The sequence below is a fragment of the Rosa rugosa genome, chromosome 2, assembly GCF_958449725.1.
Source record: "Rosa rugosa chromosome 2, drRosRugo1.1, whole genome shotgun sequence".
Classification (NCBI taxonomy): domain Eukaryota; kingdom Viridiplantae; phylum Streptophyta; class Magnoliopsida; order Rosales; family Rosaceae; genus Rosa; species Rosa rugosa.
Window position 1 is genome coordinate 19,573,326 of NC_084821.1, and position 70,149 is coordinate 19,643,474.

The 70,149-nt window shown below is 41.6% G+C and overlaps 6 protein-coding genes and 1 long non-coding RNA gene across 14 annotated transcripts; 5 read left to right on the top strand and 2 right to left on the bottom strand.

The window, feature by feature from the left end:
• Window positions 1-6,553: 6,553 nt before the first annotated feature.
• On the top strand, window positions 6,554-9,013 carry LOC133731711 (F-box/kelch-repeat protein At5g60570). The gene is made up of 2 exons (XM_062159115.1): window positions 6,554-6,724; window positions 6,991-9,013. The coding sequence occupies exon 2, from the start codon at window positions 7,410-7,412 to the stop codon at window positions 8,568-8,570; it is 1,161 nt and encodes a 386-aa protein (XP_062015099.1). The 5' UTR covers window positions 6,554-6,724; window positions 6,991-7,409; the 3' UTR covers window positions 8,571-9,013.
• A 4,787-nt stretch (window positions 9,014-13,800) lies between these two features.
• Window positions 13,801-16,443, top strand: LOC133732699 (probable E3 ubiquitin-protein ligase LUL2). Its single transcript, XM_062160277.1, has 4 exons — window positions 13,801-13,956; window positions 14,040-14,602; window positions 15,115-15,610; window positions 16,127-16,443. Exons 2-4 carry the CDS (start codon window positions 14,097-14,099, stop codon window positions 16,250-16,252), a joined length of 1,128 nt encoding a protein of 375 aa, XP_062016261.1. The 5' UTR covers window positions 13,801-13,956; window positions 14,040-14,096; the 3' UTR covers window positions 16,253-16,443.
• Window positions 16,444-19,716: 3,273 nt separating this feature from the next.
• LOC133730506 (uncharacterized) lies at window positions 19,717-20,997 on the bottom strand. Its single transcript, XM_062158084.1, has one exon. The coding sequence runs from the start codon at window positions 20,995-20,997 to the stop codon at window positions 19,717-19,719; it is 1,281 nt and encodes a 426-aa protein (XP_062014068.1).
• Window positions 20,998-21,744: 747 nt separating this feature from the next.
• On the top strand, window positions 21,745-26,887 carry LOC133733054 (zinc finger CCCH domain-containing protein 24). Its single transcript, XM_062160664.1, has 14 exons — window positions 21,745-22,322; window positions 22,422-22,514; window positions 23,132-23,398; window positions 23,516-23,588; window positions 23,715-23,847; window positions 23,919-24,072; window positions 24,179-24,259; window positions 24,419-24,541; window positions 24,737-24,910; window positions 24,998-25,132; window positions 25,219-25,314; window positions 25,557-25,895; window positions 26,333-26,376; window positions 26,463-26,887. Exons 1-14 carry the CDS (start codon window positions 21,774-21,776, stop codon window positions 26,704-26,706), a joined length of 2,505 nt encoding a protein of 834 aa, XP_062016648.1. The 5' UTR covers window positions 21,745-21,773; the 3' UTR covers window positions 26,707-26,887.
• A 7,393-nt stretch (window positions 26,888-34,280) lies between these two features.
• Window positions 34,281-38,153, top strand: LOC133734375 (G-type lectin S-receptor-like serine/threonine-protein kinase SD1-1). 3 transcript variants are annotated; one of them, XM_062162012.1, is made up of 8 exons: window positions 34,968-35,067; window positions 35,180-35,688; window positions 36,057-36,182; window positions 36,339-36,463; window positions 36,532-36,742; window positions 36,830-37,067; window positions 37,177-37,327; window positions 37,702-38,153. In XM_062162012.1, the coding sequence occupies exons 2-8, from the start codon at window positions 35,220-35,222 to the stop codon at window positions 38,008-38,010; spliced, it is 1,629 nt and encodes a 542-aa protein (XP_062017996.1). In that variant the 5' UTR covers window positions 34,968-35,067; window positions 35,180-35,219; the 3' UTR covers window positions 38,011-38,153. The 3 variants fall into 3 exon arrangements, with proteins under 3 accessions (XP_062017995.1, XP_062017996.1, XP_062017997.1); XM_062162011.1 differs by having other exon boundaries at window positions 34,281-35,688; XM_062162013.1 differs by lacking the exon at window positions 34,968-35,067 and having other exon boundaries at window positions 35,671-35,688; window positions 36,067-36,182.
• Window positions 38,154-41,317: 3,164 nt separating this feature from the next.
• LOC133731686 (uncharacterized) lies at window positions 41,318-45,731 on the top strand. Its single transcript, XM_062159084.1, has 8 exons — window positions 41,318-41,804; window positions 43,122-43,619; window positions 43,940-44,105; window positions 44,284-44,578; window positions 44,707-44,779; window positions 44,865-44,955; window positions 45,230-45,309; window positions 45,413-45,731. The coding sequence occupies exons 1-8, from the start codon at window positions 41,718-41,720 to the stop codon at window positions 45,557-45,559; spliced, it is 1,437 nt and encodes a 478-aa protein (XP_062015068.1). The 5' UTR covers window positions 41,318-41,717; the 3' UTR covers window positions 45,560-45,731.
• A 17,425-nt stretch (window positions 45,732-63,156) lies between these two features.
• Window positions 63,157-66,833, bottom strand: LOC133734088 (uncharacterized). Of its 6 annotated transcripts, XR_009858051.1 has the most exons (6): window positions 66,407-66,833; window positions 65,676-66,217; window positions 65,456-65,563; window positions 64,266-64,846; window positions 63,968-64,013; window positions 63,157-63,467 (listed from the first exon to the last, which is right to left on the bottom strand). It is a non-coding gene; the product is annotated as an uncharacterized LOC133734088 (long non-coding RNA). The 6 variants fall into 6 exon arrangements; XR_009858052.1 differs by having other exon boundaries at window positions 63,157-64,846; window positions 65,676-65,824; window positions 66,015-66,217; XR_009858054.1 differs by having other exon boundaries at window positions 63,157-64,362; window positions 64,719-64,846.
• Window positions 66,834-70,149: the final 3,316 nt, after the last annotated feature.

Genomic DNA, 70,149 nt, shown 5'->3' on the forward strand with positions numbered 1-70,149 from the left:
AAAATTTCAACTGTATCCTAGCCATTTTTAGCACTTTCCCAAATACTATTTTCTACATAAAAATATGGGTGCGGCTATTGCCACCCTACAAACTACTTTGTTCACTCTACAAGTTTCTGATTTATTAAAATACTAAAATATCATAATATACAATTACAATAAAGGACAATATTAGATTAAAAACTACAATTAATTTTTCTTATTATCCCCTACAGAATATGTACTTAAACTTCATTCTTAATCTTTTCGTTCATCGTTAAACCCGGTGAGACTGATTGACTAATAATTCATGAGATTGACTGAGAAAGATGAGGAGGAAGCCAAAAACAACTGAGAGACACTGAGGAAGTCAAATAGAAAAAGATTTCGAGTTAAACCCTACATTGAAAAAGGGTATTTTAGGTACTGCAAATGGGTGAACAAAGTAAACATAAAACTAAAAAAATATTTGTAGAGTGAGAAGAGAATGTAAGGTGAACAAAATAGTTAGTAAGGTGGCAATAGCCGCACCCTAAAAATATACAAAGTTGAGAGTTAAACTATATTTCATCATTCTCTAACTTGTTAATCTAAATACAACTTTTATTTTTGTTTTCGTTTATTGAAGAAAATAGATTATATATAGATAGGGTCATTCCACTAAGGGATCTTTTTTTTGAGCCATTTTAAGAGATCTCTTGTGGGACCCACTTTTAGATCTTATTTCGGCATCTCGACCGTTCAGTTTTTAGGTTCTAATGTATATATCATTTCTGTAAATTTTCAGCTAAATTGATGATCATTAAGGTATCGAACTAGATTAAATCAATTGACGAACCGAATCTGTCAAACCTGAACTGTTCATGTTCATAATTGTAAATCGCAGTTATGAATGCCTTAATGATTATCAATTTGGCTGAAAATTTGCAGAGATGATTTACTCATATATAGCTAAAAACTTAACAGTTAAGAAATGAATATGTAATTGAAAAGTGGGTCTAATGAGCGATCTCTTAAAATGGCAAAAAAATGGAATCCCTCACTAGAAGGGTATATATATATATATATATATATATATATATATATATATATATATATATATATTAAAATGGTGAGTGAATACTAGTTTTTATTTTATTTTTTAAGGAAATAACTCATTGAAAATATCAACGATAGAAATCGCTTAAGAAGACATCCCAAATAAAAGTGGGAGCATGTAAGAGCCAAAATTGGCTTGACCCTAGAGTTGAAGTAGAACAAACTAGAAGATGTACTATACCAACAATTTGTCCTTGTACAATAGAACACAACTCTGAAACAACTATGTAAAACCCATAAAAAATCGAAGGTAAAATCTTAGCCTCCCCAAGATAATTACCTACAATAGAACCATTGTCATGATCATGAGATTTATTGATCAAACCCACCGAATATGCTATATGGGCATATGTGAGAAACTGGTAGAAAAATCAAAACTAGACTCACTCTAGCACAAACTACACTGTTCGCCATAACACCCAATTGTGGTACTCACAATGCACTTAAACTAAGACTTACCATAAAGTGAAGTAATGAACCATCTACCTAACAATAAAAGCAGCACACCTAAAAATTGGGAAGTAGAGAAATCGACCCAAGTGTCTCATGGGTCCCAAATTCAAATCCTGGAAAAATTGAAATCCAGCATACAAGGTTGACCAACCAAGCTGATTTGGGCACCTATACCAATCGAGACACCCAAGGGACCGTTACCATCAGAGTTTGCAACATCCTCTGTAGCAGACCATAACCCACCAGGTTGCACACGACCCAACACTAGGACATCTGGTCTACACCGGCAAGACAACAACGTAGATGACCCTGCACCACTAGCTCGTGGGTTTATTGGAGAGAAGAAACAGAAAGGACGTGGAGGGCATCATCCCCAACCCTCTTGCCCTCTCCTTAAAAAAAAAATTATGCAGAAACCAAAAGACCAAACCGACTTCCATGGCTAATATGAAATTTCGAGGTTAGGCAGCTGCCTAGACTCAACCCCCCTGAATCCGCCCCTAGTTGTATGTGGTAGGGCTGGGCACGGGCCGGGCCTAGTGTAAAATTTACAAGGCCCGAACCAGGACTGTAATTTTCAGACGGGCCCAAATGATGTGTAAAAATTTTTAGGACCGAAAAGGGCCCGGACAATTTTTTTTCGAGCCGGGTTTTCCTGGCTTTCGGGCCATCACTTCTCAATTTTCATCCTCACAATTTCTCAATCGTTTCTCTCTGGTTTCCCAGATCAATTTCAATATGCCAATCATGCAAGATCTTCGTAAGAACCCTCACCAGAAAGACCATCACCCTTGAGGTCGAGGGCTCTGAAACTGACCCCAATTGTGGCTCAGACTATACTTGTTCTTGGCCATCACTTCAAAGACTGTTCCTGCCATCGCAGCAAGTTGTAAACCCACCACACAATCATCCATATCAGAATCAAAAACTGATCCATATTAGAATCAAGACCTCATCCACGTTGTCCCAGATCCAAACTCAATCAAAACCCACCACACAACCATTCATACACATAAAACCCAGATAAATTCCATCACCCAAATTCAAAAAAACCCAGAAAACAAAAAACCCAAAGATCTACCTTTACCTCGAGAAAAGCAAAGCGTCAAGACAACTCTTCCTTTATTTTGGTTCTTGGAAATTTGGACTTTTTTTTAACCATAGGAAAATTGGACTTGGATTGTGTGGTCTCAATAGATTAGGCTTCTTTAGAACTGAAGGGGAAGAGGAAGAAGTAAGGGAAGAGGAAAAGGAAGAAAAGAGGAAGAGAATTTGAAGGAGATTTGACGCGTGGAGACTGGAGAGAAGACAAATACTTAAATAATATTAAAGAAACATATCCTTTGTTCAGGCCTGACGGACTTTACATATTTGAAATTACTGGGCTCGGGCCCGGACCATTTTTTATAGGGGTGGCTCAAATTGCCGAACCTGCCGCAACCGACCGAAAACTAGCCGAACCGGTGGAGTCGGCGCCGACAAAGACTGTAGCCGGTGGATCGGTACCGGTAGTGCCATACCGAAGTGAGATTGTCGGCTCGGCAGTGGCACAACATGTTTCATAAGTTCGGTATTACCGAACCGACCGACATGGTTTAATTCCAAAAAATTCCCACCCTTTTGCACGTGCCAAGCATCGAACTCTTCAGAAGTTTGTTGTAAATTCAAGCCTCCTACCACCAAGCCACAAGCTCACATGTGATAGGTGATGCACAAACGTCAAACATATATGATACTTAATTGAAATAAAAAAAGGTTCCCTTTTATTCCTTCCAGAAACGACTTCCTCTCTCCCTCACTCTCTTATTTGATCTTCCTTCTTCTTCTTCCAAAAACGACTCTCTCTCTCTCTCTTCGTTTCTGACTTCTATTCTTCTGCCATTCTATCTTAGATTCTTAGATTCTTTCTCTAATTAACTACAAGGAGTACAAGTTGCAAATCTCCCAAACCTCATGGTGGAATCCAGCTCCTGTTCTCCTCTGTCTCACTCTCTCTCATCTATTCATCTCCTCCACCCACTCCCTCCCCCCCCCCCCCCACCCTCTTCTCCGCCTCCCCCTCTATCTGCTCCTCCGCCCACTGCTCTCATATCCCAGCTCCTCTTCTCTGCCTCCCTCTCTCATCTCCAAATTGTTTTGGTCTAATGGAGGACAAAGGAACTAGATATGTTTTCTCTCTCCTCCGACACCTATTTCCGGTCACCACCGTTACTCACCTCCACCATCACGGACCTCACCGACCTCCGACGATTGGTGTGCCAAAATACCAACCGATACCGACTGTTTACCTCGGTAAACCGAGGTTTCGATAACCGAACTTCCGGCACGGTACCGGTTTCAATTCTGACGAAACCGAAGATCTTCAGTCGGTATTCGGCTGACCCCAAAAATGTCGGCAACCGTGCCGCAGCCAGCCCTAGTTTTTTATATACCTCGACCCGGGACCAGACTGTTTTGCAAAAAAAAATTCAGGGCCCGGACTGTACGGGCCTATTTGAGACGGGCCGGATTGGGTTTCCGGGCTTTTGGGCAAAAATGCCCAGTCCTAGTATGTGGAATAATAATTTTTTTTATTTATTTCATTCCATATCATTTCTAAATTAATTTTCTTTCGTTTTATTGTTTGATTGAAATGACAAACTTATCTTTACACATGACTTGTACATGAGAAAGACTTTGTCAAAATTAGCTTTTAGACCAACTTTGATCAACTTCACAAATTATAAGGTTAAAATAAAACATTTTGAAACCACAAGCTTAATATTAATTATCACCCCAAACCACATGGACCATTTATAACTATACCAAAAAAAAATTAACTTTTTTTTGTTAGTGCCCAATAACATTTAGTCTATTTCTTATAAATAAGATGTCATGAGTTCGACTCACTGCCTATATCATACTAGTTTGGGTAGTTATTGCAGAAAAAATAGATTTAGTGATAGTTATTGCAGAGAGAAAATCAGAAAATAGTGGGAGAGATAAGTGGGGGTTGTGGAATCATTTCTTTTTAATTTTCTTAATAAAAATCTATTTGATAATTGTCCTATTTATCCTTGTGATTTAATTTATTCTCAAAGTTTTTAAATCTTTCAGGGTTAAATCTGTCAAAATTTTCAGTTTTGGCTAACAAAGCCTCTTCTCTTAATAATTGTATATATAGATATTCTTAATTGTTATGTGATAGAAATGCAATAGAAGCATAGGAAAATAAAGTCAATAAAGGAAACTAATTAAAACCTAAATTCATTATGTGTCTCATATTGCTATTTGTCTCATTTGTAACGTAGGAGGATAAGGTTAATCCGGATTCTCTTTTATAATTTCTTTTCATCTTCAATCTCATTTTGGGTATATAATTTTGAACTTTTTTTTTAGGAAAAAATCTCGTTTAGTCACTCAACTTTCTCTTGATTGACACTTTGGTCATTCATGTTTATAAAATCTCACTTTAGTCACCCAACTTTAACTCCGACTATCACTTTAGTCCACTAGTGAATTTTTTTGATGAAAAAAGTCACATGACACCTAACATGCCATTTTTAAGGGTTATTTTCGTCCTATAATTTCAGAAAATTTCAACCTATATTCAAACCAAAGGTCTCACATCTCTTCAACATCTTAAAATAACCCTTGAAAAATGGCATGAGGCGTCTTGTGACTTTTTTTATTGGAAAAATTCACCGGTGGACTAAAGTGATAGTCGGAGTTAAATTTGAGTGACTAAAGTGAGATTTGATAAACATGAGTGACCAAAGTGTCAATCAAGCGAAAGTTGAGTGACTAAAACTATATATATATATATATTTATTTATTTATTAAAAGAGATTAAATTTTTTAACTAATTATATAAACTCATAGATTATAAAGAATTTTCTATTGGAACCTCCAAATTTACTCACTTGACCTCCTATCAAATTTTTAAATACTAAATTTATTCCCTCACTCAAGTTTCCCAACACAAGGTATTGGGTTTCAAAAATTAATTTCTAATCAACAAGAATGGTTCTTTAAGATATCTTTTGTTCTCCTAATCAATATGCGTTCAATATGTATGATGATAGAAATTTTTATGTCATACGACCTTAATCGTAGTTTTTTTTTTTTTTTTTGATCAAGACCTTAATCGTAGTTTTAATTCTTATTAAATATACATATATATCCCGATCAAGGGCGGATGTCTGCACTGTCGCTAAAGTGCGGACGTCGATGCAGCAGGCGGCTTCCAGGCGGCGGTGGCGGCGCGGGCTGGCCGGAGGGAGGCCGGAGGCGTCCCAGACCTCTTCTGGGCGGAGTTCGAGGTCGGAGGAGGTCGGGCTTGCCGGTTTCTGGGCAGCCACCTCACCTGCAGTTGCAGGTTCTGTGCAGCACAGCAGAACCGTCACCGACGACTCCATCGGACCGCAGACCTCTCCGCACGACCCTCAGCATCCCTCCGGCAAGCCGCGCCGCGCCGTCGCCTCTTGATTGAGGCCGGAGCAGCGACGTCAGCACTTTTTCTGGGTTGCGGACGTCCGCTCTCGAACGGATCCGTGTATATATATATATATATATATATATATATATATATATATATATATATATATGCTTTAATGAGTATGCAGTAAAATTGGAAAATGAAAATAGATAAGAAAAATAATAAAGAATGTAATATAATATTATTGAATTGGAAAGTCCAATGAAAATATATATAATATTATGGTACAATTTTTGTCCTTAATAGTCGTTTTATAAGAGGTTATATATGTCATTTAATAATTCATAATATAGTGAAGTCAAACGAATAAATTTGAAGGTCAAAAAAAAAAAACACTCAAATATAAAAATATCGAATCAAAATATATGGAAAAAGTGAGAAGAAACAAAATTATTGCTGTTAAGGACAAGGGCAAGAAGACAACAAGAACAGTACCATCACTGCTAAGCCAAAAATTTATTAAAAAAATTACTGTTTGAGCAATAAGTCAATAAAAGTTTTGTAAGTTACGTTCCACCCCAGCCCTTCCTTTCGCTCTTTCCTCACTTATATATCACACACTTTACTCATCTCTCTCTCTCTCTCTCCCTCTCCTTCTCATCCTTTTCTCTCTATCCCTCGCCGGAATCCGGTAACATGCTCGGCGCCAAAATTTTCCGGCCTCATTTTCCGGCCAACTAAACCATAAGATCCGATGCCGATTCTGCGCACTTTCCGGTAAGCATGCATTGCCGTTATTTCTGTCATCATTTTCTTCCAAGGCTGTTACTTTTCTCAGATTCCGTTGGCCGGGATCGGAATATCTATCTGATTCGGATCGTTGTTGTTTCAAACCGGCATTGGATTCGGATCGGACCTTATCTCTTTTGTATTCTATTTTTGTGTTTGTTGCTTGTTGATGTGGTTCTGCGGGTTTCTCATACCGTGTTTTTGTTTTTTTGATCTTGAATATTTTTTGATTTTTTGGTTTTATGTATATGCAGGTAGTCCTTATTGGATTGATGGAATTTGGCGGAGAAAATTTTGTCCAAGTTAATCGATCGTCAGGTGATATAACCAGAATTCTGAACCGTATCAGCCAATTTTCCTATTTATTGTCAAATTGATTGGGTGATGGCCATGAGATTTGTCTGATCGATATAGAAATTGAGCGTATTTGGTTTTGCGATAGTTGGAATTTTGTTGGAGTAAGAAGTATGCCATTCAATTTATACCATAAATTGTTTAATTGATGAAGACAATAACTGTGGAAATCGATTGGCTGCAATGATTGGAATTTTTTTTTTCAAGGTATTGGCAGCTGATTAAGTCCGGGATTAAGGCATAATAGGGCTTTTTGACATCTGTTTTTTGTCTGGGTTGTGTTTCGGGTATAATAATTAGTTTTGTTAACAGAAGAAACATGACTTTTCCTTTGGATAATCATACAATGGAAGAGAAGGAAGAGGGAGTAAATACTATTGCGAAGGTGAATTTGAAGGGTAGAATGAATGATGGTCGCCGAAGATACGGATCAAGTGATTCTTTTTTCCCTGGTCTGGTTGATGATGTAGCTCTGCATTGCCTTGCTTGGACTCCTAGATCAGCTTATGCTTCACTGTCATGTACTAATACAAGGTTTAATAAGTTAATTAGAAGTGAGTATTTGTATGGGTTGAGGAAGCAGGTGGGAATTGAGGAGCATTGGGTGTATCTGGTTTGTGATTTGAGAGGGTGGGAAGCGTATGATCCGATGAGAAATAAGTGGATGACATTGCCTAAGGTGCCTTGTGATGAGTGTTTCAACCATGCAGACAAGGAGTCTTTGGCTGTGGGAACTCAGTTACTGGTTTTTGGTCGTGAATTACTGGATTTTGCTATTTGGAAGTATAGTGTGATACATCATAGTTGGGTTAAATGTGAGGGAATGAGCAAGCCTCGCTGTTTGTTCGGGTCTGGCAGCCTTGGTTCTATTGCTATTGTTGCGGGCGGGAGTGATATAAATGGAAATGTTTTGAAGTCAGCAGAGTTATATGATTCTATATCTGGTAGGTGGAAAGTCTTACCTGATTTGCACACACCGCGTAGATTGTGCTCTGGTTTCTTCATGGACAACAAGTTCTATGTCATTGGTGGGATGTCAAGTCCCTTTGATTCACTGACTTGTGGCGAGGAGTATGATCTGGAGACAGGGAAATGGAGGAAAATTGAGGGTATGTATCCATATGTCAATAGGGCGGCGCAGGCTCCTCCTCTTATCGCAGTAGTGGATAACCAACTATATGCGGTCGAGTATGAAACCAATATGGTTAAGAAGTATGATAAGGAGAAGAACACTTGGGATGTTATAGGAAGACTTCCAGTTAGGGCTGACTTTTCAAATGGCTGGGGCCTGGCTTTCAAGGCTTGTGGAAAGAAACTTCTTGTTGTGGGTGGCCAAAGAGGTCCAGAAGGCGAAAGTATTGTCCTGAACTCTTGGTGTCCAAAGTCAGGGGTTAAGAATGGTACCTTGGATTGGAAGGTGATTGGTCAAAAAGACAATGTGGGTGTGTTTGTGTACAACTGTGCAGTTATGGGTTGTTGAAGGTTCTTTTTAGATTAACAAGAAAGAAGGTTCTGGTTTCTGCAATCTGACCTGGCCCCTTCAGGGTACTTCCTGTGCATCTATCTGATTGACTAGAATTAATTGTTTGCTGGCTCAGAAGTTGGTTCGCTATTCTTAACTGCCCCGCATCTTGGGTGTTCCACACTTCCATGGACCATGATCCTGATTTGCTCTCGAAGAATCAAAATAGGGTCACATGGATAGTATGCTGCTCCCTATCTTATCTTTGAAGTTGTGTTTATCATCTATAGCTCATTTTTTTTCTTAATAAATTGGGAACTTTATTGTTTATTGATTTGTTTTTTAAATTTGTGCTTGATCCAGTGTTATATATGTCACAGATTTATTTCCAGTTATCTGGACCAAGATAAAGAAATGTTATCTTGATCCACCCTTTCACCGTACTGAATACTTCCTTTATATGTTTGGTTCGAATGAATCCTGCTAGATATATGATATGTTTTGTTTTCAGATTCATTTTGGATTAAATATCAACAATCCGCTTGATGAGTCCAAATTATGTGTCCGGTTGTTTGCCTAGAGAAAATATCCATTTGTTTATAGTGTACTTGTACTTATATATACCTATATGTTTGCTCTAGATACTTCTAGCTTTACATCTTGCCTAAAATTCTGATGTGTACTGTGTCATTACTAGCAATGCGGGTAATATCTATGATTGTTCTGCATAGTTTAGGCCTGAAGATGAATCTAGTTTTAGGTACTGTACACTGTGGTCGAGGTTCATTTCCCTTCAAAGTTCTTATGTGGTTGCACAGTTTTCATCTAGTTCTGACATGCGATCAAGATAAATTTCCCTCTAATTATATTTTCCTGGTCTGACATGTTTTTCTTTGTGATTGCCTGCTGCTCGTTTGGTTTCCTGTCTTAAATCATCAGTGTTGTAACATGTTTGATGTGTTTTGGAAAGATAGTTAGTTTGGAATGAATTTAGATATAGACAGTAATTGTCAGATGCGAACTATTAGGATTGGATTATTAGGTAGCAGCAAGGCCTGCAATACACTGACAGCAGTGCAGTAGAGTAGTAGTAATTCATTAATTATATTCTGCAGAAAGTAAAGGATCAACGTGAGGTAATCACATTCTCCAAAACAAGCAGATGCTATAAAAGTGATGGCATGGGGCACCAAATGCATCTGCCTGAATTTAAGCTACCTCTAAATGTTGTTACTCTCTGCTTAATTTGAAAGGGTTACCATACTGATTTTTCCCTTTTTCTTTAGGGTTTAGTGTTTAAATTGCCCCACCTTTAAGTTTGGTCTATATGTTATCCTGATTAGCATGGTAGAAGGGACCAGCAAAATTATGGTCTAGCTGGAAAAATTAATTCATTGTCCGCAATTTTGAAAAATAATCGAGCCTCAACTATAGTTTAGTGATCAATAATCGTTTTATTCATGAGACCTTACAATTGTGTTTCTCGTACAAAATCAGCTAAATCAGTAGACTGGTTGGCTATTCGATGTGGAGACAATTTTCGATTGTTATTTGTGAATTTGATCTATTGATCTATTCTTCAAGCAGCCCTAGCTCTATGCATCCTAGATCCGACTTGAATATCCATTGATACCCATACTCTTCAACAACCTCCAAAGAGTAGCTGTACAATACCACCGAAAAGACCATGCCCGCGGTAGTGCCAGCAACTCGCCCCACATTCTCAGTATACAACTAAGAGAAAGGCCCATGAATTTGAACCAAGACCTTCAAAGAGAGAAGGGTTACCTTAATAATGGGCAAGAGACGGTTTGTCGACAAGCACCAGTCTCTTGTCGACAAACCAAGGACCGGCCATTACAGATATTGGTTTCTCTCTACACCTCCCTTCCTACCTCTGCTACGACCTGCACCATCAACGTCTTTATCCGAAGAGATTTTTCAAATGAATAGAGATCATTATCAACATCTTCATCCCAAGGCAAAAGGATTCAGAAACTAACTCATCCCTCGCAATGCCGCTGCATTCGGGTTTGTGTATGCTATCGGGGTTTTCTTGGGTCGAAGTAAAAATTGGAACACCTCCCAAGACTTTCTTGTTGGTTGCGGATACAAGGAGCGACTTGACATGGGTATTTCGTGCCGATCGATCATCGTCCTTCAAACTTGTTTCATGCTCCCAATGTATGTGTGCGGCCAAGGGCTTGCACACATGTATTCTTATAAAAACTGCCCAATCCCATCATCACCTTGCAGATACAATTACAACATCTATTTGTCGATTAGTTTTGGACCGGTTATATATCTATTGCCAATATTGTATTAAGGGTCTTTGATCAAAAGTACTAAAATCAGCTAAACTGATCTCACTAACTCCAGGAACAGATTTTAATTCTCAAATTGGGTAGAGTACAATGACAAATATACCCTCAGCCTAATTAAACAATAGGGTTTTTGTCCATTTACCCCATTTCTAGGGATTTTTTTCCCACTAATTCCATTAAGTTTTTTTAATTCTCTCTTACCCAATACACTCTAAGGGAGTCTTCCCTAATACCCCATTAAAATTTTTTTTTTTGTTTTAAATTTTTTTTTAATACCATTCTACCCCTAACCCCTTTGTTATTTAGAGAGAGAGAGAGAAACCATAGGAGACTTCGCCAAGCCCGTCACCGGCTGCCGGAATCCGGTCACCGGTCGCCGGATTCCGGCCAACTTTTGCCGGATTCCGGTCACCTGTCGCGGGCCGCCGCCCACCGGAATTTGCTGAAAATCTCACCGGAAATATTTTTTTGCCCCCAATAGACATCTATTGCCCCCCCAATAGACCTCTATTGTCCCGATAGTCTATTGTCCCCCAATAGACGACTATCAGCCATATATTGCCCCCCAATAGACGACTATCAGCCGTATATTGCCCCCCAATAGACGACTATCAGCCATGTATTGCCCCCCAATAGATGTCTATTGCCCTCTAATAGAACTTTCGTTAGCCGACATAGGAACTAATCTTCTTAAATTTAGACAAATAAAACTTTAATTAAAGAAAAAAACGAAGAAATTATATCAATTTCAAAATGTCTATTGCCCTCCAATAGACGTCTATTGCCCCCCAATAGACAATAGACATTCAAAACTTTTTTCCCCTCTGTCCCATTACTTAAAAAAAAAAAATAATAAAAAAAATAAAAAAAAATTGGGCACCTAGAATATGCTCTGGGCACCCAAGTCTTCTCCCTCTTTTCCCTTCGCCGGTTGCAGACTTCGACTGTGAGACATGAAGAGATGGATGCCCCAATTTCTCGATTCTGGACCTTGTGGAAGCTCGCTTCGCTACAGTAGTCAAGGCTGTTGAACTGGTTGGCAACGGAGGAATCAGGAAGCGAGGTCGGAAATGATGACGTTTAGGCGATGAGGTTGAGGGACTGGCCGCAGATCGAGACTAAATTGGCCGGCTGGAGTTCTGAAGCGAGTTTAGGGATGTTTCCGGCGAGTTTTCCATTTTGTTTTTGGATGAGACGACGCCAGCTCGTTCGCCGCTGACAGCCTCAGAGTTCGTCGTCGTCGAATTCAGTCCAGGTAAGCTGGACTTGATCGAAACTGGGAATGGAAGAGAGAGAGATAGAGATCGTATGCTTCGCTGGAAATGAGAGCACAGAGATCAAGACCGGCGACACCATCGGAGCGTGGACAGCGGCGACTCGGAGCGAAGAGGAACGATCTGATAGAGAGAGAGAAACCGGATCGGAGGAGGAGAGAAATAGAGAGTGGCAGTGGATGTAATTAATTAATTGAGTTAAGGACAAAATGGTCATTTAGTGTTAAATTAGGTAAGTGGGAACAAAAATCTGTTACTGGGGTAAGTGGGATCATTTTTGTTTATTTTGGGGCTTTGGGTCAAGGACCCTAAACAATATCAAACTATGCCACTCTCTCATCTCTCTCTCCTCTCTCTGTGCAGAATCACCGTCACTCTCTCTCTCTCTCTCTCACAGACTCTTTCTCTCCCCGTCGCTCCCTCCTCGTTGGAATTGGACAGACGGCGTCACTGGCCAATTTGCCTCCGTCGCTTGCCTCCAACCGGAATCCTAGACGATGTCACTTGCCTCCGTCATCTCTGACTACAAATCCAGAATCCCAAACCGAATCACAGGTAGTCCTCGTGCCAGAAGCCGAATCAGCACCGGCGCTAGAGCCTGAAGCTCAACCTGAGCCAGCGCTAGAGCTTGACTGAAACCTGAATCTAAACCGGCGGAGAGGGTGACGGTGGAAGAGAAAAGTACCGGCGGAGTTTTCTTGGGCCGAGTTGGATTCGCGTCGATCTGGCTCAATTAATTTTTTTTTTCTTCTGTGGGCAGAAGGCTCAGAAAGGGAAAAAAATAAAATAAAATTGGAGCATGAAAAGGCTCAAGTATTGTTTGCTGAGGGCTAAGAAATCTAAAGCTAATTGGCCATCTCTTTTGCTTATGTGAAATGTTGCAGCCTTAATTAAGGTATTTCATGTACGTTATGTTTAATATGTAAGTGGATATTCTAAACCTTAAGTTTTGGTAAAAAATAGGGGAGAAGGCTCAAAATGAAAGAAAAAAAAAGGCAAAAATGAAGTTTTATTGGAGGGCAATAGACGTCTATTTGGGGGTAATATACGTTTTCAATTTATGTAATCTCCTTGTTTTTTTTCTTTAATCAAAGTTTATTTGTCTAAATTTAAGAAGATTAGTTCCCATTCCGGTGAATGAAAGTTCTATTGGGGGCAGTAGACGTCTATTGGGGGGCAATAGACATCTATTACTCCTCTATTGGGGGCAATAGACGTCTATTGAGGCCAATAGAAGTCTTCAGAAAATTTCGGTGGGCGGCGGTCGATGATTGGATTCCGGCGAAAGTTGGCCGGAATCTGGCGACCGGTGACAGGATTCCAGCAACAGAAATCTGGGGGCCGGTGACCGGCTCCGGCGAAGTCTCCTATGGTTTCTCTCTCTTCCACTCTCTCTCTCTAAGTAATAAAAGAGTGAGGGTAAAATGATATTAAAAATTTTTTTTTAAAAAAAAAAAATCTTAATGAGGTATTAGGGAAGACCTTCTTAGAGTGTTTTGGGTAAGTGGGAAAATTTTTTCTAGAAATGAAATAAATGGTCAAAAACGCTAAAAAAAAATTAGCATTGCACATTTCCGATTGATCCAGAAAGAAATAATGACGTGGTGATCGGATATAGGCGTAGAGAGAAGAAGAAAGAGGTTTAAACGCTTTTTATTCCTAAAAGGTGGTGGTGGTCGTCTCGGTTGGTTTGGGTCGGTGGATCACCCAATACCCAATAACCCAAATTTCCAGAAAATTGGCAGACCCCATTTTGTCTCTCTGGCAATCCACCTCTGGGTTTTTCTCCTAAACCAAGTTCATAGTGTGAGTAATTTTCATTGCTTCTTTCTGGGTTTTGCTGATTGTATTGAATCGTTTGATGAATTTGTTTCATGGTGTTTCGACAGGTTTGATAATTTTGCCAAACTGAAAAGATTCCGGCTTTCAAACTGAATTTCTCGAAAATGGGAATCGGAAGCAGTAGCGCCGGTCGCCGGAGGCACCGGCCGCCTCCGCCTCCGGCTCCGGCTCACCCACAACCTCAAAATGGTGGCAGATATGGTTACGCTGGTGCCTCACCACCTTACCCGCCCCAATATCCAAACGAACCAATCCCCAATCCAGGCCAGTACCACCAATACCCACATCAATTTCCCAACGGACCAAATCCCAATCAAGCCCATTTCTACCAGTACTCTGCATTCTATCCACCGCCGCCGCCGATACCGGGCGCGTACCACCGCGGCGGGGCCTTCATGGGCCCTCCTCCGCCGGGCAATTGGGTTCCGGGGCAGTACCCTTGTGGTGCTCCTCCACCCCTTCCGGGTGCTCCCTTTGTTGAGCATCAGAAGACGGTTACTATCAAGAACGATGTGAATATCAAGAAGGACTCTTTGAGGGTTGAGCCGGATGAGGAGAATCCCGGCAAGTTTGTTGTTGCCTTCACTTTTGATGCCGCCGCACCCGGAAGGTAGACTTGCTTGAATGTGTTTATTTATCTGTAGGAGGTTTTGTTGATATGTTTGATCATCGAGTAGTGGTGTTTTGACTCGGGGTTTTTGGATATTGAACTGCATTGGAGATTTTGAATTGAATGTTCTGTGTATTGGTGAGATGTGGGGGTCATGTTAGGCAGTACATATATGTCCTCTTGAGTGAATCTGAGTTTACTTGAGCAAGTCGACTTTCTAAAACATATTAGTAGTCTAAAGGTGTGTGTAGTCTAGCTCAAAGTGTGGGTAAAAGTTCTTGGTGCAATGGAGCTGAGCGAATCTGTATATCTTGAAGAGAATCGGAATGTTTGTTTTGTAGAGATAAAAATGATTAACCAAAAGCTTCTTGTACCTTACTAAGAGGCTAACATCAATGTTGGATAGCAGATTCTTAAACATTTATTTCAGTGTCAGATACATTCATATGCTGTTTTTTCTATCAGGATTCCTTTTTGCTTATATATATATATTCCTTGCTATGGTGCTACAGCATTACCGTCATGTTTTTTACAAAAGAAGATGCAGACTTTAACTTGATAGCAACAAAGGAAAGCTTGCTTAAACCTGTTAAAGTGCCGTTTGACAAAGGTGTTGGTCAAAAGTTTAGACAACCTTGTGGAACTGGGATCGACTTTTCAATGTTTGAGGAGATAGGGTTGACAAAAGAGGGTGACATAGAAGTTTATCCTCTTGTGGTGAAGGCTGAAGCACATCTCGTGAATGAAGGTGAACGTGAATCAGAGGGAAATTCCACCGGCAACTCTCAGATCACACAGGCAGTGTTTGAAAAGAAGGAGAGTGGTGAGTACAAAGTGCGGGTGGTGAAACAGATACTATGGGTGGATAATATGAGGTATGAGCTGCAGGAGATCTATGGTATTGGGAATGCAGTTGAAGGTGATCAAAATGATAATGAAGCTGGAAAAGACTGTATAATTTGCTTGTCAGAACCTCCAGATACAACTGTGCTCCCTTGCCGGCACATGGTACGTGGGGAATTTACTTTGTCCCTTCTCTTCTATTTGTAGTTTGGATGAAGATACTGCCCCTATTTCTTTCACTCTTTCAATTCAAACAACTCTTTGATAAATTGAAGAGTACTTGTGAAAAAAATAAAAAATAAAAAATCACTTGAGTCGGAGCTTAAGGGCTTCAGGGCAGGGTGTTTCTTAAATATAACACTATAACAGCGTAGATATGAAGCCAGACTCGCAACATAACTTTATTTCTGTCTCATTCCCTTCCACACCTCGCTATTGCTGTAAATTTCCATTTGTTCACTGTAGACATTGTTGTTCCTCGTAGAAATTAATGAGTGTTGCATATGAGCAAATCCAGTTCTTAATCAGTCCCTGGGAGTTACCTTCATCCGGCTTTTATTGTCTTTGGCTGATGTTTGATTTTATGAGCTGTATTCTGAAATTAATTTTGGTCCGTCTTATTATTATTATTATTTTTTAATTCTGTCTAATGTTACTTACTGTTTTTTTTGGTGACTGTAGTGCATGTGCAGTGGTTGTGCCAAGGTTCTGAGGTTCCAGACAAATAGATGCCCCGTCTGTAGGCAACCAGTTGAACGGCTCTTGGAAATCAAGGTGAATAATGGAGCTGATGGTGCTTTAGGTTAGCATGCTATCTACTAAGTCTTGTAAAATCCATTTAGAAAAAGAAAAATATGAAAACATACAACACTGAACTTTCCTACAAGGGGTGGGGTCCTACATAGATTGCACAATGCTATGGTTCCTACCTCGTGTCAGAGAGTTTGTTATACTGTATTTTTCAGAAACGAATAAAATGGTGAAAAATAATTATGTTCTCTTTGGTTTTCAGAACTCCCTTGTTTTCCTTGTAATAGCTTCACAAACTGTAGTTAGATTTACTTGTTTCCTCGTGCTTGACAGAGTTGGCAAATTACTTAATATTGATAGTTTGGATGAAAAGTTTAGGGAACACATGTTAAATTTCCTGCACACTTGTTAAATTACAAGTAGAAGTACGTACGTTCAATTACTATTGTGCGTAGAATGATTTAAACTCACAAATTCGATAAGAAGAAGAAACAATTGACCAGAACTTAAAAAGAGACACTATTGCTTCTTAGCATTATATGTTATGCAAAACAATAGAAGTTATAGGTTAATTGTTTTATTCTAGCCCCTCCACCAGTATGACCAAAGTTGAGTACAGGAAATCACCCAAACCAGAGGTTAGTAATTTTGTGTTCGAGTGTATGAATTGGTGTAGGGGCAGTGTGAGTGCAAATGGTAAGACTTCTTCGACCGTATACCTGGGGACAATAGTCTCTGGAGTACTCCGTCTGGAATATCTAAACATCCTGTACAACACATTGTTGTTTGGCAAATAGCTGAGGCCATGCAATAATACAGAGACATTCAATTATAAGTCAAATCTATGGTGATTTCGAGCACTTGGAATGTTTTGTTAATTTTCTGTAGCACCTTCCATTATCCTTTCTTACCTAGTGTTTTTTTGTCTTATTTTTGGTTCAAAATCAACTCAAACTATGCTTCTTCGATTCTTATTTTATTAGATGTATCTCTTCTACCAAATTAAAAGTATGGATCAAATTTTTTCTTTCTTTGAAATAACGGCCGAGTAATAGGATAAAAAATGATGCAGGGGAGGTTTACTTGTTTGATATTTTGTTTCTTCCGTTTATTATCGATTTTAATATATATATAAATACGCTAAATCGTATGCAGGGGAAGCCAAATGACGCTAAATCGTAAAAACGCATCATATTGCGGTATATCGTAGTTGAATCGTAGATAGTCATCTCAAAATTTGTGCACCCAATTAAGTTAGAAGGGAAAAACTTCATAATTATAAAAATGAAAAACGATGAAGTTGCAAATTACAAAAAAATGTAACCCAAGTGGCACTAATTCGTAATTAAAAAGTAACATATTAGACCATTTAGTAGCCAATTTATAGGAAGACATCTCAAAATTTATGCACCTGATCATGTCAAAAGAGAAAAAATTAGTGTGTTGACGTTAATAACCACTGGACGACACTAATACGTTATTTTGCTAATTTTTTCATTGGTAAAACGAGTAATTCATTAAGGATAATTTTGACGTTTTATGTTCAAACAATCCCATTTTTGAATGCGAGGTTTTTCAAAGAAAAGTCTAGGTGAGCCATGCTCTCTTCCCACGCGCGGAGGAAAAGGAAAATCTCAGAGGTTTGTTCTCTCCCGGTCGAACGCTGCCGGTGCTCTGCCGCAGCGTTCCGGCCCGGGAGGGGATGTCGTTGCTGATTAGTGGCAGGCCCTCAGTGCAGAGATGCGGTCCAGGGGAGGAGGGTGGGCTCTTGAAATCTGGTTGGGCAGATCGTCCTCGATCTGTCCTTCTGGGTTTAGGGGCGACCACGGCTGAGGTATTGCGGTGGCTTGTTTCTTTCCGGCGGTGGGACATGGCGTCATCGAATATGCGGGATGGATTGTGGCGGAGGTGGGTAGATCGCGGCAGAGGGGATCCCCGTAGGGATCTGTTTCTGTTGTGCGTTGGGATCTGGTTGTGGTTGTCAGCAGGATGTAGATCTTGTTTGCAACTGGGCAAAGTGGTGCGGCGGTGTCAGGGAGCGGTGAGGCAGTGGGGGGATGACGATGGTGTTTGCCGGCGGCGGGGAGGGGTATCTGCAGTGCTTGATTGCTGGTGGGGGAAGTGGTGTATGGGCCGGGTCCCTGTCTTTGGGCCTTGTTGTCGTTTGGGTTTAATTAAGGTTTTTTGTTTGGTTTTATTTAGGGTTGTTTGTTTGGTTAGTTTAGGTTTAATAAGTCCCTACTCCTTCGAGCTAGGGTTTGGGAGTCGTGGTTTGCTTGGCGTGCCATTATTGTGGCGTTACTCCGAGGAATTATGGGTTTTAATTTCGGTGCTTTCTGGTTGTCAACATGAGGGTGGATTGCCTTTGCACGTGGTCTCGCGGTACTTGGACACGGTGTTGAAGAGGGTAAATTGGCTCGGTCTAATGTTGGTGGCAAGGTTGTATCGGTACTCTCGGGAAGTAGCTCGTGGTTTCTGGCGTAAAATTTGGTTAGGGGTTGGGCTCATTTGGCTCATGGATGTTGCTATTAGCGACGGACCCATAACTATGGATCTTTGTAGGAATGTGTGTCGTGGTGTAGTACCACAACCGGTCATTCCAATGCGTTGTAATCTTTTCGGTTATTAATGGATTTTATTTCTTCTCAAAAAAAAAAAAAAAGTCTAGGTGAGCCTAGAATGTTTTTTTTTCTTAAACTATTAAACTAACTTTCTCACTATTTTGTCGAACAAAACAAATTCGAAGATACGTTCTCCTGTTAGAGGGTCACGTTCATTTGATAAAGAAAACGATTTGCCGCCTTACAAAGGCAGACAAGACGTACAAGTGCATAAGTTGGCATGAAGCCATATTTGTTGTACCAAATAATGGTAGAGAATTATTGAGTGCAAAAGGCAAACTAAACCTACGAAAGCAAAAAAGCTAAAAGCCATGAAATAGAAATATAAGAAACAATTAAACTGATTGCCAGTATAAAGGAAAAAAAAAATGCACTGCTAAACTTGAAATAGAATCTAAAGTGGTTGAGATTAATTCCTTCTCCACCAGTATGAGGGCGGAAAAATTTTGTTGATCAATCACTATGTGGAAGTTTAGGAACTGGTGTAGGCCATAATGGTACTGGAACAAAAGGGAAGGCGCCTATCAAATTCCAATGGTAACCATCATGATCATGATCATCTGGATACCGGTTCCACCATCATAAACGCCAGAATAAGTGATATTCACTACGCCAAGAGTAATAGCTGGTTGACAAAAATGAGGATCGCAAGATTGCATAAGTAATTAGGATTGTGCATGCACTTATGCCTCAAAGGTTCAAAATGTATTTCCTTGCCAAAGCCACATGAAACATATTTCCCGAAGTCCACAAATCATTATTCCCAAGTACTAGCTGTTCTTTTAAGTTGCTATCCAAATGAAGTATGTGCGGACAACTATGTAACTACTATGATTCGTCATCCCAACCCCAAACCATTTTACGTACGCACAACATCAACACCAAAAAGATCAGATGATTCTATTCCTTTTGTGGTGGAAGTTTAGGAACTGGTGTCGGCCACGAGGGGAAAACAAATGGGAAGACACCGTTATAAGGCCAAGGACTGTAGTTAATTATAAGCAGTTTAGCTATCTTCAATTCTGATGTCCGGATGTTGCAAATGACAATCTGTCCATCCAGTTTCAAATACAAGACATCATCATTATTTGGGTCCAAAGCTAGCAACTTAGAGCCCTTGCAGTGCAGATCAATCTTTTGATCTTGCCAAACTATTTGTTCCAAGGAAACCTTGTATGTTAAACACCACTTGGAATTTCCTTGGTTGACTAACTGCTCTTCTTGTACTTCTTTCAACTCCCAAACACGGAGTATACATTGTTTTCTATATAACTGGCATGGTCGAAGACATGATCCATGGCTCACATCTAGCTGGTCCAATAAATCTATGCATGGTTCCAAATGCTCATTAAATCCAATGAAATAACCATATTTATGTTCAATAATATCACCACTACTTCTAGAACCGGTAGTTTCTTTAGGGTTAAATGGATCTATCCCGATAAGAAAGCCATTAGGACCCGACCAATACAACACTCCATTGTAAGCTATGCCTGCACGATTCAACACTTGAAAACGAGACCCTAGTTGGCTTGATACTAGACGATTCGACACTTGAAAACGAAATAGTTGGCATGATACTAGATAGTCTCTCCACTCACCGGTCTTGAAAGAAAATATGTCCACCTTGAATTGGAAGGCTGCAGTATCATATCCGAAATAAGGAATTTGCACAACTTTGTATCCAGTGATGTTACTATTACCACCAGTAGTTTGTTCCTTTTTATGATCGCTGTCGCAATTAATGAATCCCACAGATACACCAGGGGTGGATGGAGGTGCGATTGGAAGAGAAACAAATTGTCTGGTGTAAGGATTGCAGATAAAGTACTCACGTCGAATACAAATCGGGGTTTTGCAGCACAGAACCAAGTCATTACATGTTGCTACCACAATTGGCTTTAAATTGGATTGATGATCATTAGGTTGGAAACTCGGCCTAAATGACCCGAGTGTTTTGAGCCCTGAAAGCTCATTCATGGTAAACCGATCTTTTGGTGTTGGAGAGAACAGTAGGGTTCGTTCAGGTCCTAGGAGACATTGAAATCGGCTAACAAAATAGGGGTCCGAGTCGGAGATGAGAGTAAGCCAATGCTTGGACAAACATTTGCATCGAACGACGTATTTGCAAGGAAGTCGACAAAGGATTTCAACCTTAACAAGGTCCGGCAGATCATCCATTTTGAATTCTGATCTTTTCCGGTGAATACTTACCGGGGCTGGGATGAGAGGATGGCTGCGCAGAAACTAGGGTAAAGAATACATATGCACTTATGCAGTGCTTATGAACACTTCTGTTGGCCCAATAACAGAAAAAAGATTATGATGTGGGCCAATGTGAGACGTAGTAGTACTCTGCTTGACAGTGTCGTCAACTGACCCGATCTTTGTAGGCATAAAAACCGACCAACAAAAGGATACGAGAGTACATGTGTTCATTTAACAAGAATTATTCTTGTAGTTTATTCTGGTGGAATATTCTTCACATTCTTATCAAGCACTTTTAGCTGGTTTTTAGTTTTAGACACGTGTCCTCTTGTTATTAACTATGATTAGCCAAGTATTATCCTCAACAAAATAAGAATCAAAGATGATTTAGAACCAATGCTTAGACACACACTTTCATCGAACAACATATCTACAAAGAAACCGGCAAAAATTTCAAGTAACAACATGGTCAGGTAGATACAGTAATGTTCACATAATCAGTAACTGTACAAATAAACATGATTGCAGGTGTAATAATAGTTAAGGGAACTACGTGTTCATATCAGTGGCCCAAAAGGACAAAAGATTATTGTGTGGGCCTGGATCCAGATCCATGATAAATAAATGAATCAGGGTCGGGATCCGAGTTCGCTTACGCACGCTTAAAGTACGCGGGGTCATGCGCAAACTTGAAACCTAGACTCAAACTCAAACTGAGAACTGAGTAACTAGTACTGTACTTTTTCAAAATGGCTTCGACCGACCACTCCTCTGTAACTGAAATCCAAAACCCACAATCTCCAATCAACGGTCACGATTCCACCGATCAACCGCAACCCCTGCAGGACCCGGAAACCCAGCCGCCGCAAGACGACGCCGTTTCGGGAGACAAGCGGAAGCGGGACGAGGAAGGCGGCGATAAGAAGCCGGACGCCGCCGGGCATCACCCTATGTGGAAGACGAGCCTCTGCTCCTTCTTCCGCCGCCAGGACGCGTCCTGTAGCCACGGCAGCGGGTGCCGCTATGCCCACAGTGAAGCGGAGCTCCGGCCCCGACCCGATAACACTTGGGACCCGACCTCGGAGCGGGTCAAGAAGGCGGCGAAGAAGTCGGGGGAGGAGGAGGAGGAATGCGCGGGCATTGATGAGGTCATGATGACGGAGGCGTTGGATTATGATGAGGACGGTGAGGGAGAAGGCGGGGATGGGCTCGGGTCGGATCTTGCTCTGAGTAAATGCCTGGTCCATTTGCCCAGGAACTGGAAGTCCGATAAATTGAAGGAGTTCCTTAGTGACCAGGCATGTAGTTTTTTTTTTTTTTTTTTACTTGCTCGTTTTTACATTTTAGATTATGAATTTTAACTGTGGAAGTTGGTATTTGATGATACTGAATGGCAGGGTATTCAATATAAATCGGTGAAGAAGAAGAAAGGCATGGCACTGGGTTTTATGAGTTTTGAAAGTGCAGAACAACTAGAAACGGCGGTCAAGGTACAAAGTACAAACATATAATATGATATGCCAAAAGATAAATATTTATTTGTTATAATTTGAACTTATACTAGAAGCTTTGTTTAATGATTAGTAGTAATTAGTGTTTAGGAAGTGAATGGAGTTTTCTTAAATTTTCAGAACATATGAAGTTTTATTTAAATGGAAACATAAGTACTGTTGAAACAGAAGTGTAGTGTTGAAACATGAAAAAGAAAAGAAACAAATAACAAGAAATAAGAGAGAGAGAAATATGTTGAAATTCTGTAGTTTTGTTACATCAATTGTACTTTCTTTGAGTATAAAAGAGTTACGAAAAACTCTGAATGTGTACTTCCTTACTATTAAGAAAAGATTTCTTTTAGCCTTGCCGAAAAAAAGAAAAGAAAAGATATTTTAGATACTCTTGCCGTAAATTCCAAAGAATTCTGAAATTCAATATTTATTATAAGGTAAATATTGGTGTATATTTTGAATATGTCGTGTGAAATAATAAATTTCTTTTATGAAGATTGCAGACCGAGGAAATTGATAGAATGGTCTTATGTTATGTATGTCTGATAGTCACTGGCAACCAATTGACAATTTACTGTCATTTGAAAATCTCTGTGTGACAGGCATTGGATGGAATATCAATTGGAAACAACAATATAAAGGTTGCAGATGTTCTTCCCCGATCATTTGAAAAGAAAACTAAATCAGCATTGGGTTTACCATTGATTGGGGAGAATGCGGAAGACTCTTTGGTGGCAAATGGGGTTGAGGATGGTGATGCGACGAAGGGACGAAGTGCCCGTGCTGTAGTGACTCCCCTTGCTCATTTGCCTTATACTGATCAGTTGGAGCAAAAAAAGAGATCTGTTATGCAGATTCTCAAAAAACTTGTTAGTGGCGCTTTTTTGTGTTCTCTGTTGCAATGTTGCTATTCTTACTACCATCTTGTCCTTATACATATACGCATTGGAAACCGACTTCTGAACTGTTGCAACTTTTATTTTCAGACCAAAAGTGCTCGCAAAGTTTGTCCTAATGGTGTTCCACTTCCAGAATGGATTTTAAAGTGTAGGGAAATAGGTGATGTTCATTCACTTGTACATATATTTGATTCCTTATCTTATAATTTTGAGATGATACTGAAACAAACCTGCAATGCTATCATATATTCACCATTCTGTTCATGATTTAAAATGTTGATTATAGGTGGTCTTCCCTGCATTTTAGAGGGTATACTAGCATCCCCAGTTGTACATGGATATCGTAACAAGTGCGAGTTTTCGGTTGGGCATTCCCTTCAGGGCAAAGTAACTGTGGGGTTTACGCTTGGAAACTTCAGGTACTTGAATTTTTATTGAAATTTTTGGTGGTTCATCTTGGCTTTATTTTTACTGAATAAACTCTTTACAGGGAGGGTGTTACAGCAATTGAAGAACCTTTAGACTGCCCAAATGTATCTCCAATTTCTTGCAAATATGCTTCTATCTTTCAGGAATTTTTGCAACAATCAAGTTTACCAGTTTGGAGCAGATTTAAGAATACTGGTTTCTGGCGTCAATTGACGGTAAGTGTATTTCTGTATGATAAGTATCATAACTGCTTCCGTTCCAAGTAGAGAAATGTTGTCCTTTCAATCATTGAACATGTCGTGTAATGATTTGTCTTCTAAGGTTCGAGAAGGGAGATCAGGCATGGTCTCTGATGCTGAAAATTGTGAGCCAAACATTTCAGAGGTCATGCTTATGGTTCAGGTTAGTATATTTGCAAGTGTCTTTCCTTTATTTTGCCCCTTCCTGTATCTTAGAGGTAGTGAATTTAGTTGAAAATTGGAGAAAAAATATGATTGAAACATTGACAAATCCTATAACTAAACCAACGTTAATGTTCTCACTCTCATCTCCTATCTATAGGTTTCAACTGTGGGATTTGATGATTCACTTATAACCACCGAGTTTGAGAGGCTAGCACAAGCTTTTTCTGCAGGTGCCACTGCAAATTCTCCATCTTTACCTCTAACAGTTTTAGTAATTCAGGTACTATATCCGTTGTAGTTTAGTTTGTTATATACTTATTTGTAACTAATGTTAGTAACAATGTCACAGATGAAATTATGCTCAATGTTAGGTTGGGTCACTTAGCCTCTTTCACTAGAATATGTTGGTCCCTTTACCTTATGAATGGTCTCTTCAATTATAAGCATGATCTCTGTCTGATCTCGCCTTTTTCAGGATCACCAAGGAATATCAAACGTAGCACCAGCTGATGCTCCATTACGCTCATTATGTATTTCTAAAGCCGAGAATGGTTCTGAAATCCAGGCCACCAACAATGTGGCGGAACCAAAAATCCATGACTATATAAACAATCTTCGCTTCTGTATATCACCGACAGCATTTTTCCAGGTGGCGTCAGGTTGCTGGATTCTTCATTCTCAGCACAAAAGATTTATCTTGCAATAGTAATTATTCCTATATTCAATTATATTGCAGGTTAATACCCTCGCTGCTGAGAAATTATACTCGCTCGCAGGGGATTGGGCTCAGTTGGGTCCTGAAACCTTGCTATTTGACGTTTGTTGTGGGACTGGAACAATTGGGCTGACTTTAGCACATCGTGTTGGTATGGTAATAGTCAAGATCCTAGCCTTCTCCAATCTTGCTTTTAGTTTTCCTCTAATCGTTAACCTTGCTTTCCCTGTAATTCTTTGCAGGTTGTTGGCATTGAAATGAATGCTTCTGCAGTTTTAGATGCTCAGAGGAATGCTGAAATTAATGGCATAAAGAACTGTAGATTTGTGTGTTCAAAGGTGAGAATGAGGGCTGTCATTCATATCTATATATTTATTTATTTATTTATGTAATACAAGATATAGCAAGCCCTTGGATCAATGAACAAATACAATACAACTTATTTTGGTGCTATCAAGATAAAAAATTCATTCTTTTTTTGGTTTCCCCCAATCAACTCAGTAACTTATTTTTGTTGAAGAATTTGTAATTTCTCTGAATAATGATGTGATGCGCTTTGCTAACCTCCATCATGCAACAGGCAGAGAATGTGATGCGATCTTTATTGGAAGAATACCTTACTGCACCTGAGAAACAAGACAATGATGCCATTGAAGGTAGTGACAAAGCAATAGTTACTGATGACGAGAAAATAGTTGTCACTGATGAAGAAAAAGCAGTAGTAAAGGATGAAAAACCCAACCCTGAAGAGAGTTTAAGCCATGAGGCTGAAAATGGTAAAGGTGCATGTGAAGGTTTAGATAATAGCAAGCAGGACCTTCAGAAAAGTTGCACTTCTCAAAATAGGAAAAGTCCAGTTCAGTGTTTCAAGAATGTGGTAGCTATTGTTGATCCTCCACGCAATGGACTTCATCCCACAGTAAGTAACATTATCTCAATTCCATTTTACATATCTAGGCAATTTTTGCCCCAAATTGTTTTTGTCTTGCATTCATTTCAGTACAATGTAGCTTGGGAAATGTCAAATGCTTCCCATTAGGTTCATCACATTTTCTTGGTTGGTGATATATGTTTCTTTACTTGAGAGAAAATGTAATTATAACAAATGCATGTGGATTTAAAGTAAGATTGTTTCTCTTGGAAGGAAAACAAATATAAAGTGGGAAGGAAATTAGATACTCATTGTCCATTATCAAATTATCAATGATATCCTGATTGGGTCAACGATTCTGGCTATCATCATGTGCACATAATGATGTCAATGCATTTAATGGCTTTTGTATTTTGATTCCAAGATATATTCTGGATCTAGTTTGGAAGGTGAAGTTGGACCTGATTTTATTCATTGGTATGCAGGTTATCAAAGCTCTGAGAACTCATCCTGGACTACGGAGGCTTGTGTTAGTTCTCATGCTTTTACCCTTCAGTTATAAGTCTTTTGTTAATTTATTTGTTGGAATCTTACTTTTATTCTTATTTGGTGTAGCTACATCTCTTGCAATCCTGAAAGCTTAGTGGCAAATGCCATTGAGCTTTGCACACCTTCCCCTGATAAAATTGAAAAGAACAAGAACAACCGAGCATGGAGAAACATGAGCAGTGCCGGTCTGGCACGGCACAGGGCAAAGTCTATGCCCGCTTCAGAGCCTTTTCAACCTGTAAAAGCAATGGCGGTTGACATTTTTCCACATACTGTACACTGCGAATTGGTAATGCTACTTGAGAGGTAGATGGACTCAAGTGAATCTAGGAAATGTTGTAACATGCTTGTAGCTGGAGTCCACTGATCCAAGTGAAGTCAGCAGATCATTTATTTAGTTTTACCAACAAAAATTTTGGCAGTAAATTAAATCTAGCATTTACAATTATTATTACTAGTTTTAAAAGAGATTTACCATTTTTGTATTTCAATTCTTGAGCATAAATTGTTCTTATCCCAAATGTCCTCTATTTTCTGACCAAAGTGGTAATTCTTTCTTTATATTGTCTTGTCAACAACAATAATTGTCACCAACAATAAGACTACTGTTTAAGTGAATCTCTATTTTGTGTCTGGCCCAAACTTTAAGTTACTTGACCTAGTGGTAATAAGGTTAAATTAGAAGAATCTAGAGATTTATATTCAATGTATGATTACATTTTCTTGTATGATTCAGATTCTATGCATTGTAATCCTCTATATAAAGAGGCTCCTATTATCAATGAGAATATACAACGATTTTCTCTCAATTCCCGTTTCTCTAAAACATGTTATCAGCACGAAGTCCTAATCCTAAAACTTTAATTTCGTAGCCCTCAAATCCTAGCATCCACCACCCCACATATTGAAGCCCTAACCTTAAGGAGCCTACAACCGGCGGCGGAACCACCGGAACCTGCTAGAATCCACCTGAACCGGCCGTCGGAAAAACTGAACCGGCCCCTGCCTCAAGCCTTCCTTGTGTCTGCTCTGTGCCTGCCCCCTGCGCACCTGCCGAGACCTGCGCACCCCTGTGTCTGCTCCTGCCGAGATCTGCCGACAACCCCGCACAGGCCCCTGCCGAGACCTGTGCCTGCCTCTGCCAAGTCCCTGTGCAGCCCCTGCTGAAACCTGCCGAGTGCCTGCCGACCCCTGCGTAGCCCTTGCCTAGCACCTGGCGACAGCCCCTGCAGCAGCCCCGCACAGCCCAGCCTAGCTCCGGCCACCACCGCCGGCCACCTGTTTCCGGCGACCCCCGACGACCTTTTTTCCGGCCATCTTCAACAACTTTTCCAGTCAAGATTTCAGGCAACTTTTCAAGGTAAACTTTTCTAAAAGGTTTCATTTTTGAAGTTTTTCATTCTTTTTTTTTAATTTTTTTTTTCTCGGGGAACCTCCCTTCTTCTACCCCCCATTTCTTCTTCATAAGGGAGACCAAAAAGCCTAACTGTGGGGGTTCGTGCTCACTCCAAGCTTGGAGCTTGTAGAGTCCTCCAAACTTAGAGTTTGTTGAGAAGTAAACGATTGACCACATACATCGTTGTTTTGATCTAATCCAAAACCCCTTTTGGAATCAGATTTTCTTAGAAGCGACTACGCTCAAAAATCCTTAATTTCTTGGAAGTGACTACGCTCAGAAATTTTATTGTTTTCGTGGTAGCCTTTTTCGCTCCTAAACTAACCCTAATCTTGTGTTGTTTTTCAGGATGAGCAACCTGAACAAGTTGAACTTTGTTCCACTGGAGATGACAGGCGCAGGATACCATGAGTGGGTCCGTGATGTGTGCCAACATCTTAAGGCTGATGGACTTCTAGAAACCATCCAAGAGCCAGGTCAGAATGTGCTCAGCGTTGAGCAAGCTATCGCTTTTGAGGTGAATCAATCTAAAGCTATAATTATCATGACAATGCACATGAATGACGCGCTCCAAAGTGAATATCTCAATGAGGAAGACCCCAGAAAACTATGGGAGGAACTTGAGCAGCGATTTGGCAACGTTCGTGACTCCCTGCTTCCTGATTTAGAAGTGAGATGACATAGCCTCCGCTTTTGTGATTTCAAGTCTGTACTTGATTATAACTCGGAAGCTTTTCGTATCAAGTTTTTGATGGAGTTTTGTGGAAAAACCATTATTGATACGATGTTGATCGAGAAGACTCTCTCTACCTTCCCCGTCTCTGCACTGATGATTTCTAAAAATTATCGGATTGATGTGAATGCAGGACGTATCACAAGGTTTCATGAGCTCATTGGTAACATGAACGTAGCTGAGAAGCACGACAATATCCTTGTGAAGAACTATAATGCTAGACCCATGGGAACCAAGTCTATTCCGGAGTCTAACTATAGTCGCGCCCCCAAGGGAGGACGCAAGGAGCGAAACCCTAAGAGTAGGGACAATTTTGGACGTTCTGGTCCATATACTCGCCCTAAAGAGGAAGGAAAGCGCCAAGCAAGGCATGCACGGAACCGTTGAGATCAACGTGTGAAGAGAGAGAGAGAGGCGGAGCCTCCGGCCATGGTGGTGACGCCACCAAGAGCAATGGTCGTCCAAACCACGCCCCAATGGAGCCTCGATCAAGGGAGCCTGACCATAATGATGTTTGTCTTCGATGTGGATCAACCGAACATTGGGCCAAAACATGTAGAGTATCCCAGAATGTTGCAGGCGCATACAAGGCGTATCGTGAAGCAAGGGAGGCCCACTACATAGAGCAAGAGGATCAAGAGGACGATCTCGCTCTTAGGGTGGACGACTTCAAGGGCCAAGAAACTGGCGATTTTGATTAAGTCCTTTTATTTTCCAAGAGATGTAGGCAATTGCCATATTATTTTTGTAGTAGATGCCAATGGTTTAGTCTTTCTTCAAAGTAGGCGTACTCAATGTAAGTGTGATGTCTAGGAAGGTTTTGAGATTAGTGGTATTTAAGTGAGCCTTGCTCCACCGACATCTCTCTACTCACCTGGTCACATTTACATTGGAATTACCGAAAGAAGTTAGACGACTACCATTGTTTTGCATTAGCTAGTTAATTGAATTAGATTTTCTTCGGTTCAAAGAAACAATGATGTAATTCCGTTTGGCTTATTAATAAAAGTTGAGTTCTTTTCTTTATGACTCCTTTTTAATTACGAGCTTTTCTTTTAGGAATGGATTCTGGAGAACTACAATGTCTTGCAGATAGTGCGACTATGCACACCATTCAACGCTATATGCAATTATTCTTAGAGATGTTGCCTACATATTCCTCTGTGACTACGATGGCTGGGCCATCAGGTTTAGTTCAAGGACATGGAATGACCCAATTCCTATTGCCAAATGGAACATTGATTAAAGTCGCAGAAGCTCTCTACGCTCCTAAGGCGAATCGAACCTTATTGAGCTTTAAAGATATAAGAGCCAACGGATTCCATGCAGAAACGCATACTGAGAACGGAAAAGAGTTCCTTTGCATTACCTCTAATGATTGCGGACGGAAGCGCATCTTAGAGAAGCTTATGTGTCAATCTAGTGGACTTTACGTCACTACAATTCGACCAATTGAATCCAATAATGTGATAAGAGAAGATCTCTTGGATTCAGACACATACTGGCTTTGGCATGACTGACTAGGACATTTTGGTCGTGATATGATGATCCGTATACTAAAGAGTTCACACGGACATCCATTCTTTAGAGTGAGACGCAGCAAGAATCGAAAATTGATTCCAGGACTTAGTTCGACCGCTGCCACCGCCGCTTCTGGCGCTGCCGCCGTCCTGGGCCACCCAAGTCCCTTGTGACGACGCCATAAATGGCACCACCCATGGCCATGACGCCATGGATGCTTCTCCCCATGCCAAGACACCATGGATGCCGCTTTCCACAATTCCAACGCCATGATGGGTGATGTAGTCACACATTTTGCTTCTAATAGCGCTACAGACGCTCAGGCCCAACCAAAATCCTCATTGGTTGCTTCTAAGGCCCCTCGCTCATTTTGCAAAGCCTGTTCCTTCGGGAAATTAGGATCGAGACCGTCCTACGCAAAGGATCCTAAAATACTCATTTCGTTCTTACAGAGAATCCAAAGGGATATCTGTGGACCAATTCAACCATCATGCGGACCTTTTAAATACTTTATGGTATTGGTTGATGAGTCGACATGCTGGTCACATGTCGCGCTGTTGTCCACTCGAAATGCTGCTTATGCTAAACTCCTCGCCCAAATTATCCGTCTACGGGCTCACTACCCTGACCATCCAATTAAGTCAATTCGACTTGATAATGCTGGGGAGTTTACATCGAAAACGTTCGATGATTATTGCATGTCACTGGGGATTGATGTAGAGCATCCAGTTCCCCATGTTCATACCCAAAATGGTCTCGCGGAAGCCGCTATCAAACAATTACAGATGATAGCATGAACATTGGTTATGCACACCAGTCTCCCTGTTTCTGCTTGGGGATATGCAATATTGCATGCAGTGACGCTAATTCGTCTATGACCCACTGCCACCCAATCTTACTCTGCGTTACAGCTAGTGACTGGGTACGAACCTGATATCTCGCACTTACGCATTTTTGGGTGTGCCATTTATGTGCCTATTACGCCGCCACTGCGTACTAAGATGGGTCCACAACGATGAATGGGCATCTATGTTGGCTATGAATCTCCAACTATTGTCCGCTATCTTGAACCCTTAACAGGCGATCTCTTTACCGCTAGATTTGAGTATTGTCACTTTGATGAGACAGTCTTCCCATCGTTAGGGGGAGATAAGAACACAGATGTTCAACAGGAACGACAAGAATTGTCGTGGTCTGTCCCCACTACGTCTCATCTCGATCCCCGTACCGCACAGTCCGAACTTGAAGTGCGATGAATAATCGAGCTCCAGAACGTAGCAGATACTCTGCCTGATGCGTTTTTTGATGTTGCCAAAGTGACAAGATCACACATACATGCTGCAAACGTGCTTGCAAGAATTGACGTCCCGAATACTGGATGTAACGCCACTCCTGTGACACCAGGAGATGGCGCCACTGCCCATGATGGCAGTGATGTGGCGTCTATGGCCGCATGTCCCGCGAGGAAGCAGGTAGATCAATTGGTTCGAAGGATACTCGCCCTAGAAAGAGAGCGAATGAAGCACAAACAAATCATTTGATCATCGATACTCAAAATCCGTCTCATGAGAATGTTCCAGATTATGGTTATGTCCAAGAGACATCATTGGGGGATGCCTCAATGCCAGAACCTATTCCTGAGAACGTAAAGATCTCTGTAAATTACACTAGTGTACATGGGACGTGGGAAAGAAGCTCCATCATCATTGATGATGCATTCACGTATTCCATCACGCGTGAGATTATTGAGACCGATGACATCGAACCACGCTCCGTTGATGAATGTCAACGTAGAGCTGATTGGCCAAAATGGAAAGATGCGATCCAGGCAGAAACTGATTCTCTAGCGAAAAGAAAGGTATTTGGAAAAGTTGTACCAATATCGCCCAACACCAAACCAGTTGGTCATAAATGGGTATTCGTTAGAAAGCGTAATGAGAGAAACAAGATTGTAAGGTACAAAGCTCGCCTTGTGGTGCAAGGCTTCTCACAACGCCTTGGAATCGACTACGAGGAGACCTATTCTCCCCTAATGGATGTCATAATGTTCCGCTACCTTGTCAGTTTGGTAGTTTCCAAAAAATTGAACATGCAGCTTATGGATGTGGTTACTGCGTATCTATATGGGGATCTAAATACAGAGATATACATGAAGGTTCCAGATGGACTTCAGTTACCCAAATCAAGTGGCTCTAAACCACGGAGCGCGTTTGCTATAAGGTTGAAACGCTCATTATATGGATTGAAACAATCCGGACGGATGTGGTATAGCCGTCTAAGTGACTACTTGATTGGTAAGGGATATGTCAACAATGAACTATGCCCATGTGTGTTCATAAAAGGACAAGTTCCGGATTTGCAATAGTAGCGGTTTATGTTAATGACATGAACATAATTGGCACCCTTAAAGAGTTAAGGGAAACCGCTGAACACTTGAAATCCGAGTTTGAGATGAAAGATCTTGGAAAAACATGGTTTTGCTTCAGTTTGGAACTTGAGCACAGTGAAGATGGTATCCTGATTCATCAATCAACTTATACCCAAAAGATGCTTAGGCTCTTCAACACTGACAAAATTAAGCCTTCAAGCACCCCAATGGTCGTCCGTAGTCTTGATCCAAAGAAGGATCCATTCCGTCCAAAAGATGATGACGAAGAAGTGTTAGAGGCAGAAGTGCCTTATCTAAGTGCAATAGGCGCATTATTGTACTTAGCACAATGCACAAGACTAGATATCTCATTCGCAGTGAACTTGCTAGCTAGATATTGCTCTGCGCCAACACGACCCCATTGGACTAGCGTTAAAGATATCTTTCGATACTTAAGTGGTACGATTGATATTGGCTTGTTCTATCCCTACAGAGAGACGATGGATTCGGACCTATCAAATGCCAGGGACGCCACACATGGTGGTCTGCGTTCCTTCTCCCCATCCCAAAACGATATAAGTGTTTTGGAAGGTTTTACTGATGCTAGGTACCTCTCTGACCCGCACAAAGGTCGTTTCCAAACCGGTTATGTATTCACCATGGGAAAGACTGCGATATCTTGGAGGTCTACAAAGCAGACCCTAGTAGCTACCTCTTCGAATCATGCAGAGATTATTGCTCTTCACGAAGCAGTTCGTGAATGTATATGGCTTCGATCCATAGTTACTCATGTTCGAAGTAATTGTGGTCTGAAGTCTACCACAGATGAGCCAACGAGCATTTATGAGGATAATGCTGCTTGCATTGAACAAATGAAGCAAGGCTACATCAAAGGCGACAACACCAAACACATATCATCCAAATTCTTCTACAATCAACAACAACAGAAGCTCCTCAAGATCAAAGTAAACCAGGTTCGATTTGAGGACAATATGGCAGACTTGTTTACTAAGTCATTGCCCAAATCCACGTTCGAGAAACATGTGGCAAGAATTGGCTTGCAGAAATTATCTGAACTCCCATGATCGTAGTCATTAGGGGAGACGTAGACATCAGGGGGAGATGTCTACATGTTCATCTCAGAACGTGAAGGGTGTGCTGTACTCTTTTTCTCCTTCGACCGAGGTTATTTTTGTCCCACATAGTTTTTGTTACTCGACAAGGTTGTTGAGAGGAGCATCACGTTTGGGCGACACAAGGGGGAGTGTTCAAGTGAATCTCTATTTTGTGTCTGGCCCAAACTCTAGGTTACTTGACCTAGTGGTAATAGGGTTAAATTAGAAGAATCTAGAGATTCCTATTCAATGTATGATTACCTTTCCTTGTATGATTCAGATTCTATGCATTGTAATCCTCTATATAAAGAGGCTCCTATTATCAATGAGAATATAAAACGATTTTCTCTCAATTTCCGTTTCTCTAAAACAACTACATTTTTTTTTTTTGACTTTGTCAAGGGGAACCCAAAGGCTTTCTAGACCCAAGATAAACCCTTTCGGCCTAAACAATAAGATTACATAAATTAAGTTAATTTTTTTTATTAAAGATAATAAATACACAAGTAAGGTGATACATAAACATTAGCCTCCATGGCTAGTGTTTTTTTTGCTTTAGGCCCTTTGGGCCTCGTTGTAACCAAAACAGAAAAAAAAAAAGAAAAAAGAAAAAAAAAAAGCAAACTCCTAATACTGTTGGGTGATTCTTTTTCTCCTGTTTTTAGAAAGGGACTTTAAAGTCAATGGCGGTAGATATGGTTGGAAATGAGTCGTCAATTCCTGCGCTGTCAATGGCGGTAGATATAGTAGTTCCTTGCTGACTCCGGCACTCTGAATGTACACCCTACTACCCTATAGTATATGCTAGTTGACAGTGGAGAATCGCAGCTGCAAATTCCGACTAAAAGGTTCCAACTTCTATTGACAAAGAATACAGATGAAGGGCCTCATCTTCATCTCTCTATTCCTATTTTTAGCCTTGAATTTCTCCATTGCAGCTGATACCATATCTCCATCACAATCCATCACCGGCTCGAATACCTTGGTTTCTTCCAACCAAAGATTTGTACTAGGACTCTTCTCCCCACCCAATTCTAGAGCATGGTATTTAGGACTATGGTACAAGAAATTTCCAGATGTTGTTGTATGGATTGCAAACAGAGAAGACCCACTTCCAGGTTCAAATGGAGCCTTGACATTATCAGAAAATGGCACCCTCATCCTTTCAGACCAAATGAACAACACAATTTGGTCCTCAAATTCTTCCAGAGTAGCCGCAAACCCAGTTGCGCAGCTTTTGGTGACGGGAAATCTTGTTGTTAGAGACCAGGCGTCTCCAACAGCAACAGCAGAGTCCGAAAGCTATGTATTTCAAAGCTTTGATTTCCCATCAAACACGCTTTTGCCAGATATGAAGGTAGGGTGGGACTTCAGAACTGGCCAAAACCATTTCTTGACTAGTTGGAAAAGTGCTAGTGATCCCTCCCTTGGAGAATATACCTATAGGATTGATAACCCTGAGTTGCCTCAGCTTGTTGTTGCTCAAGGATCAAAGAAAGTGTTCAGGACAGGGCCTTGGAATGGTCTTCGATTTACAGGTACTCCTGTTTCGGTTGTTACAACAGCATCATTTTTGGTACCAATCTTTGTCTACAATACCAATGAGTTGTATTACTCATATGAGGTTACTGATGATTCTATTCTGACAAGAGTGACGCTGACTGAGTCGGGTTTGGCTCAGCGGCTAGTGATGAATGAAGGGAGCAGTGAATGGGCTGTTATGTACACTCTGCAGAACAATCAGTGTGATGATTATGGTCAGTGTGGAGCAAATGGCATTTGCAAGATTTACAAATCACCGATTTGTGAATGCTTGCAGGGGTTTGTTCCCAAATCTCCAAAGGAATGGGACGTTCTTAACTGGACAAGCGGGTGCACGAGGAGGACAGCACTGCATTGTGAGAAAGGGGAAGGATTTGTGAAAGTTAATAATGTGAAACTGCCGGACTTGTTGGATTTTCGGGTGAACAAAACCATGCTCCGCCGAGAGGAATGTGAGGCAGAGTGTTTGAAGAACTGCTCCTGTATGGCTTATGCCAATTCGAACATAACCAGTGGAGGCAAAGCATGTCTTATGTGGTTTGGCAAGCTGATTGATATGCGGGAGATCGTTGAAGATAGTGACCAGATATATATTCGGATGCCAGCTTCCGAACTAGGTAAGCGACCTAATTTCTCTAATAGTGTTAATTGGTTCCTGATTTATTGAATGCTCTCTTTAATCTTTGACATTCAGCAATCAGCACGTTAGGAACAGCTAGCTAGGTTCTGTCAATCCTGTCTCATCAAGCACTTAGCTTCATTATTGCTGACAAATTGTTTGTTGCAAGGTTCAAAATTAATAGGTCAGAAAAAAAAAAAAAGTGTATGTGACTATGTTCATGCTTCAATTTAGGCATGCCTAAATGCTTGAAGAGCTGCCGATATGGAAATAAAAAAAGTGGTAGCATACCAGATGAAAGTAAAAAATCAGAATATGTACATCTGTGATTCAATTTCTAATATTCTGTATTACATGATCTACAAGGTGATACCAGCCAGAAACATAAAAGAGTATTGCTCGTCTCGGTCATATCATCAGCAGGTTTTGTGCTTCTTTTTCTGGGTTTGTCATGCTGCTATATTTATGTGAAGAAGAGAGAGAAGAAAATGGGTAAGCTTACATATTTCCCTTGCTAAATAAGCTAAAGGAAGCACTACATGACACTGACAAAGAGGCCTGTTTCTATATGTACTTCTCATTGTTGTTAAAATAAGTATGTACGATGAAAACTTGAAATTTGAAAATTGAAAATTACTCTTTTTACAGGCTCAAGAACTAGTGAGGAGGACTTGGAGTTGCCACTGTTTGATTATGGTAGAATTGCAACCGCCACCAATGACTTCTCCGGGACAAACAAACTGGGAGAGGGAGGTTTTGGTCCGGTTTACAAGGTAACATGGTAATAGTAGATCTTGATTGTCTAAGCAATTTCAGCTAATTTATTTATACTAATTTTCAGGCCAAGTTAACACAAGAAGAGTTTGTAGCAGTAAAGAGACTCTCGAAAGATTCTGGGCAAGGTCTTGAAGAGTTTAAGAATGAAGTTACAATGATGGCTAATCTTCAACACTGGAATCTTGTTAAACTTCAGGGCTGCTGCATTGAAGGAGAAGAAAGGATGCTAATCTATGAGTACATGCCCAACAAAAGCTTGGACTGCTTTATTTTCGGTATAAGATTCTACCCTCTAATCTAAGAAAGTATACTCTGATTATATCACAGAGGAGGAAAACTGAACAAGATCATGACAAGTGCAGATGAAAACAAGAAGTTGTTGCTGAAGTGGCAAAAGCGATTTGACATAATAGTAGGAATTGCTAGAGGACTTCTCTACCTACACCAAGACTCCAGGCTAAGAATCATTCATAGGGACCTTAAGAGTAGCAACATCTTACTTGACGATGAGCTGAACCCCAAAATTTCTGACTTTGGTATAGCAAGAATTTTCGGTCGCAATCAGAAAGAAGCTAAAACAAAACGAGTAATTGGCACATAGTGAGTTGTTATTATACTAGCACTAGCATAGATAATGAATCATGTTCCTTTCCAATTATGATCACCAAAACTCCAAAAGTACTTAAATTGTGTTGTTGTCAACATGCAGCGGATATATGTCCCCTGAGTATGCAATTGATGGAAAATTTTCAGTGAAATCTGATGTCTTCAGCTTTGGAGTGCTTTTGTTAGAGATAGTAAGCGGCAGAAAGAACAGAGGGTTTCATCATCCTGATCACCATCACAATCTTTTGGGACATGTAAGTATCAATTATTTGGGGTACAAACTTTCAGCATTTGGGGTATCTAATGAGCTGTAAACGTGCATATGGATCCCCAAATAGCACGTCCTAGGACCCTATTGGAGATGCTCCGAGAGACTCAAATGGAGGCACGAGTGAGGAACAATACATTTAAAAGTTGGATTTGCCACAATTCTTGAAATCAATGATTTTTAAATTTTTAAATTTTTTTTAGTGTAGACATTGTTACTCATTGTGCCTCATTTTAACTTCCACAAGGTGAATATCTGTCTAACCATTACAGGTTTATGGTTTCTTGTCACTTGTAAAGCCTAGTAATTTTGCCTGTTTTAATGACTAATTATAGTCATATTGGTTTGCTATTTCTCCAGGCATGGTTATTGTGGAAACAAAACAAAGGTTTGGAGCTAATGGATATATGCCTGGAGGACTCATATGTTGAGTTTGAATTGCTAAGGTGCATTCAAGTGGGTCTGTTGTGTGTTCAAAAGCTGCCTGAAGACAGACCAGTAATGTCATCGGTGGTTCTTATGTTCAGCAATGAGGGAGCAACTTTGCCTCAGCCAAAGGAGCCTGGATTCTTTATAGAAAGAGGTTCCTTGGACTTTGATAGCTTAAGAGACCCAGGAAAAAGCAACACCGGAAACACAATTACCATTACCACAGCGGAAGCTAGATAAACAACCACCATATACAAATAGAGCTCTAGAAATTGTAAAAGGTTTATTATGGCCGGGATTAGTGCTGTAAAATTGGAATACCCTTTGGTAAATAGAGATTTACTAGTATCCACTTGAATTTATATGGCTTTGGAGTTTGGTTCCTTGCTCAAATGATATCATGATATGCAATTAATTGTGGTTAGTTCCAATCTAATGGTGGCTATACTTGTGGTTATAAGCAGTTCATGAGTTCATTCTGCTTTTCTTTGTGGTTCTTTCTCTCTTTTGCTTTCTCTTCTTTTAAATTCATGGTCTGACAGGTAACCATTTCTGATGTAAACTCTCTCTGTGAAAACATGCACACTTTATCCACAATAATTTAGCAAATAATTACAGGTCATATGATGGGGTCCTTTCAAATGATTTCTATCAGGCCAGGAATTACGATTGGGTTATATAATGGAAGTGTGTATTGGGGGCTCTCTTTTTCTTCTTTATTATCATTATTCTTTTCTCTTCAAGCAGCCATTGAAGACTTACAAGGCACACATGGCACTCTCTGGGTTTCATTTTCCGACATTTTCATGATCTCTGTATACTCAAATAATTCTTTTGTATCCCCACCACGAGTTCTGATGATCCTCTTTATAGTGACAACAACAACTATCCCACTTCCTTGGGCACAAAGTCATCCACTCTCATATGATATAAGATTAGAAGCACTACCACGAGAGGTGTCAACAGTGCTTAATTTGGATTATAATACGCCTTTATGTCGCTTAATTTCATTAACCAGAAGGGTTTTCAGTGCAACACATGCAAGTTGGGAAAAATTGTTGGGTGTAACAGAAGTAAATGCTTTTCTCAATATATTTTCTCTCGGTCTAGTCACATGATCACACTTATAACTACCTTTTTTTTTTTTTTTTTAGTAGTAAGCCTACCGTGCCGAGCACAAACAGAAAATAAATAGATCTATATTTTGTATGATAGCTCTTATCCCAATTCTATTAGTGTGATAGAAATTTTCAACTATAACCCGGAACTCTCACTTTAAATGCACTATTTATTTAGGCAGCAGAAAACTACCCCTTCATATCCTAACAAAATTTAGGCAGATTTAGGTTGCAGGATCCATATCTTCTTAGCAAAAATCTATACCTATTTTTTCCCAACTGTTATTGTTGAATCCTTTTGCTTCAAGTCATATTAGGCAAAGAGAGAATTTGACTGTAGTCTCAAGTCTCTTTGACACCATGACACTTTAACAGCAGGGTATCTTAAGCAAGTTGTATGGAAAAGGCAAAAAAGCTGGGGCTTCTAATCAAACTTTTAGTAATTGATTATGAGTGCCTTACAACCTAGTAAAGAATTAACTATGCAGCCAAGATTGGTCTTGAAAAATATGTAGATGTGCTAAAGTAGGTCCCTCTCTGGTCCAATATCTAGACCTACTTTGGGCAACGGAAGGTATAGAACTGAAGCTACCGAAACTTCGTAACAGCAATAATTAAGTACAAAGCAAAGCTACTTGAACAATTATGGCTTTTGATCGAGAATACAAAGCTGCTTGTAATTTTGTGGTTGGATACTACTGTAAATAACTATTGTTGTATACTTCGTATTTGAGATATGACAATAATAAACATCACTATAGAAACACCACAACTATCTTATCGTTCATGGAAAAACTTATGGCTTGATCATCTAATTAGATGGAAAGACAATGACAAACAAGTACATACCACCATCATAAATTAAAAACGCTTCACGAATAATGAGATCCACGACCGCGGAATCAATTAAAGTGAGTTCGGAGGCAAGTCTCGCTCTCATCTCTTTAATACTAGACCATTGAAGATTCATATCCCTAAGATTGATAGCTCTGGTTTTTGACGCCCTATTTCGATCACCTGTCTAGCTATCTCGCATGTAATATATAACATGCCAAACAAACTATCCCAAAATATAAGGGTAATCGACATACTTTTGGAATATGGACAAGATTATGTATTGAAAAAGCGCAAGTGATCATCTTTATTAGAAAATAGTAAAATACCATGAATAAGAGGGTTTATTCCATTCCCTTTTCTCAGTTGTTGGGTTCTCTGTCCTCCAGAATATCTATGAGATAATGTAAACAAGGATCGACATCTCAAAAAGCAAGGAGGGTTTTAGTTATAGCAGTGGTAGCTAGGGCTATTTAGTGCCTTCATCACATTCGCAGCAGGTGATGTGATCTTTTTTGATTCTGGTGAGTCATCATTCTCCACTGTCCCTGCCGTCGGGTACACAATTACACAATCACTGGGGCACCCATTTCTCTTATTTTATGATTTTCATTAATCTTCTCACGACAAAGAGAAATTCATAATTTTTGAATTTGGATTCTCTAGTTTATTGTTAGTTTAATTGCACTAATCCAATTAAAACACTAACTTCTTAGAGGGCGGACATTATGCCTGAATTTCAGATAATAATAAACATGCATATTGCGTGATGAACAATAATAATAGTCTTCACTAATCTTTTGTAATTAAACATGGATCAATCTAGAAAAAGTATCGTGACGACATGATCAACAAGTAGAAGCAATGTCCCATTAAGCTAGTCTTATCACTATGCTAATGATCGAAAATAGAATTAAGGATGCGTTATTTCATCCGGTCAGAAAGATGTTGCGTACATTCAATGCATTCATACGATTCACAACCTTCATAGGACAGACAAAACATGATGAGTGAATATATCGACATTATCATTATCACTGTATTATGCACTCAACTGCCTTCCGGGGCAGGGGGTTTACTTTCATTTTATTGACTCGATCATTTCTATCCATATTTTGTGCTTCAAAATCTGAGTTTTTTGTTCATATCTTTAAAACTTTATCAGTGAATTCCTATGAGTAAAATTCATCAACTTAAAATAGTTAATTGAGCAGATGTGAAGTATTTTTGAAGAAAAAGTTTGGACAACAAGAACTTTAATTTGAGTTTGGACCAAATCTGGTCACGAAATCAAAGTATATAAACAAAAGTGACGGGAAAAAAAGAAAGAAAGAAACTTACGGAAACGGAAAGTGCAAATTGGAGGGATATTTGACATGGCTTTAATGGTTTGATGCGTTTCGGTAACAAGTACAACCTTAACAGTTAACAGGTTGCAGTTTTTGTTTTGTCCTAACCTTAAACTGCACCATGATATATAACTCAAATTCTCGCGAGAAACTCAAATGACAAATCCAGGAAGGAACATATGCTAATACTTGATTAGGGATGGCGTCATATATATATATTTGTATGCCATATGGTCTTTAGGTCCTAGGAGGAGCCAGAAGTGCGTTGTTTATTGTAATTAAGCTAAAGAGATTGACCACAGTCCAGGCGCACTATGAGAATGAATTAGTGAGTGATTGTGTCGTTGGAGTGGTGCGGCAGTGAGCAGTAGGCTCTCACAGTCGGTCAGTCCCTACCACCTTTTGCCATAAATGAATTGAAGCAGCTGCAGCTGCAGCTGCATCTTCCTTTCACTTCAACCCCCCTTATTTACTACTCTTCCCTCGTTCCCATATCTCTCCCATTCCCATCACTCTCTCTCTCTGCTTTTTCTCTTTTGGACGTCTTTATATGTTTGGGGTGGATGGTTTGAGTTGCTCCCTTGAGAGTTTTCTGTTCTGGGATTTGATTTTTTTGGGTTGATTTTGGTGTACGTTGTGTGAGGGAATGGCAACTGAGGAAAAGCATGTGGGTGATGGGAATGATGAGAATTCAAGCCAAGGGACAATTGTTGCTTCTCCAGTTGTTCAAAAGGTACCGTCTTTGTGCTTCTCTGTAATTGCTTTCCTTTCTTTTATTCGATTATTGTGTGTTTCATTCCGTTCCTGGTTCTCTCGGTCTCTATTTTTTCACACCCACAAGGAAAAAAGCTGATATGTTCTGTTTGAAAATATTGATTCTTAAGTTTCTCTGATTAATGAATGCTGAGCTCTTGGGTTCTATACTTCTATTTGATTCTTGTTTCTTTTATGCTTCTGGGTTTTGGGTCTTTGACTACTGCTACATATGTAAGCTGACTTCCATTTCATGATTCTCATGTAATCATTCTCCATTGGGATCATTGGCTTTGATGTTTGAGAATTATGATTTCTCCTCAAGCTTTTATAAATCATGGACAAAACTACAAAACTATACTGTAACTAATGACTAATCAAATTGTCAGATGTGTAATGTTTAATTTGTCAGCAGATCAAAGTGTGCAACTATTTTTCTTTCTCTTTTCCCCACACTCTGCAATATTTAAGTTTCTTATTTTCAACAAAATCAGGAATGAAATAGTACTTCTCTTTATGATCTCTGAAAGTGGTACGTCTACTCATTCTTAGGTTTATAGGCCTTGCATAATCTACCTATGCCCGAGGCAGACATGATTTATTGATTTGATGAACAAAATCATATGCACTCAGAATAGTTACATGAGATCAACAGCCAGTATTGGACCTAGTTTTACATCCGCATTCAAGTTTGTGACTGAAATATGAAAATTCATTCCATATGGATGAATTTAATTGCTATGGGAGTTTGCAGGATAAGCCTCCAACTCTGTAGTATAATCTCCTAGTGCAACAATGCAAAAGAAACTCATAAGTATCTGAATTACAACACAGGAATCAGTATATATACAAATAAAACTATACCAGAGACCTATCCTGTAATGCAGAAAATAGTTGATCAAGTACACACCAAATAGAAAAACGTGTTGTCCATTATGTCTCATGGATTTACAGGGTTTCCTTTTCCCCTCATTCTAGTAAATCTATGCCTAAAATGAAATATTTACATGAAAAATGTGTGGAAAATGGTTTAGACTAGTGGATACCACTTCTAGTTTTGAAGCCCGCTCTGTAAGTTGCACTTTGGTTTGAGTGGGAAATTTGTACCCAGTTCCACCAAGTTGGGGAATGTCATGGTTTAGGCTACTTTTCTCTTTCTGAGCTGCTTTTTAAGATTTATAACCATATTAAATTGCTGAAAACTTGAAAGAAGAAAAGATTAAATGAAACTGTAGATTGCAATACCTAAATCAATTTTACATCCTATTCAATTCATGCTATATCCTTGTGTTTTTAGGTTGAAGACTCAGTAGGAATAACTGAAGAAACACCTCAAGTTCATCCATGGAAGCGACAAAATCTCCACCTGGAGATACCCTCAAGAACAGAAGAAGACGGAGCTCAGGATTTTGTTGCTATAAAGATGCCTCCAACACCAAGTCCCACCCCTAGGAAAGTAAATTTCAATCTTACTCCTGGTTCAAGTGATGCAAGAATTAGTGGATCTCCAGGCCCCTCTTCATCCAAAGGAAAATCTTGTAAAAGATCTCTTTTTCCGAAACTAAGCTTCAAGAATCGAAGTTCTTCAGATGTCGAGAAGGCTGCTAACCTAACTTCAGAAGGATCACCTGCAGGACCAGCACGAGAAAAGCCTTCCATATCAAGGTCATTGTCCCTTACAAAGCTGTTCACTCCGCGGATGAAGAGAACATCATCTCTACCTGTAACTCCTATTGCATATTCACGCCCAGAATCTACACATGGTGGAAGTGTTGGTGGCTCTCTAAATTCAGCAGTAGGTTCCTTGCATTATTTCGCCAGATTATCTAGTCTCATCCAGTTGATCAACCCATCACCATGTGATTGTTAACACTACTTGAGAACTTCATTAGACTACTCATTTATGTATAGTTTTATGCATGGCATATACTAACTAGTCTACCTAGTCTATCAAAACCAGAAGTGAAGAATACCTTTGAAGTATATTAACCTCATATCGTGACCTAGGATCTTTTCCTTCCATTTCTTTGTCAAGTGTTACTGTCTAAGCCATGCTCATCTATACAAATAGGCGTTATTTTGTTTTGAGAGGATATTTTTTCTTTATTTTTTCAGACAAAAGGAGCCCATCGACAGATAGCTCGCTCACTTTCAGTTCCGATCAACCCTAAAGAAAAGGTTACCTTAAGGAGGATGGATTCTTTTTTCCGTGTAATTCCTTCCACTCCCCAAGTGAAGGAAGGGGATGTAATATCGACCACTTCCCCAACAGCGGATGCTGGTAACTTCTCTTAGTTCTTTCATGAATGCTTGTACTGATCGTTATTTACTATTAATAGCTTCTCTAAATGTTGACTTTGTTGGGTAAGAAGTTTCCTCCCCTGTTTTTGATTCTTAACCTATGTATGTCCAAAATCTGCTACTTAGAGTAACAGCAGTCTTACTGTTCTGATGGTCAGGAAAAGATGATGACAATGGTGAAGACATATCTGAAGAAGAGGCTGTCTGCAGAATTTGTCTAGTTGAACTGTGTGAAGGGGGCGAGACCCTCAAAATGGAATGCAGTTGCAAAGGTGAACTTGCTCTGGCCCATCAGGAATGCGCTGTAAAATGGTTTAGTATCAAAGGTAACAAGACCTGTGATGTATGCAAGCAAGAGGTTCTAAACCTGCCTGTCACTCTATTACGGATACAAAGTGTCCGAACTCGAAATACTGGAAGTAGATTTCAGCAGGAAGATGCTAATGGAAACAGGCAAGTGTTTAAAAGGCAGTAGAAGTTTGTAGCGGGGAAATTGTATCCTTGTTGTCCTATGATATATGCTTGTTTACTTATTTGGGAGACAGTTAACTTGCTAATATTTTCAGTTCGTATCTTTTCAGGGTTTGGCAGGAAGTGCCTGTGCTTGTCATTGTTAGCATGCTTGCCTATTTTTGTTTTCTTGAGCAGCTACTGGTAAGATTAGAAATCTGAAGTCTAAACTACAGATCAGTCAATCTTATTGTATTTTTCCCTTGGTGACATATATGTTAATCTCCAGGTTGAGAAAATGGGTACGGGTGCAATTGCCATCTCTCTTCCATTTTCTTGTGTACTGGGACTCCTCACATCAATGACATCATCAACCATGGGTAGGGTATTATCTTTATAAAGTTTTCTAGTTGTTGCAAGGATAAATAGTGGGAACATATTAATATCATGACTGATGATCATCAATAACCACAACTTGATGGAAGCACTTTTAGAACTGATAGGTTGCCGTTGGAATATATAGTGTTCATTTGGCCAGATAAATGTTTTTCCCTCCATGTCAGTGATTTTTTGTCCTAATTTTCTGTTAAGATCAGAGATACTACTCCTAGATTGTTGATTTGCTACTCTAACTTTTGGCTCTTTTGTGTTTAGTCAAAAGAAGATTTGTGTGGGTCTATGCATCGGTTCAGTTTGCTCTGGTGGTTTTATTTGCACATATATTTTACTCATTGGTAAGAGGCTTTCCTCAACAAGTCATCTTTCATTTGTTTTTCGTGGTAGTTTTATTACATATAGAGAACAATGTGTAAACGCTTCCACTATGTTTGGCCTCAGGTCCGGGTGCAAGCAGTTCTTTGCATTCTCCTGGCAACATTTGCCGGGCTGGGTGTTGCGATGAGTGGGAGTTCGATCCTTGTCGAGGTCTTCAGATGGAAAAGAAGATGGCAGACTAGCTCCGAGCAAAGCCATAGCCAATCCTAAAATGTTGACTGCAACTACTGAACTAGAAAATCCAGGCACTTTCAATGATGCCCATCAGTGCCTGATATCATATTATTAATAGTTGGGATGAGATTTTTGATGGTTTTGTAATATATTCAGGAATTTTTTATGTTTCCCCACTCTTAATACGAGACTTGATATTGTATAGGCTTCCAAATATTGTACCATCTACCAAGCAACCTCATGGAAAACAAAGAATTCTTTTCCAAGTAATCTAGACCCCAAAAACTGTGCCTTTGTGTCTTCACTGATAGAAAACCCATAAGAACTTTGCTTTCACATTCAACCCCTTAAAACAATTCTGCTATCCTTCTAATCTCAAAGCCTCAAGCACAAAAATGTATAGGAGGGCAACAAGGTGGCTCAAGGGCTGCTTGTGCACACAGTCATCGCCAAGCTTTATGCCAGAGATTACGATAATGTTAATGCTCAAAGTCCGGCGGTAGCCGAACCTTCGTTTAACGCGGGTCCGGTGGGCGGACCGCTACTTTGTAGACTTGGTGATCTTCGCTAGCTGTCAAATGAAAGACAGGGCGTCAGAGGGAGACCCCGTTGGGCGTTCTTCACTTCTCCGATGCCTAAGTCAGTCCAAACATATAGACAGCATAACAGTAAATGAGTAGTAAATGCATAATTAATGAGGAGAGAGGAGAGAACCTTTTATAGGTGAGGAAGAGGTTGATCTTCTCTTTGCTTTCAATGTGGGACTGATGTGCTTCAGTCCCCAGCTCTGGGAGCTTCTGATGCTATCTTGGCACGGCGAGTGGCGGCGCGTCGGCGGTGATCTGGGGGTGATCCAAGGCTCAGGCTGTTGCCCGCCTGGCTGTGCATCTGCATGTTATTCATTTGGCGGGAATTAGTACCTCTGGCGGTACAATGAGCATAGCCCATTATAGCTAATTATGCTTGTAAATGTACATGTATGTACAAGTCCTCTAAGTCCCCAGTTAAGGAGGGCAACCTTGGTTGGGTAATTGTTCAGCGGTTTGAAGCGTTATCTTCCGCTAGACTTGCAACAGCATAATTAGCGTCAGTGCGTTGTCAACCATGGATTTACTGAGCAAACGCTTTATACCCTTTCAGGTGGGCCCCTGCTAGGTCCCCCCAGGGAGTCCCCCACTCCCCGGTGAAGATAGACCTCCGGATGGTCGGCAAATTGTTTGTTGAAGGGGAGCTGCACGGAGCAGAGGGTGTTGGGTAGTGAGCTCAATCTTTAGTACCCAAGTGAAGGGGGTCAACGTGCCTGATCAGGGCCGTCGTAGACTGTTGACAAGTCCCCGTGTCCCGTAGGGACGGTCTGACCGTGACGCCGCGTGGCGGTCGTTGTCAGAGTGAGGCGTGGCCTTGGGATCCGCCGCTGGCGGATATCCCCCCGCTGACTGTAGCAGGAAACAGCGTCCAGTAGACGTGCCTGGCGGTACTTTATTGAGCGATACTGCGCTGAACAAAGTACGCTGCTTGCAAGATGAAAAGGGGATTCCTCTAGAGGTGTGTAGCGGAAGACGCCCCGCTTGCAGGATGTCAAGGGAGAAGGTCCGCTGGTGGGGTTTCACTCAGCGGAGACTTCGTCGCTTGGAAGGTGACAAGGGAGAGGTTCCGCTGGCGGGGTTTCACTCAGCGGAGACTTCGTCGCTTGGAAGGTGACAAGGGAGAAGTTCCGCTGGCGGGGTTTCGCTCAGCGGAGACTTCGTCGCTTGGAAGGTGACAAGGGAGAAGTTCCACTGGCGGGGTTTCGCTCAACGGAGACTTCATCGCTTGGAAGGTGACAAGGGAGAAGTTCCGCTAGCGGGGTTTATCTCAGCGGAGATTTCGCCCCTTGGAAGGTGACAAGGGAGAAGTTCTGCTGGCGGGGTTTCGCTCAGCGGAGACTACGTCGTTTGGAAGGTGACAAGGGAGAAGTTCCGCTGGTGGGGTTTCGCTCAGCAGAAATTTCAGGCGGTTAGTGATTTCTTCCCAAGTGGTTACTTCCATTAGACGCTTCATCTGATGGTGGTCGACACGTGGCCAACTCCTAGAGGGTTAGCGTCTGGAGGCTTGTCTCCTAAGCCTGGCCGTCTTCTCGCCATTAATGCTAGTAATTATGGATTCCGTAACCGAGGCGACGCCTCGGTTAATCCGGAGAGTAAGTGGAGACGTGGGACACGTGTACGGCTGGTGCGCGATGTCGTTTTCGAGTGGACGGTTTAGAATGCGTTGATGTTGACATCAAAGGGGGGGAACTCAGCGAGATTTGACACTTTGCTAAGGCTTCAAACTCTTACTCGTTGTCTTCACGCTCTGCTCGTCCGAGACTGAAGAAAGTGGCTGCTGGAGTTTGGAGATATCGTTCCCGGAAACACGAAGATTTTCCCCACTGAAGATTATTGCTCACCATCATACCGGAGGTTTCACCACTAAGGTTGGTATTTTGATTCTTTTTCCCTGTTTCATTGGATCTGCTGTTTTCTGGGTTTTGTTGTTTCTGTTTTTGGGATGCTTTATGCTCTTCTTTGGTGTGCTCTGAGGGTGTGAAGTGCTATTTGGGGGTGGGTTATGGTGTTTGGTAGAGGGTTGGTGTTTAGGGATTTGCTAGATGGTCGAATCTGGGTTGAGTGTGTTTGTTCTTGTTTTGGCTTTTTCTGGGTAAACTATTCTTGGTGTTCTTGGCTATAACTGATATAGGCCTAGGCTAGATCTTTGTTTGAGCTAACTGATTTGGGTTTTAGGGTTTGGGATGGCTAACGTCGTAGAGATTTCAAGCAGTGAGGATTCCGGGTCTGAGGTGCCGTTCAGCGTGGTGGATAGAGTATTTATTGATTCGTTGCGTCCGTCTGCCCATGCAGGAACCTCACTGCCAGAACAGCTAGAGGTTGAGCCGCTACAGACCATACCTTGGGAAGTAGCCATGGGTCGTGCCTCGCGTCCAGAGAGTTCTAGGGCAGGGGAAGCCGCCGCGGCCAAAAATAGGCGTGACGAACGGTTGGCGAGTAACAGCGCTGCCAGTGGGTCCGCTGGTGGGGGAGGATGCTGAGTCAGCGTGGGTTCTCCAGGACGGCACCCCTGTTGACGAGGCAGGAGGGCGGATGAACGTTGCTGCCGTCAATCGGGTGAAGCGGATGTTCAGGTTGCGGGGTTCGGTGAAGGTGCGTCCGCCGACGATGGATGAGAAGGCGTTGATTCTCCCAGAGGGGTTTGCCGCCGTGCATGAGGCGATATTCCGCCAAGGAGTGACACTCCCGCTGGTGCCCAACCTTCAGATTTTGGTGTGCGAGTTTGGCCTTGCTTTTGGGCAAATTTGTCCCAATATGTGGCGGTTAATGCTGGCGCTGAACTCCCTATGGCGGCTATCCGGTTGTGAGGGGCCAACCGTGGAAGAAGTGCTGCACTTCTACGAGCTGGTGTAGGTGAAGCGCCAAGGTTGCAGAGGGCAGGTGAACTTGAGTCGCCGCCAGGGAGTGCCCAAGCTGATCGAGAATCTAAGGGATTCCATGTCCTACTGGCGGGGGACCTTCTGCGTTGCCATGGCGGGGTGGGAATATCAGGCTGGGTCCAACGAGGGGGAGCCAACGTTTAGGATTAAGTCGGAGTTTTAGCATATCCGAGGTTGTTTACCGGTCTCCGCTGAACATAGCTGATGGTTTCACTTATGCATAGCCTTGTATTTCTATTAACGATTACTTTGTTTGTGCAGCGGGCTTGCGCTACAACCTGACTCGTGAAGAAGAGTGTTGCGTGGCACGCATCAGAGGCTGTTGGCGGAATCGCAACTTGCTGAATTTTCGCCTTCTTACCGGTTGGGAGTTGTTGGTCGATCAACGAATGACTCGTGCCGTTGGTAAGAAATCTCCGCCACATTGTACTTTCGATCAGAGTGCCTCAGGCTGACTGGTTTGTTGTTGTTGTTTTTTTTTTTTTTTTTTTTAGAAACTCTGCCAGGTAACAAAGCGAGCTGCGACGCTTTCGATAAGGAGATGGAGCGTGCAGAGATCGACAACTTCCTGGAGACCATGTATGCCTCCGGATTGGCGGCCCAGCAGACGATCGTGAACCCAGAGACGCTGGCACTGAGCCCATCCGAGGTTCCCATGGTGCTACCTATGCCGCACCACTCCCACCTTGGTGGTGACGGCCAGCCGATGGTTCAGGCGGGGGCCAATGTGGATGGCGGGAAGAAGGGAGCTGCTACCGCTGCGCCTCAGAAGGAGAGGGCGCCTGCAAATAGGTGCGACTCTCATAAAGAGAAAACGGTGCCGCCGGAGGAGACTGTCACCGCCGCAAGGGAGGAGCCGCAGGCGAGGGAATCGAGGCCTGCTGCGGGGAACACAAGAGTGCTCCAAAGGAGGCGCCGGCAGAATGACTCCCCTGATGAGGAAGAGGGGGACGATGTGGAGACCATTGGGGCCCCCCAGCAGAAGAGGGCTCGACAAGCTCCTTTCAAGGCTCCCTTGGTTGAGGAGAGAGAGACGCCCGCGAGTGACCTGGACTCGTTCGCCGCGTACGCGGAGTTCATGACCGATGGTGAGCGGGAATTTCTCTACCACCTTTGCGAGCGGCTGGGGTTTGGCGGCCTAGCGGGGATCTCGCGCCCAAAGGCCATTGACCAGTCGCCCTTCGACTCGGCCTTCGGTCACCTGTCGGTTGGGCTGCATGCCATGTTTCTGGCGGCGTCGAAGCAGTCCCGGGTTGAGCGGGAGCTTCGGGAGGAGGTCCAAGGACTTTAGAGAGAGCTGGCGGAGGCAAAGGACAGGCTGGTTGAGGTGGAACTACGCCTGACCAAGGCGGACTGTGACGCCGCAGACGCCCGCGGAAAGCTGGCGGTGGCCATCAAGCGGGACTTGGAGCGGAATGAACATGTCTCCAAGCTCGAGCAAGACATGTCCTTGCTGCAGGAACGGGTGGCCGCTAAGGATAAGAAGATTGATATCCTGCAGCGGGAGTCCGCCGCCAGGCTAGCTGAGGTGAAGAAGCTAGAGGGTGAAGTCGCCCGCTTGAAAGTTGAAGGGAGTCGCGCCGCGGCCGCCGCTGTTGAGGCATTCAAACAGTCGACTGATTATAAAAAGGCCATGACTGAGGCGGCGAAGGCTGGGGCCCTAGCCAATGTGGAGATGCTGACACAGAAGGGCGCTATCGACTGGGCGAAGGCGTCCCAGCCCAATGGCCCAATGTGCCGCCAGCGCAGAATGCCTCGCCGGAGAAGGGTCTGGTCCCCTCCCAACTTAAAGGCGCTCGCTCGGGGAGCGGAGAGAGTGGCGCACGCCCGGCGGATGGCTCCCAGCGGACTCCTCTTCCCACCCAGTAGGAGGTCTCCCGTGCTGGTTTCCTGGCGGCTCATACCCTGGCAGATGGTACCATAGAGACTCCAAGTCCCACCGCCTGAGGGTCTAACCAAACCAGCCGTGCACAGCCGCCGCCGCATGCTGAAGGTGAAGATGTTGACGCCAACCCCTGATGTGTTGGAATTTTTCCTTTTTTTTTTTTTTTGTGTAGCCTTTGAGGCGTAATATATATTTTTTGTAATGAACATTTTTGGGTGGGGAGTCCCAGCCCTTTATATGAAATGAAGTTTTGAATTTTGGTGTTTGTCATGATATGCTTGTACCGCTAGGGTTTTGACTTAGAGTTTTCTTTTGTCAATCAATGAAACATCAAAGGAATTAAGATTGGTCCAAGTGCACCATGTAGCGGACGTGGTCTGCTGACGATTACTGGCGTTGCCAGTTGCCCTCGGTGCTAGACTTGGGAACAATGGTTTGAATAATTCCTCATTTCATTGATAGCTGATTGATCAGCATTTACAAAAGTGGGGTAGTGCCCGTTAGGTAGCTTCCCTTAGCTAAATATTGAACAAAAATTTAGCTAAGTCAAGATGCTCCTGGGTAGCGGCATGACTATTTATAGTAATACCGAAGGTGTTCGGTATTCCAAGGGTGGGTCGTTGTGACGCCATCCTTGCCCATTAAGTAGAAGGTGCCTGGTCTAACGACTTCCACAATTTTGTATGGACCTTCCCAAGTTGGGCAGAGCTTTGTTGGTGGTGGAATGACTTCTTTCATTACCCAGTCCCCTAATTGGAGGTTCCGGGCCTTGACTCTGGCGTTGTAGAAACGCGATACCTGCTGCTTGTTTTGCAAGTTGTGCAAATGGGCCTTGTGTCATTTTTCTTCTAGGAGGTCCTTGTCCATGTTGATGTCGTCGTTGTTGGTCTCTGGGCAGTAGCCTTTAACCCTAGCAGTAGGTTGAGTGACCTCAATAGGTAGGACAACCTCTGTTCCGAACATCATACAGAAAGGGGTTTCGCCGGTGGCGGAAGTTGGTGTTGTCCTGATGGCCCATAGGACTTCTGGAAGCTTCTCCGCCCACAATCCCTTGGCGTTGTCGAGTTTCTTTTTCTGTAGCTTCTTGATTATCTTGTTTGCTGCTTCGACCTGGCCGTTGGTTTGGGGGTGGGCGACAGACGCAAAACTCAACTTGGTGCCCAGGTTGGCGGTGAAAGATATGAGCTCTTTGTTGTTGAACTGTGTGCCGTTGTCTGTAATGATTGTGTGTGGGACACCATAGCGGCAGTAGATGTTCTTCCAGAGGAAGTGAATTACCTTGGCGGTAGTTATTGCCGTTAGTGGCTCTGCCTCTATCCACTTGCTGTTGTAGTCGATAGCAACAATGATATATTTGAACTGGCCCTTGGCGGTTTGGAATTTTCCCATTAAGTCGAGGCCACACGTAGAGTGAACCCATGGGCCGATGATGATTGACAGCGGCTCTGTCGGTGCATGTGGGAGATCAGCAAACTGTTGGCATTTGTGGCAAGATCTAGATATCTGCCGAGCGTCATCACCGAGTGTGGGCCAAAAGTAGCCTTGTCGCATTGTGCGGTTGGCCAGGGATCTGGCGCCCGAGTGGTTTCCGCATTCTCTGCCGTGGATCCTTGCCAGCATGACCTTTCCCTCTTCTGGGGTTAAACAGCGGAGGTTGGGGTGGGTGAACCCCTGGCGGTAGAGTTTGCCATTCTGGATGTTGTAGCGGGTTGCTCTCCGCTTGAGCTGTCGCGCCTTGACTTTGTCCTCCGGCAATGTCCCGTTGCGCTTGTATTCGATAATCTCGTCCATCCAGCTGGGATTGACCTCGATGCTGAAGATCTCCGCCAGGGTCTTTGTGATACTTGGCTTGTCAAGGTACTCCACTCTTGTGTCCGCTGGACTCTGATGTGGCTGGGGGGTTGCCAGTCTCGCCAGTGAATCAGCCTTGGCGTTCTTTTCCCTGGGGATTTGTGTGATGGTGTGAAATTTGAATTTTTTGAGCAGTGTCTTGACGTACCCCAAATATGCCGCTAATTGTTGCTCCTTGGCTTGGAAGCTGTCATTGACCTGGTTAACGACTAATTGAGAGTCGCTGAAAATGTTGACGCTGTCAGCGCCTAAGTCGATGGCGAGGAGTAGGCCGGTAATGAGTGCTTCATACTCCGCCATATTGTTTGAAGCTTTGAAGTTGAATTTCAACGCTTATTCCGCGTTCAGTCCCCCGGGTCCTGTTAAGATGACTCCGGCGCCGCTGGCCTTGGCGCTAGCGGAGCCGTCCACATGCAGGTTCCAGTATGAAAGTAGGGGAGCTGATTCTTCAGCGGTTACCATTTCCGTTCCGGGCTCTGTCTCGGCACCGGGTTCTGGCTGACGCTCGGTGAGTTCGGCAATGAAGTCCGCCACCGCCTGGCCCTTCATGGCGGTTCTTGGTTTGTAATCAATGTCGAACTCGCTGAGCTCAATGGCCCACTTGCTGAGGCGTCCCGAATGTTCAGGGTTCTGCATTACCTGCCTCAGCAGTTGATTGGTTAACACATGGATTGTGTGGGCCTGAAAGTATTGGCGGAGGCGTCTGGCGGCAACGATGAGTGCGAGAGCGAGTTGCTCTAAGGGAGGGTATCTTGTTTCTGCTTCGTTCATGCCTCTACTGGTGTAGAACACTGGGAGTTCATCCTGGCCCTCCCGCCGGACAATGGCGCAGCTTACCGCTAACACTGATACCGCTAGGTATATAAACAGTGTTTCTCCTTGCATAGGGATAGAGAGGAGTGGGACTGCCGCTAAGTATTCCTTCAGGCCCTGGAACGCCTCCTGACACTCTGGGTTCCAGTTGATGATTTTCTTGTGAGTCGTTTTGAGGAGTTTGAAAAATGGGGCACATCTATCAGTGAGTCTGGAGATGAATCGAGAAAGGGCGGTTAACTTGCCCTGGAGGCACTGGACGTGCACCTTATACTCAGGATCCTCCAGGTCGAGGATGGCTTGTACTTTGTCCGGGTTAGCCTCGATGCCTCGTTCACTGATGATATAACCCAGAAACTTGCTGGCAGTGACGTCAAAGAAGCACTTTTCTGGATTGAGGCGCATACCATAGGCCAGGAGAATGGTTACTATATCTTGAGGTTTGCCACATGTCCGCTGGCCTTTATGCTCTTGACCAGTATGTCGTCCACTTAGACCTCGATTATTTTTCCGAGATGTTCCGCGAACATAGCGTTCATCAGTCGTTGATAAGTTGCACCGGCGTTCTTTAGACCGAAAGGCATCACATTGTAGCAGTAAAGGCCCTTGTCGGTGGTGAAGGTGGTGCACTCCTGGTCGCCGGGATGCATCTTGATCTGATTATAGCCGGAGAAAGCGTCCATCATGCTAAGGAGCTCATGCCCGGCGGTTGCATCAACCAGTTGATCAATGCGAGGTAGTGGGAAACTATCCTTTGGGCATGCCTTGTTGAGATTTTTGAAGTCGACACACATCCGCCACTTTCCGCTGGGTTTTTTAACCATGACCAAGTTGGAAATCCACTGGGGATAGATGACTTGGCGGATGAACCCAATGCCCTGGAGCTTGGCAACCTCCTCTCCTATTGCCCGATACTTTTCCTTATCAAAGGCCCTCGGCTTCTGTTTGATGGGATAAAAGGATGGTTTGATGGTCAACTTGTGTGTGATGATTTTAGGAGAGATACTTGGAATGTCCGCGTATGACCATGCAAAGACGGCAGCATTGTCACATAGGAATTGAGTGAGTTCCGCCGCTACCTCTGGGTCTAGTTGGGCGCCTATGCGGACTGTCCGCTCAGGGTGCTAGTCCGAGATGCAGACAACTTTCAACGACGTTTCCGGGTTGACCGGCTCTTTCTTTACATACTTCTTCTCCTCATCTCTAGGATCCTCGAAGATATTTGGTGGCGGTGCCTGATTACCCACTGTCAGGATTTCATGGCGGCGCGTTGACCGCGCTATAGTCTTCGAATATCATTCTCGTGCCAACTGCTGACTTCCCCTTACACAGCCCGTGCCGTTGGGTGTAGGGAACTTCATGAGAAGCATGTATCCGGCGATGATGCACTTGAGCTTGTTGGGTGCCGGCCGTCCAATGATGGCGTTATACGAGCTGAAACAGTCGACGACTATGAACTCCGTACGTATCTCCACCATGCATGGACTGGTGCCAATGGTCAACCGCATGTAGTCGGAGCCCAGTGGTTGCGTGACGTCGCCAGAGAAGCTGAGCAGTGGCTCGTGATCTTGGATTAATTTCATGTTCCGCTTGAGGTGGTTGTAGCAACCGCTGAAGATGACGTTGACAGCGGACCCGCTATCCACCAGGATTCTCCCTACTGAAAATCTGCCAAGAATGGCGTCGACCAAGAATGGGTCGTCATGGGGTAAATGCACTCCGCGCTCCTCCTCCTCTGAGAAGGTAATAGGTTCCCAACCTGACCTTGGGAGTTTGGTGGATCTCTCGTAGCAGATGTTGCAGACTTCCTTTGGGTGATTAGCGCGTGCATAGCGCTTCCTTGCCCTGTGGGACATGCTAGTGATTGGGGCACCGTCGTCGATGGTGTTGATACGGCCTAAGGTCTCAACATTGGCGATCACAGGTGGCGGTTGGCGCACCTTGAACTGCTCCATCTTGCCGTGACGGTACAAGGTCTCAACGGCCGTTTTGAGAGCATTGCAGCTGTTGGTATTGTGACCGCTGTCCTCGTGGTATTTTCACCACTTGCCGGTGTTTCTTGGTTTTCCCGTTTTTGGGTATCTTGGTGGGGATGGCGGTGGGATCTGATCCTTGCATTGATTGTATATTTCCTCGTACGAGGCTGTGAGGACTGTAAATACTGCATACCGCTGAGAGGACTCCGCATGTTTGTTGCGGTTATCCCCATGGGTTGGGCGGTTGCCCTTATTGTAGTGCTGGTCCCTCTGCCGCTTGTTCTGGTGGTGGCCCTGCTGCCACTCCCTCTTCTTGTCAGTTGGTGGGCGCTGAAGGGGTCTTGTTAACGGTTTCCTGATGACTGGAGGATGGCTGTGTTGACTTTGTTGGTGTTGCTGGTGGCGGTGGGGTTTCTCCATATGTGATGAATTCCGCCTGGGCGTGAATGACCGCCTCACTCATGACGTGGTCATATGCCGCATTTGGATGATTGTAGTTGAGGTGATAGAGGAATGACCCCTTGAGGAGTCCCTGCTTGAAGGCCGCCGATGCCATTGTTTTGTCTAGATCGCGGCACTGAGATGCTGCCTCCCGCCACCTTGTGACGAATGCCTTCAGTGATTCGTCTGCCCCTTGCTTGACGTTGAATAACTGACTTGTGTTGTGATGTCCGGCGGACAATGAGATGAACCGAGAGAGGAAGGCGTGTGATAGTGCATGGAATGAATAAATGGACCCCGGCGGACACTCGAAGAACCAGTTCATAGCCTCACCATCCAGCGTTTCACTGAACAAGTGGCACAAGGTGACGTCGTCAAATCCCTTGTTGTTGGTGACCTTCTTGAAGGTGTCTATATGGACGAAGGGGTCAGACATGCCGCTGTAATGTGACATCTTTGGGGTTTTTGCATACGCTGGTCTGATAGCCTGCAGAATCGCAGCGGTGAAGGGCCCAGGTCTGGAAGCGAAAAGTGGATTTTGAGTTAGCGCTGGGGCGCCCGACTTCGCCCGGATTAATCTCTGCTCCAGTTGTTGCATCCTTTCCAATATCTGGGCGGTTGTATCTGTTTGGACCCAAAATGCAAACAGTATCGCCGGCGGAACCAGCCTGGACATTCCGCTGGACCTGTCTTCTCCTTGGCGCAGGCGGATTGCCCTCAGTCCTAGCCCTAGCTTCTGAGCGGTTGGTATGTGGCAGTGATTTCGCCTCCTGCTCCAACATTAGTTGGGGGATGGGCGGTGGTCCCATCCCCAATAGTTCAGGTCGGTCCAGCGGTACCTGCATCTGTATGACTGGCCCCGGCACCAATGTGCCGGTGCCGGGCCGACTACGCCTGGTGCTGCGTGATTGCTCACTCTACGCTGGATTGGCGGTGGCTTCCAGCGTCCTCTTCAGTTCATCAAAACGTGACATTAGCGTAGCTACTTGTCTTTGGGCCTCAGCCTTTTTTCTGCGCTCCTCTTCACGCTCTCTGTTTGCCTTGTGAAGGTCCGCCAGTGCCAGCTCGTACATGGTGGTGAGATCTTGGCTCGGTGGGCGGCTGCTGCTTGGATTTGCCTCACCGCTGGGGTTGTTGGCTGGGATGGTGAATAGTGCGCGGTTAACGCCTACAGCTGGGTTGGGGGGTTGGGGAATGGCGGATTGGTCTGCTTGCTCTTCAGCATTTCCCCCACTACTGTTAGTCATGGTGATTGTGGTGGGATGACCTTTTGTTCAAGGGTTCCCACAGACGGCGCCAATGTTAATGCTCAAAATCCAGCGGTAGCCGAACCTTCGTTTAACGCGGGTCCGGTGGGCAGACCGCTACTCTGTAGACTTGGTGATCTTCGCTAGCTGTCAAATGAAAGACAGGGCATCAGAGGGAGACCGCGTTGGGCGGTCTTCACTTCTCCGATGCCTAAGTCAGTCCAAACATATAGACAACATAATAGTAAATGAGTAGTAAATGTGTAATTAATGAGGAGAGAGGAGAGAACCTTTTATAGGTGAGGAAGAGGTTGATCTTCTCTTTGCTTTCGATGTGGGACTGATGTGCTTCAGTCCCCAGCTCTGGGAGCTTTTGATGCTATCTTGGCACGGCGCGTGGCAGCGCGTCGGCGGTGATCTGGGGGTGATCCGAGGCTCAGTCTGTTGCCCGCCCGGCTGTGCATCTGCATGTTATTCCTTTGGCGGGAATTAGTACCTCTGGCGGTACAATGTGCGTAGCCCGTTATAGCTAATTATGCTTGTAAATGTACATGTATGTACAGATAACAAGTTAACGACTTAATGAAGTGGAATGAGACACTTATGTTACAAGATGACTATCTATTGCACCAATACTTAAATATCAAGTAATGTATATTAGTACTAATATAGAGGGATTTTCCAGAGAGAAGGCGATTAGAACGAAGAAGATGAATAAATCTGATTTATTTTTAATTAAAAATAATACAACTTAACGGAGCTAAGTCAGTGGTTGTGAGAACAACAGATGGACGCATATTATTGGTGCGACGAAAAACAAACATACTAATTGGAGATAGGTGATCTCCTCTCATACTCGTCGAGGTTTCTGTACGTAGACATAATAACTTTAATGAAAATAAAATACGTTATATGAATTAGTTAATCCTTGAAATTATGACTAAGCAAGCTTAGCTGGCCCGCGGATCAAATGGTACACATAACTCATGCATTACCAAAGTTGAATACACTCCAAGAGTGACACATATCGAAATACGAGAAGATTTAAACGAATCGTGACTTGGAGATGTCAATTTATTACTAATTGATATTTACTCTTGATGCTTAGCTTGGCCTTGCCCGGCTCATTGTAACGGGTTAGGCTCAAATTAAATCAATTGGCCCAATGACCCGACACAGTCCAAGCACTATTAAGAGTGGGTCGGGTCGGCCCGGCCCGGCTCATTGTAACGGGTCAGGCTGGGCTGAGGAATATTGACCCATGACCCGACCCAAGCTCGTTATGGACCCGACACGGCCTGAGCACGACATATTACGGGCCGACCCAACCCGTTTTTTCTAATATAATTTTTATTTTTGTATAATATAAAGATAAACATATTACGTAGGTCTCATTATTCGAAGTTATAGGATTAACATCGATCACCAGCCATATGATGGCTTGATACTTAGTCAGCTTCAGTTAGTTTGATTGCTCATGACCCTGGATGTTAAATGTTGAACTGTAGCCAATGTTCTTTTTCATGTTTCTTTTGATTTTTCCCAAGGACAGGAATATCATGAAGATCATAACTATCGATCTAATCTTAAGCAATTGTTTCATTTGTGATTTCATCGCCTGGTGCAAAGTTTATGATCTGATTGAGTTATTACAACGCACAGTTGTGGGTATCCCCGAGCATTCAGATGTTTAGTGCTTGCATTGCTGGCAAAAAGTTTCAAATCCTGAAATCATCAAGGGATACGGGACAAAGGAGGTACTAATAACATATTCTTTGCAATGTTTGTAGCAATATGCTTTTATTAGATGATTTGACATGTAATCATAGTACCATCCCGAGCCCCATCCTCCTCTATTTGGTTTCGACTCAATTTAATTTTTAGCACGATTCTAGTGAAGCACGACGCGCTTATTGGCCTTGCACGAGCACGGCACAGTATGTTGTGGGTTTGGGCTGTGGACCGAGTTGGGCTTAATGTTTGAGTATATGGACCGGCCTGAGCCCGATAAGAAACATGCCAGCTTGCCACGACCCGAAACTCGATTAAGTGGATTAGTATGGGCCGGCCCGTTTGTCACCTCTAACTAAGTATTTGATGCAAATATCAATCAAATTAAATTTGATTGACATCATGCATAAGATAAAATCATTATTAATTGACATATTCCTTAAACAAACATAATTAAATCAGTAAATTAAAACTGATTGATTTAGCCACACAATTAAAGAATATTTTAATTGATATCATGTATTAATTATGAATTTATGTGATAGGCATATTCCTTAAACAAACATAATTAAATGAATTAATTAAAACTGATTGATTTAATTACAGAACTAAGGAATAAAATTAATGTCGTGCCATCAATATATGCACCCCAAATTGAGGGAGACGCCAACATTATAAGTACATCTTCTCAAATCAAGAGAAGAAACTGAAGACAGACAAACGAAATCACTCCAAATCTCAGAAGTTTCCAAAACTCGTGAAGAACCATCAAGCTGCCAAATAGCTAATTCCTTCACCTCACCGATTTCAGACAAACAAGGACACCCAGAAGGTCAAAAGTTCTCAAATTTGTGAAGAATCATCAAGCTGCCAAATAGCCCATTTTTTCATCGACTTCAGATGAGGAAAATTAACAAGTACCAAACATACGTGCTGATTCATCGACTACCAAAGTCAAAGAACGCTCACCAAGTGACACAACTTGTGGTCAAATCTGATCAAGATCAAGCCTCTACATCCCTTGATCAATTGTCGTCTTCAAAATCTCCAACACAATGAGAAGTTCAAACTACAATCTTTTGATTTAAGATCAAATACTCATCACCCTTGGATCAAGCCTCGGAGATCAAATCAGAGGAAATTCTTGTAAATGAATACTCACAGAAATTGTAACCCTAAAATTCATAAATAAAATATATTATTTTTTGCACGTGTCCTTCTCTTATTCATTTTAAAATAGCAAAGTATTGATAAAATGATCAATGACATATAAGAGCACTTTTAAAAATTTATTGTTCTCTAGGCCACCTAATACTTTTTTTCCCCATACGGCCACCAAAAAATATAAAAAAACCAGTATTTACAAAAATGCTACTGCATTATTAATTTTCATTATTTATAAAAATATCACTCCGTCCAAACAGTTATTGCCATTAATTTAAGAGAAATCTAATGTACAGCCCTCTAACTACTTAATACACATCCCAACTATTTTACATTTTAAATCATAATTTATATGTAGGTTAAATGATCAAAAAGACATTTATTTATTTGAAGAAAAAAATTTTGAAACATGGATTTGGTCTCTTTTTCTAAATCTTAACGCTACGAAACATCTTTTCTTCTTTACACTTCACCTCAATTTCAACCATTGACATGAAATCTCAAAATGTCAATCAACGACCGTTCTTCATGTTGTTTCTCATTCTCATGTTGTTGTATTGTAGTTGGAACATCGAGAAATAAATGAATTTTATAAATATAATATACAGACGTTTAGAGAAGTTGTATGTAATAAAATAGAAGATTTCTTAGTTCAATGCTCATAGAATGAGTTCCTTTTTCTTTTTCTTTTTTTGAATCGGCCCGAGGGGCAATAATATCATTCATCACAAGCCAGAATAGACCGTTACATATCCTTCTGTTGCCATTTAAGGACATAGGCAAACATGAAGATAGTGGTAGTACCCACAGTGATACATACAATAGACCTACCCATTAGACATCAAATACGTAGAGGTAGCAGGGATCCTCCATTGGTACTATGCTAGAGGCGCTAGAGATCTAGGTTTCTAATACAAGAAACATTATTGTAATTAAACAAAAGCTAAAAACATAGGGTTGGGCCAAAGGCCTAAACCCTAGCCCAACATAGCAATGGACTAGGGCAGAACCCCAGCCTAACAATTAGCTACAGGCCCAAAAGGGAACAGCCTAAGGACACCATCACCCAAGCCTTAGCAAGCCAGCCCAAGTCGTCATCTACTGCACGAGCCGCCGCCCCTCACCATCTCGTCCAGCGCCACTGTCCTGCTGCTACCCAAAGCCCCGTCACACCAATTTCGACCATTGTGAAACTCCAAAACGCCTGAAAACTGAGCAAACCCGAGATGCCACTCTCTAAGATGACTCAGACAGTACTAGATCGATGCAGATTCACAGAGAGCCTCCATCGTCGTCACTGACCCCAGATTCACAGCAACCAACCCCCAAAACGAAGATGCCACCGCACCCCCCGAACGCCCCGAAATGCAGAGATGCCTCCCCAGACCGCTGCCGAGACAAAATCTGCCAAAACTACGAGCACGCCATCCACAAGAAACCGCCACCCTGGAGCCCGCCTTTAGATTACCCGTCCGGCAGCAACACAAGAAGCTAGTAGAGCACAGAGGCCCTCTCGACATCGTGCGCCGCCGGACGAGCGCGATTGTGCAGAAGGAGACGGTCAAGCTCTCCGCTGCTCTCTATTCGCCTTTAGGGTTTGTCTATAGAATGAGTTCTTTGATAAAGGTGATAGTTTACATATTAGGCAAAGTGATCATCTTCTTAAAGACAGGCCATCATAGTTTGTTAATATTTAGATTTTAATTCCTAAAATAATCTTTAAATGGGGTCTGCGTAAAGAAAATGTTTTGGTGATTATATCAAATAATTAATACTACTAGATACTAAATAGTTTAATATAGTCAAAATACTAGGATAATTAATGGGAGATTAAGGGTATTTTAGATACTTTGAGTTGTGTATTTAGTAAAATATTAGAATGAGAAATTAAATGTGTGGTGTATTGAATAGAGGTGTATTAAGTAGCTAGGGAGGTGCATTTAATACTTCTCTTAATTTAAAAGCTATTGCGGACAAATAAAAAAGCTACTGCCGAAGGGGTAAATCTGTGGTACGTTAAAATTTTTCACACATATCCTATTTCATGTAATATTTACCACTTTGAGCTAGGACTCATGTAGTAACTAGAAAAAAAAATCCCCATTGGTAAATAAGGCCATCGTTAGGGTAAAGTAAGTACCTAGAAAAAAGTCTTCATTAAGGTAAATTACAAGTCCCTCATTAGAATAAATTAGATTCTCATTTGAGTAAAAATTGGTAATTGTCACTACTACAAAAAGTTAATCAGACAACGGTGGATTTCTGTTGTCTGATGACCAAGTCCACCGTTGTCTAAGTCAGTGTTGTGTGATTGAAAAATCACACAACGGTAATTCCACCGTTGTCTGACAGTAGTTGGCTCAACAGAATAGCTATTTTTCCGTTGTATGAATTATGCGCAGCAGGTGCCTGCCATGGCATGCGCAGGGATGCCTCGGCCATTCAGACAACAGAAGATAATTTTTTTGCTGTTGTCTGAGATTCATAACACACAACAGCCATAACTCTTTCTTTGTTGTCTGAGATTCAGAACACACAATAACTATAATTTATTCTTTGTTGTCTGAGATTAATAACACACAACAGCTATAATTCTTTCTCTGTTGTCTATTGATTCACTCAGACAATAGAGATGATTTTAATTCTGTTGTGTGTTATGAATCTCACACAACATAATTTTGTTCTCTTTTGTTGTTGGTTGTTAGTTCACACAACAACTAAATTTGATTAGATTTTATTTATGTTGTGTGTAATGAATCTCACACAACAGAATTTTGTTCTCTTTTGTTGTTGGTTGTTAGTTCACACAACAATTATATTTGGTTAGTTGTGTGTGAATATTGTAATCAAATTGGCTAATACCCAATGACTGTTGTAGGAGAAGCCTTAATTTTGAACTCTTTTACAGTCATACAACACATTGTTTTGTGTTGTGTTGTATGAGATCAATGCTAGGTGAAATTGTACAAAATCAATGCTAGTGATTATTACCAATGAACAATAATTCTATATTAATGCTAAAAGTAACTTTGATACATCAAACAAACTCCAATCGATTCACCACATACAACTTTATAAACATTTTGAACATTTCATTGAACTATGCCTTCCAATTTCATCAGCTATACAAGATTGTGTTTGATCCTCACCCACAGGTAATGCTACAACGAGCAATCCAAATTCCATCTTGTGCAGCATATGCTTGAGGATTCTGACGGACAAGTTCATTATTCTTGTGCAGCATTTAGTTCATTATCTTGTGCAGCATTAGCTCTAGATTCATCTCCTACATGGAATCTTAGGTCTGAATCTACAGCCAACTTGGATGCCAAGGACAGTTGCAGCAGCTGCCTTATTTGCTGCCTTTGAACTGCATATTCAAGTATGGAAATCTTAGGTAGCTACTAGTTTATTATTCGAGAAAGACCAGATATGGCATGCACTATTGTAAAAGCAGTATTGGCATTCAACTTCACTTGGCATGGCATTGCAGTAGTCCAAAACCCACAATTATAACTTTTTCAGTAACATGCTTCTTAATAGTGTACAATTCTCTGTTAATCAAACTGAATGATATGCAAGTCAGTCAATGTAAACTTAACATTTTACTACTCAAATGCCAGACTTTTAGTTAAAGACCGCAACCGAATTTTGCACAATGATGGCATGATTTCCAGTATGCTAAGACATCACAACTTAAGGAGAGAGACAAACGTGTATAGTTAAGCAGTGTGTGTGTGAGTGTGCAAGCTGTGTTTTCCCAGATCTGAAATTAGTGTTTACGTTTAATACAAGCAATGGACAACAGTGATACTCAAAGAAACATTTCAGATTATGGACACCAGTGATACTGAAAGAAACAGTGGTTACCTAAATTCTCCAAAGGCTTCTGTGATTGCTAGAGTTTCAATCCTACCTGCAATGAGACTAAGCAGCTTAATTGATAGAGCAAACCTGAAATGCACAGGAGCATTTCATGGCCATAACATTACAAGTTAGTTGTACTGATTTGTTTATCAAATATGCATATAGGTTGATCAAATATGCATTAGTTTTATTTATTTGTTGATCAAATTTTTGTTGATATCATATAGGTTCAAACATAGCCAGGTTGTGAAAATCCTTGCCACTCAGGAAAAAAAAAGGTGTAAAACAGGACAGTACGTACCTGGTCCAGTATGCTTCAGCTTGAAATTCTGGGTTCATTCTCCTGCCACTTTTCTCATATTCATCATCCATATCATGTGAAAAGTTCATGCTAACCTCTGAAGAAACCCAAGACAAAGTAAAACCAAAATAGACAAAAAGGTGGGAGTGAACAAAATGCACCAACGTTCCTCAATCTTTCAATATAAAACTAGACTAAAAAATCCGTACTTCTCTCACCTCCAATTTGATTCTGAGAGCAAAGAACAAAAATTCACAAATCATGATACCAGAAATCAAAGAAAACAGCACCTACCCATTTCAATAGAATAAAAAATATACTCAAAGTATAAAATGCAATTGAAATACTGTTTGACCAAAACATACATTAAAATCAAACAACCATAGCTCCAAATAGTATGCAAATCCAATAAAAATTGAACAGAAAGCATATTTGAAAACAAAACAACTTTACATTGACAGCCACCACTGAATGTCTTACTAATCACTCTGCGCTTTGCATCAAAGATGTTAGCTGCCATGTTGGGCACTTCCAGCAGCATGGCATATATCAAATCCTCCTCCAGTTACATCTTCTAAACTCTGCAATAGAACTCGATCAAATTAGTCATGTATCTAACAACCTTAAAACAGAACAATAAGAAAAGAAGCTGCACGGGATTAACTTTATATTTGCAGAAGACAAAAGCATCAAAGGAGGCGGTCCAGTGTTTAATCCCAAAAGTCGACAACTATGTATTCTTGATTGCAACATGTCGAGGTGTAAAGCAAAGCAAAACAAGTGAATAAGGTTTGGCAGTGGAATTGCAAAAGAAAAGTAGCCTTGAAATTCTAATCAAGATCATAAGACAAAATGACAATTATCAAAAAATCTTTGAATTGTTGCATGGAATTTTGAAGAGGTGCTGACATTAAAAGACTAAAGAATCCTTGACGGTTGCAGATTAATCTTTCATGTGTTAAATCAATAATCAAGTCAACAATATAAAAAAACTCAATCTTGAAACAAAACAAAAGAATGAATTCTAACAATTAAAGAAACATCTCGGCCACAAGGTAAAAAGATATCAACATATATATCAGCAGCTGCCTTTCTATGAGAGTCAACCTAACAATATTATGCAATAAAAACAATCAGTAAACGAAAGAAAACCAGGCTATAACAGCACAGTATCAGAGTTATCAACTTACTGCAACCTGATCTTGCTCCTGTCTTGAAACACCAAAATGATAAGCAACATTTTCTGAGGTGACGCCCATAAAAAGAAGGCAATTCTAGGCTCGTTCAAAGATCTTTACCTGAACATAATGCATATTCATGTTAGAATGCTAGAATCTTATCAAAGAAATCAGTTGGAAGAGAGTGTCCACGTGTCTATATATAAGAGAGAGAGAGAGAGAGAGACAGTACTTCAGGATTAATATCCCCTTCCCATTCCATCAAAGAAAGTAGCCATCCTGCATTCGCTAGCTAGCTCTTTGAGATCCTGGAGCCAACACGGTACCGACAACAATATCCCCAACTTCCTTGGGATTCAGATTGGTTTTCTCAATCACTGCCTGCATCAAAGCAATGACCGTAACATACAAATGTCATTTTAATTAGTCAAGATGAAAATACGATGAGCTGCAAGAAGTGAATTATGTGTACAGCATTGCAACTCAAGCATATAAATCTCACAGTAGATCTTTCAAAGCAAATGCAAACACACAGAGAATCATTTGCCTATGCATAAAGACACACACATACTTTTCTCAAATACCAAACAGAACTGCAACAAAATACTTCTTTTTCTATGGCCGATCGAAACCGCCTCTATGGCCACCGTGACAAATCCTTCCTCATCTGTCAATAGAATCGATAAGGGTGCCATGTTTTCTCTGTTTGCCCAGAGAAAGCATAGCACCTCTTATCGATTCTATTGACAGTGGTGCCGTATCTTAGACCTCAATCTGCAAAACTCAACAAAATATTCAAAACTTAAGCCACACTATATGAACATGTGCGAATTATTTTCATCTGCAGAAAACTTTTACACACAAACAACACATAATCTAAAGGATAAATCCGACTCGGATTAAATTAAAATTAGAGCAAGCTCTTGATGTAAGGAACACAACCTCAAAGGGATAAGAGACTACCTGAATGGGAAAAGGCGAAAAAATGCCACGCCACTGAGGCAAGCCCAATTTCAAAAGAGCCAGCTCAGCCTCCGAGTCCAGCTCCTTCTTCGAAAAGTCCCCTAGCCCCTTGAAGGCCACTTCACTGGCGCAATCACCTGAGTAGTGAAAACAATCATTGCTCTCAAACACACTGTTGAAGTGAGCCCTCTGCCTCTCCGGAAACGGCAACCAAACGCCGCCGTTGTCTTCCCATCTCACCTCCTTGGACGGCTTGAGAATCGAGGCCATCGTAGTCAGCTCCCCGTGAATGTGGAGGATTTAGGGATTTAGGAATTAGAAACTGGGGAGAGAGGGCTGAGAGAGGTTTCATGAGACAGAGAGCTTTCGCTGATATAGGCAATTCACCAGAGAGAGAGAGAGGTGTCGAAGAGGCAAGACTTGGTTGGTGGAGTTGCTTACTGACGGAGCGGTAGATCATGATCTGGTGGGATCTTTTCTTTTTTCTCTTGGATATAAGGTAATTTGGTCACTTGGCGGCATACTTTGTTCCTCCCACAACAGATAATTAAAAAACTGTTGTAGAGTGCCAAAGGAGGGAGGGAAATTTACCGCTTGCCTAGATTTGGTGGGAGGAATTCAAATCGATTTGAACCAAAATGAAAACATTGCTGCCGCCTATGTATGTCATTCAGACAACAAAATGACAATACCTGTTGTACAAGATTTTGCATCTTGCACTAGGTACACCTAGTAGAAATTGTTAAATTGTCATACAATGGAAACAACTACACTGTTGTACCTTGCAGCACATTTCCACAACAGAACAACAATAATTGTGTTGTGTGATAAAATTGGTGAACTTGTCTTGAGAGGGAATTTTGAGTTTTTATGTCATTTATACAACAGAACGTGCATACTTCTGTTGTGTGATCAAATTTTAAAGAAAAAGTTCTCAATTTGGTAGCATTCCCACAACAGAACTTCACTAACAGTGTTGTACAATGGAGTTTACGTTATCAGACAACGGTCAACTTTTATTCTATTGTGTAATGAGTGTTGTCTGTTTGCATTTTTGTAGTAGTGTAATCACCCGGCTTCACAACTGTACTTCTCAGACATAATCAAATTCACAAAAAAATACAATCTCTATGAATTATAGATCGTAATATATGTATATGTACACACACACATATAGAGACATATATTTAGGAATAATCTCATATGAAAACATATGCAACATAATTGTATAACACAAATAAGTAAATTCACTAGCAAACAACATAATTAAAAATAAGCTTGTAAATAACTGCAATCAAGTAAAATAATAAAGCACAAGCATTAAATGAGTAACTATACACAATTAATAAGCTTGTAAATAACTGAAATCAAGTAAAATAATAAAGCACAAGCATTAAATGAGTAAATATACACAATTTAACAAAATTATATTATAGTTAGTATTTCAGTCCTTATATGTCCAAATCCGTTGAAGTTCATCAATCGTGTTCATGTTTCTCCGATTAGTGTCATCAAACTTCAAAATGTGTTATGTTGTCCATCATAAGTCCTAATTAGTCAAATGAGTACACCATTTCAAAGGGTTTTTCATAAGGAATTCAATGGAAGAAGTCATGTAATCCAGTTCGAAGTGACATAGTCCAGAAATGGTGAAGAACCATAACAGTGCAGAAACCGATATTTTTTTATACTGACCTTTGATGTTTAAGTCTTTACATACTTTGTACTTTACCATTACTTTTCAAACTCTCCAGATCACAAGTAGAGGTCCTAAGCTTCAAATTGATATAAAGTTTGTAGAAAATGGTTAAGAAATGAGGGAGATATGAATTTTTGAAGTTGTGATGGCTGTATGAGATTTCCAGCGAGTTTAAAAGTTGAAAACTTTGATTAGCCATAACTTCTTCATTTCTTAACCTTTTTTAGTGATTCAAAAGCCTAAACTGAAGAACTTTTGATGAGGAATTTAATACTGTAATTATTTTTGACAAAACAGACTTTTTTATATACGAAAATACGGGTTTGCAGCAAAGCAGATCCTTTTCCATTTTATCATTGATTATACAGTTTGATAAATCTTAAAGACAAAAGAACATAGAAATGTATTCATGTACTTACTTAAGGAACTCAAAAGGTCTTGTGATCAAACTTTGGACTTCTTTCACAAAAAGGAAACTTCTTAAGAGAAATAGGATGAAGGATTTGTGTGAGAAACTTTTAGTTGAGTTTTCTCTTCAACTAAGGGAGTTTTTGACGGAAGAAATTTTTTGGGATGGCGGTAGAAAAGAAGAAATTTTTTTCCTTCTTAGGGTTTTTTTTTTTTTTTTTTTTGACGGAAACTGGTAAACTAGAGTTTTTTTTCTTGGCTATTAGCTGATAACGTATAAAAGTAAGAGTATTGGGAGGCAATAACATGAGTATTGGGGGGCAATAATATGATTACTGGGGGGCATTAATATGATCAATTGTGTCTATAGTGTATTCATTTTGGTTTTGGGAGTTTATACAATTCACTGGACGGAAATAATATGATTATTGGAGGCAATAATATATTATTGAGAGGCAATTATATGAGTATTGGGGGGAAATAATATGATTACTGGGGGCAATAATATGATCAATGCACAAGCAGTGTATTCATTTTGGTTTTGGGAGTTTATACAATTCACTGGACGGAAATAATATGATTATTGGAGGCAACAATATGATTTTTGGGAGGCAATAATATGAGTATTGGGGGGCAATAATATGGTTACTGGGTATTATTTGGGAGCAATAAATTCAGACATCGGAATCCCGACACCAGTCCGGTAGCTGGATTCCTGATTCCGGTTGCCGGATTCCGATGGCCGACCGCCGGATTCCAGTCACCGGAGTCGGCGGCCAGCCACTGGTCACCGAAGTCCGGCAAGGTGAAGGATGACTTCTCCCTCTAAGTGAGAAAGAAGGAGAGGGCAAAAAAGTCCCAAAAAAAAATAAAAAGAATAAAAAAAAAATTTATTGGGTAAAGGGGAAATAATCCCTTAGAGTATTTTGGGTAAATGGGGTTAAAAAACTGTTAGTGGAGCAAGTGGGCAAATTTTTAGCTAAAATTGGGTAAATGAGCATTTCCCCTATATATATATATATATATATATATATATATATATATGCATGCATGTACACACACAAATCCATAAACATATAGATACACATTTACCCAATTAATAAGTAAAGAACTTTAGTGCTTTCTTAAGGAAAAAAAAAAAAACAATAATTAGTACTAAAATGGCATGCATCACAAAAATAATATGGATGAGAGTCTTGAGCTTAATAACAAAGTAAGACTTTTCGAATATAACTAATAATATAGTATTCTATAGTTGACACTAATTTTCGGGTTATTACAATCATGACCAGGTTGGAAATCTACTGGGGATAATTGACCTGGCGGATGAACCCAATGCCCTGGAGCTTGGCGACCTCCTCCGCTATTGCACGATATCTTTCTTAGTCAAAGGCCCTTCGCCTCTGCTTGACTGGATAGAAAGACGGTTTGATGCTAAACTTGTGCGTGATGATTTCAGGGGAGACGCCCGGCATATCAGCGTAGGAACATGCAAAGATGGCAGCGTTGTCTCGCAGAAACTGAGTAAGTTATGCCTCTATCTATGGGGCTAGCTGAGCGCCGATGCGGATTGTCCGCTCAAGGTGCTCATCAGAGATGCCAATAACCTTCAAGGATGTTTATGGGTCGACAAGTT

Coding starts and splice junctions, on each gene's coding strand:
- LOC133731711 (XM_062159115.1), top strand. CDS start 7,410: ATGACTTTTCCTTTGGATAATCATACAATGGAAGAGAAGGAAGAGGGA.
- LOC133732699 (XM_062160277.1), top strand. CDS start 14,097: ATGGGAATCGGAAGCAGTAGCGCCGGTCGCCGGAGGCACCGGCCGCCT. Junction 14,603..15,114: donor GATGCCGCCGCACCCGGAAG/GTAGACTTGCTT, acceptor ATGGTGCTACAG/CATTACCGTCATGTTTTTTA. Junction 15,611..16,126: donor TGCTCCCTTGCCGGCACATG/GTACGTGGGGAA, acceptor TGGTGACTGTAG/TGCATGTGCAGTGGTTGTGC.
- LOC133730506 (XM_062158084.1), bottom strand. CDS start 20,997: ATGGATGATCTGCCGGACCTTGTTAAGGTTGAAATCCTTTGTCGACTT.
- LOC133733054 (XM_062160664.1), top strand. CDS start 21,774: ATGGCTTCGACCGACCACTCCTCTGTAACTGAAATCCAAAACCCACAA. Junction 22,323..22,421: donor AGGAGTTCCTTAGTGACCAG/GCATGTAGTTTT, acceptor ACTGAATGGCAG/GGTATTCAATATAAATCGGT. Junction 23,589..23,714: donor TTTAAAGTGTAGGGAAATAG/GTGATGTTCATT, acceptor TGTTGATTATAG/GTGGTCTTCCCTGCATTTTA.
- LOC133734375 (XM_062162011.1), top strand. CDS start 34,407: ATGAAGGGCCTCATCTTCATCTCTCTATTCCTATTTTTAGCCTTGAAT. Junction 36,743..36,829: donor CTTGGACTGCTTTATTTTCG/GTATAAGATTCT, acceptor TGACAAGTGCAG/ATGAAAACAAGAAGTTGTTG. Junction 37,068..37,176: donor AAACGAGTAATTGGCACATA/GTGAGTTGTTAT, acceptor GTCAACATGCAG/CGGATATATGTCCCCTGAGT.
- LOC133731686 (XM_062159084.1), top strand. CDS start 41,718: ATGGCAACTGAGGAAAAGCATGTGGGTGATGGGAATGATGAGAATTCA. Junction 44,780..44,864: donor GTTTTCTTGAGCAGCTACTG/GTAAGATTAGAA, acceptor GTTAATCTCCAG/GTTGAGAAAATGGGTACGGG. Junction 45,310..45,412: donor CACATATATTTTACTCATTG/GTAAGAGGCTTT, acceptor GTTTGGCCTCAG/GTCCGGGTGCAAGCAGTTCT.